The 72,089-nt window shown below is 39.2% G+C and overlaps 1 protein-coding gene and 1 non-coding gene across 2 annotated transcripts; both read left to right on the top strand.

Moving 5' to 3' along the window:
• Positions 1–19,682: 19,682 nt before the first annotated feature.
• LOC145764602 (CKLF-like MARVEL transmembrane domain-containing protein 4) lies at positions 19,683–47,367 on the top strand. Its single transcript, XM_082576232.1, has 2 exons — positions 19,683–19,875; positions 43,748–47,367. The coding sequence occupies exons 1-2, from the start codon at positions 19,710–19,712 to the stop codon at positions 44,191–44,193; spliced, it is 612 nt and encodes a 203-aa protein (XP_082432358.1). The 5' UTR covers positions 19,683–19,709; the 3' UTR covers positions 44,194–47,367.
• On the top strand, positions 41,783–41,889 carry LOC145765802 (U6 spliceosomal RNA). Its single transcript, XR_014288668.1, has one exon. It is a non-coding gene; the product is annotated as a U6 spliceosomal RNA (small nuclear RNA).
• Positions 47,368–72,089: the final 24,722 nt, after the last annotated feature.

Here is a 72,089-nt window from a genome sequence, read left to right as displayed (position 1 = left end):
AAATGTTCCCGCATAATACAACAGTGGTGATTATGACGCGCTGACCTAATTCTGCGTCACTCTTTGATACTATATATTTCGACAGTTAATCCACGATTATTCGAAAAAATTACATAAATAAAACGCAAAATTAAATAATTGGCGAGAAAAAACCGGCGGCCAAACTTGGCCGACTGAGGAGGTAGCATCGGCGGCCATTCAAGGACTACTTAGCAGCCATGGCCGCCGGCTGCTTTAAGGCTTGTTATCGGGGGTATGCCTTAAAATTTTGCCTGGAATGCCATCAGTACCACAACTTAACTTTGGTTTCAAAGATTTAATAAATCCTTAAATTTCTTCAAAACTTGCAGGTTTTAAAAATATTAGTTTGGGTGATGAATTTGGAAGATATAGTCAAACTGGCAAATGCGCGGTCGGACAGTTTTTACGTTAATGCGCGGTCCATCAATTTAGAGTATAAAAACAAATATCATCCGGCGATTCAATTCGATAATATCAAACCTCTACGGTATCTTAATACTCTGACTACTCTTAATATCATACTACAAAAAAATTATGTCTATATCACTTGAAAGTTAAGAGTAATCAAGCATTGATTTCAACCACCTAATTTTTGGGCAAAATCAACTTTCCGATCGGTTTTGCAAACTTTAATCTTGCACTTTGCTAGGCAACGTGATAGAGTTGCTTTGCTAGTCCAACCTAGAGTACCGGTAGTTTTACTTTAACCTGAATGAGAAAATTTCTGGCTTTCTTTCCCAATTAAAATCAGTATATAATCAGCGCATTCGAAAAGGTTTTCCAGAATTTCGTTATTGCGCAGTGACGCGGGTTTCTGTGGTAAACTACTTTACCTTGGTTCCTACTTTTTTTCTCCGCTATTCTCTTTTAAATACCAACGCGTGTATCTTGCTCCTCGGTCGAGGAGTTGGAATTACGTAATTGATTATAACACAACCGAAGGCTTTATCACATGGCTCAGTTGAATAGGCGAAAACACCACTAAAAAGAATGTAATTATTTTTTTAAAACCTCAGAATGAGTTTAAGAAAATATAGTTTAACAATAAATATTAATTACTCTATATATTCTTATATAAATGATGTATTTCTTGACTGTTTTTTTTCGCTGAGACTTTTCGGTGATTTGTCCAAAATGACTTGAAAAAATTCGGTCATTTTTTATATATTTTGGTCATTTTTTCTGATGAAAATATTTCCTTTCAAGTAGCTGATACAAACCAAAATTTCCACTTCCTGACTAGCCACAACATTAAGTTTCGCTGAGAAACGTTGTCGTGTTTTATCTGAGAAAAGTTAGAACAGACAAACGTTTCTTCAACGTTCATCAGCGAAATCTTGAAAGCACCAGTCATGTCATGTTACCGCGTCAGTCATGTTTGGGAAATGTTACTTCTGTATTTGCGTTATCACATATAATAAGACATTGGATCAACGTTCAAACACTAAGTTTACGTCGTGTATTTCTGAGTGACAAAAAATTGTACAGTGGAGCAGGAAGCTTCTTTGCAATCACTGAAATCAATTTGCGCGCGTAGGCTACATTTTTTCGGACATTTTTTAACGGAATTGACTACATTTTTGTTCGGACATTTTCACCGAGTTGACTATATTTTTTTTCGGACATTTTGCTAAAAAAATCGATCAATGACCGATAAACGACCAAAGAAAACCCAATTTTTTGAAAAATGCAGTTTTCCTAAAAACTACTAATTTTGATTTACTTTTGTGTTATTTTCCATTTCTGTTTATATTCTTGTAGAAGTTTAGCAACTAACACTCTGACTCCATTTCGTTTTTGAAATATTCATAGTGTTATTTCTTGATTTCAATGTATATAATTGTCCTTAGTGGCAGGTAAAGTTTATCGCTCAATTGTACCGTACTTTTTGGTTCATTAACTGTTATCGCAAATAAAGATTTTTATTAGAAATAGGGGCTTCTGCTTGACTCGAAGACTCATGGTCTCTTCGCAGATCCCTGTTGCTGGCAGGGTTGTCGGTATTTTACCCGACCCAAAAAAAACCACTTAAAAAAACCATAAAAAAACCCAGAGCATCATATTTGTCCAGTTTTTATTAGAAAATTAAAAAAAAATGAACAAAAACACTACAAGGCACTTAAAACAAACTTTAAATTAGGACTTAAGGACGTGATTGTGAAGTAAATTTCCAAGAATAAACTGAAAACGCAGTGGATATTGTACAGTACACAAAAATCAAGTAATGCCACTTTGTGTATGTATAGGCTACGGTACTACATTTTGTTTGTTTGTTTATCTTTATCCTGCATTGTGGGAAAGCGGACTTGAGCGCTATGCATCGGTGTACGCCTTCCGACATACACCTGACCCACGCTGCAGCCGACAGCAATATCTGTTTCCGGTTGTCTACTCTGCTTATGACTTAATTTTGGTACTACCCATTACTCGAAATCGATCACTAGGTAGAGGCAATTATCGTAAAGTTTCTTGCCCAAAGAAACAACAGCAAGTGCGGGTGGCTGGAGTCGAACATGCAGGCTCTCGACTGCGAGCCCAACGCGCTAACCACTCGGCCACGGCTGCCGACTCATTAATGCAAGAAGGCCTTATAGTTAAACTGGTGAAAGTACTACTCGTACTGTAGTCTGTATATATGATGTGAAATGCAATTTAAGAGGCTATTTACCAATTACAGATTCTAGATTCTAACGCATGGCTGTTTCAGAGCATTTGCCTAAATAGCCATCGCTCAATTGCTCAATCAATCGCTCAATTGCTCATTCATTACTATATTATATATATATAAATGATAAAAAATATTTAAACATGATGGCATAAATGCTCCTTGCCTTCAAATCTGAAGCAAATGATGCAATAATGTGATTTCTACCATGGTAGCATCAACTTGGTATAGAAATCAGTGGATGATGCAACATCCAACTTGATCTTGAAATTAATGGATGATGCAACATTCAAGCAACAACAGCCCTAGTGCATTATTTTATTGAGTTATGCAAGCATGTACGGTGAGTAAAAGGCACTTCATTCGTAAAAAGTAGTTTTGAGGTGAAATAAGCATGAATCTACCTTTTTTTTTGCATCTTTTTTAAAAAAAAACAATAAAACCCAAAAAAACCCGTTTTTTTTTTAAAAAACCCGGGCAGGTTGGGCTTTTTTAAAAAACCCGGGTTTTTCTCAACCCTGGTTGCTGGGAATTTTTACTATTATTGCTGTATTTTTGTTTATGGTTTGTTCCTACAACGAAATAATCCAATCACAATGAGGTAACGTTGATAAAACTTCTGTGTTGAAGAAACGTATTTTTTTGCAAAACTAGTAAGTGAATTGTCAGATATAGAGTTAAAACGCGTCTGGCAATAAGTAGCAGATTTATTCGCTGTTGTTAAAGACGTAATTCACTTTTTATCATGGCCCGCGCATTTGCAAACGTGCGATGCGCAATAATTAATAAAAAGTGCGGGAATGCGCGAGTAATTGCGATAATTACCGTGACGCCAAACCACAAGTCGCAGGTTTGTGATTTTTTGCACGATCATAGAGCAGTACTAGACGAACATAACTGAACAAAAACAAGACGAATTTTCCGCTTGTTAAATGATGTAGAATAAAGTTTTTAAAAAACCTCCGCGCATTTGCCTGTTTGACTATACTTGGAAAAATGATCAGCAGAATGGGAAATTTTTTCAAGTAATTTTTCTGCCACAGAAATAAAATATTCAAAAGTGATTGCATTTTTGTGAAGTATCATTTGCTACCTGACCATTAATGCTAATGGGGTAGTCACTTTTATGTTTTTTCCTTCCAAGCAAACTATGTATGACACTCCAGGTCTTTTTAAGATCATTTTTGTGCTTATGCAGAAGGGTTTTGAAATAATTTTGTTTCTTAAATTTCAAAAATATTTCATAAGTATTTCTTTGTTTATTATATACTGCTTTATTTGTGTGTTGGAGTTGGTTTTCTAAGAATTTTTGTATATGCCAATTGTTTAGTTCGATGCATTTCTTTCAATCCATTATCATACCATATGTTATGTTTCTTGTTTTTGTCATTACATACTGGAAAACATGTTTTGAAAAGAGTATTATACTTATCAATAAATATATCATATGCTTGGTTTGCATCAGTTTCATAATATATGTCAGAGATATCTAATTGTTGTAACTTTTCTATAAACATAGCAATGTTTTTATCACATAAATTTCTATGTTCTTTTTTAAAATTACACTGTTTGACTAATCCTAATTGTGAGCATTGTAATACTGGAAGATGGTCTGCAATACAGTCAGTGAGCACTGCTGTTTTTATTTGAGCATTGTAGACATTTGTCCAAATGTGGTCAATTATTGTGGCTGCTGAATTGCATATTCTGGTTGGTTTATTAATGATAGGATAGTAGCTGACATAATCAAACATGGTTTCAACAAATCCGTTGGTGTGTTTGTTGTTTAGATCAAGAAGGTTATAGTTAAGATCACCCAAAATATAACAATCATTTTTAGTTGATTGTAGAACTTTAGTTAAATGTTGAATAAAATAGTATTATACTGAGATTTGCAGTCATTTTTAGGTGATCGGCATATAGTCCCAACAGTATACTTTTTATTACCAACAGAAACTTCAATGAATAAAGATTCAAAAATTTTCTCTTCCATAATTGTAAGTTTATTGGGTGCTGGTTTAGCATCGGCCGCCTTGGTCAGTGACGTCATAAAAATGTGTGACGTCATGCAAAAAAACGCAACTACTTTTAGGAAGGGTGCAAAAACACGGAAAAGAAGTAAAAGCAGAATAGCTATTGATTTTTGCTTATACTGCCTCCAGCTTTGCTTCATCTACCCGAATGAATTAATTGCCGAGGCGATTCGATCATTGTTTATCATAAGCCGCCACCTGTTTGCTGTGATCGGTGAATAGTGCCTCCACCAAATATGCTGTAGCTTTCTCATTTCTGCTCGGATTCTAACAATTTTACTATCGTTGGATGGCATTATGCTTCATCTACCCGAATGGATTAATTGCCAATCTAAAGTAGGCATATAAACAAACAGTATCTCATTACATACACAGCAATAGTCCTGTGTTTAGTGTATTTCTAGATGCATCCAAAGCATTTGATAGAGTTAATCACAATATCTTATTTAACAAGTTAGTATCACGGAATGTTCCTATGTGTTTTGTACGATTATTGAAGCATTGGTATAAAGAACAAATAATGAGAATAAAGAGGGGGAATCAAATTTCTGATCCCTTCCATGTCACCAACGGAGTAAGGCAGGGAGGGGTTTTAAGTCCTTACTTGTTTTCTTTTTATATAGATGACTTATCGACTGAATTGAATTCCCTAGATGTCGGATGTAATACTGGTTCCTCTCACTTGAATCACCTAATGTTTGCAGATGACTTGTGTGTATTTAGTCCAAGTGCTAAAGGTACCCAAAAACTCATTGATGTCTGTGATTCCTATGCTTCTAGACATGACATTATTTTCAACTGTAACAAAACTGTTGGATTGGTCCATCAATGTCGCAAATTTAAAGTTTTGACTACTTCATGCATGCGGCTGTACAATACACCAATTAAATTTGTTAGACAAGTGAAATATTTAGGATACTGATTGATGATACCATGAGTGATGACGCGGATATTAAAAGGCAAGTGCGATCTCTTTACGTCGCTGCCAATCAGCTTAGGTCCAAGTTCGGAAATTGCTCTAACGAAGTTAAAAATGTTCTGTACCAATCATATTGTATGCCAATGTATGGTTCGCAGCTATGGTGTAACTATAAAACTTCTACTTTAAATCGCATACGAGATGCTTACAATGACTCGTACAGAATTAGCCACAAGTTGTTGAGATGCGACAGTGCTAGAGTGTATCAGGTACAGAACGACGTGTTAACATTTGATGCTCTATTAAGAAAAAATTGCTATGCATTTGTAGAACGTTGCAAAAGATCAATTAATCCACTTTTGCGCAATATTATGTCTTCTGATTACTATTTTAATTCTACATTTTATATTCACTACAACAGTATTTTGTACGTTGTTTGATGTAGCCTGCTTGATGTTGTGTTAGTCTGATATTTTGTGTGATGACTGTTAAAAATTTGAATTCCATGGACTTTGAGTCTGATTGCAAATAAATGTAGTGCTAACTTAAACTTTACTATTTTGTACCAATTCTCAGCAATTAATTTTTTACAATAAAAATACCAAACCAAGACAAATTAAAAGAGTATGTCTTGGTTTATTCACCTGTTAACTTTCACATTTATATCTAATCAACAAAACGAGCAATTGTTGTTCAAACGTAACCGCTCGACAAAGCTTTTTACCAAAACAATGCAAACACAAAGCGATCAATTTCGAGTGTTCATTATACGCCGCCCACAGTTTGATGTGATCGGTGAATACTACCTCCACTAAATGTGCTGTAGCTTTCTCATTTCTGCTCGGATTTGAGAAATTTTACCATCGTTGGAAAGCACGATACTGCATCTATCAGAATTAATTGGTTGCAAGTTTAAACTATGCATTATATTGATCTAGTGCTAACTTAAACTTTACTATTTTGTACCAATTCTCAGGAATTCAACTTTTACAATAAAAATACCAAACCAACACAAATTAAAAGAGTATATATATATGTCTTGCTTTATTAACTTAACAACTTTCACGTTTATATGTTATCTACAAAACGAGAAATTGTTGTTCAAACGTAACCGCTCGACGAAGCTTTTTTCCAATGCATTTTTCAAGGCAATTCGATCGTGGTTCAGTATAAGCCGCCCACAGTTTGCTGTGATCGGTGAATACTGCCTCCACCAAATGTGCTGTAGCTTTCTCATTTCTGCTCGGATTTGAGAAATTTTACCATCGTTGGAAAGCACGATACTGCAACTATCTGAATTAATTAGTTGCAAGTTTAAAGTATGCATTATATTGATCTAGCGCTAACTTAAACTTTACTATTTTGTACCAATTCTCAGCAATTCATTTTTTACAATAAAAATAGCAAACCAACACAAATTTAAAGAGTATGTCTTGATTTATTCATATGTTAACTTTCAGATTTACATCTAATCCACAAAACGAGCAATCGTTGTTTAAACGTAACCGCTCGACGAAGCTTTTTACCAAAACAATGCAAACACAAAGCGATCAATTTCGAGTGTTCACTGTTCATTATAAGCCGCCCACAGTTTGATGTGATCGGTGAATAGTGCCTCCACCAAATATGCTGTAGCTTTCTCACTTCTGCTCGGATTTTAACAATTTTACCATCGTTGGAAACCATGATGCCTCATCTACCCGAATGGTAAATCAAATCCGTGACTTGTTAAATCACATCATTTTTTTGTCGATTAGATGTTTTTATTGTAAAAGTTGAATTGCTGAGAATTGGTACAAAATAGTAAAGTTTAAACCATCAGTTCATGGCTCCATTGTTTATTTGTGAATTAGGGTTATATGATTCGTGTAGATGAAGTATCGTGCTTTCCAACTATAGTAAAATTGTTAAAATCCGAGCAGAAATGAGAAAGCTACAGCACATTTAGTGGAGGCAGTATTCACCGATCACAGCAAACGGGGGGCGAATCGAGTCGCCTGAATGCATTGGAAAAAACTTCGTCAAGCGGTTACGTTTGAGCAACGATTGCTCGTTTTGTGGATTAGATATAAACATGAAAGTTAACAGATGAATAAAACAAGACATATATATATACTCTTTTTATTTGTGTTGGTTTGTTATTTTTATTGTAAAAATTGAATTGCTGAGAATTGGTACAATATAGCAGGCCTCGAAATTCGTTTTTGTTGACGGCGGACAAACGTGTCCGGTCTGAGCAGCTATCTCGGCGGACAAATTAAGTCTCACGGCGGACACGTACGAGTTTTAGCGTCGATCGTCATGCTTAATCAGTTTATCTTGATAATTCTTCGCCATTGGAGAAGACCAACGACGTGCGCTTGAAGAGTCAAAGCGCCGTGTGGCTGCTTAATACGCTGCATAACTGATTAACTTCCACCGAACAAGGTCGTCTAGCTTTTTGCGTCACAATGCTCTGGGCACGAGTCGGAAAAATTCTACACTAACGCTACTAGTTTCTGCTGAGCAAAGTTTCACTAGGATTTTTTCTTTAGGTTTATTTTTGCGTGTTGTGTGAGCGAAAGTGAATTATTTTCCCTTAACGTTTTCTTTCTTACTGTAATACCAAAACTTAACAAATTTTGCTGCATCTTGCTGTAATAGCCTACTCGTAACTCGTATGATCTAATTTTGTAACCAACCTTGCCTTATCAATATTACTCGGAGATCAAAGCCAGACATTGTGACGTAAGACTTGAACTAAGTTGCGCGTGATTGCTGTTGAAAAACCGTACTCCCAATCTCCCACCGATTCTTAGCGAAGAATTCACCTTTGTTACGCTGATTCGATGTCATCAATCGTTCAAGCAACGTAAAAATCGAAAGTTTTCCTGCTTGAATGGAAGCTAAGGATATCATACAGTATTTTCATTTTGTAGATGCGCGCTAGAATGCGCTGGAAATTATATTCTCGCAACAATTGTTCGTGCTATGCAATAACGATTTGAATCGCTAGTCCCTGTGTTATTTCTCGGCGGACAAATATGACCGATCTAGATGGTACTTCCCGCGGACATCACGAGCTGTGACGGCGGACATGTCCGCCGTGAATTTCGAGGCCTGATATAGTATAGTTTAAGTTAGTGCTACATAAATACAATGCATATGTTGGACTGTGAATTAATTCATTCGGGTAGATGAGGCATCGTGCTTTCCAACCATAGTAGAATTGTTAAAATCCGAGCAGAAATGAGAAAGCTACAGCACATTTGGTGGAAGCACTATTCACCGATCACAGCAAACTGGGGGCGGCTTATACTGAACAATGATCGAATCACCTACTGTAGGCTATTTGGAAAAAAGCTTCGTCGAGCGGTTACGTTTGAACAACGATTGCTCGTTTTGTGGATTGGATGTAAATGTGAAAGTTAACATTTGAATAAACCAAGACATATAATTTTATACTCTTTTAATTTGTGTTGGTTTGCTATTTTTATTGTAAAAAATGAATTGCTGAGAATTGGTACAAAATAGTAAAGTTTAAGTTAGCGCTAGATCAATATAATGCATACTTTAAACTTGCAACTAATTAATTCAGATAGTTGCAGTATCGTGCTTTCCAACGATGGTAAAATTTCTCAAATCCTAGCAGAAATGAGAAAGCTACAGCACATTTGGTGGAGGCAGTATTCACCGATCACAGCAAACTGTGGGCGGCTTATACTGAACCACGATCGAATTGCCTTGAAAAATGCATTGGAAAAAAGCTTTGTCGAGCGGTTACGTTTGAACAACGATTTCTCGTTTTGTAGATGACATATAAACGTGAAAGTTGTTGGGTTAATAAAGCAAGACATACTTTTTTAATTTGTCTTGGTTTGGTATTTTTATTGTAAAAATTAAATTCCTGAGAATTGGTACAAAATAGTAAAGTTTAAGTTAGCGCTACATAAATGTAATGCCTACTTTTGATTGACAATTAATCCATTCGGGTAGATGAGGCATCATGCTTTCCAACAATAGGAAAGTTGTTACAATCCGAGCAGAAATGAGAAGGCTACAGCATACATATTTGGTGGAGGCATTATTCACTGATCACATCAAACTGTGGGCGGCTTATAATGAACACTCGAAATTGATCGCTTTGTGTTTGTATTGTTTTGGTAAAAAGCTTCGTCGAGCGGTTACGTTTGAACAACGATTGCTCGTTTTGTGGATTAGATATAAATGTGAAAGTTAACATATTGAATAAACCAAGACATATATACTCTTTTAATTTGTGTTACTTTGATATTTTTATTGTAAAAAATGATTTGCTGAGAATTGGTACAAAATAGTAAAGTTTAAGTTAGCGCTACATAAATATTATGCCTACTTTAGATTGGCAATTAATCCATTCGGGTAGATGAAACATAATGCCATCCAACGATAGTAAAATTGTTAGAATCCGAGCAGAAATGAGAAAGCTACAGCATATTTGGTGGAGGCAGTATTCACCGATCACAGCCAATTGTGGGCGGCTTATACTGAACCACGATCGAATCGCCTTGAAAAATGCATTGGAAAAATGCTTCGTCGAGCGGTTACGTTTGAACAACGATTTCTCGTTTTGTAGATAACATATAAACGTGAAAGTTGTTAGGTTAATAAAGCAAGACATACTATTTTAATTTGTGTTGGTTTGGTGTTTTTATTTTAAAAATTGAAATTGAATTTTCGAAGCCTTTGCTTTCATATGAGTAGGAATTTCTTTTTTTTTGGCGCTATTTTTTTTGCTCAAGTTGACTAAATGTTTCGACCATTATGCTCCGAAACAACAAATCAGTTAATGAAATTTCTTTTTCAAACAACACACAAAAGCCCATGCGAATCATACAGCTGAAGCTATCTAATGCATCATTGAAGCATAAAATATTAAAAAATAACATTGAAGCATTGAAGTTTTTTGCTTAATGGGATTTTTGGAAAGTTTTTTGCTTGACTAAGCGACAAGCGTTCAATATTAGGTCGAACAAACGATGTGGCAACTCTCAACTGCATACTAAGATTTTCATCTGTCAGCCACGACCTGTAACGACTTAAGAAAATAGCAAAGGAAAGGTGTAGGCCTACCAGTGAAGGCATAAAACAGCTTTGAGATGTCTTTTGTCTTTAATGCATGAGCGATTGTTAAATTGTTTTGCAGGCCGCATAAAATTCTTTGGACGGGCCGCATGCGGGCCGCAGGTTCGTCACCTCTGACCTAAATGAACAGGCGCCACAGTGCTCTGCACCAAATTTCTGTTTTGCATCATTCGACGAGTCGAACTCTCTGCTTAGTGAGGGACTCCGTCAACGCCATGGATGATCCAGCAAAGTTTTTCTTTCGCTGGAACACAAGATTTCTTACAGTTTGTCGGACAAATTTTATTATGATGGGTTGTTTACCATTTGAAGCTTTAGGGAGAACATGCATTATATTTATATCTATCGGAGTGAGTTGCATTGTTAGGTAGTAGTTTAAAATGTCCAAAACATATTTTTTGAAGGAGCGATCACTTGCTGAAGCATCTGCAATGTCCCTTGAATGGCAGCAATGGAGAATGAGACACTCTCTACGGCTGTACTGCTCTGCGTCATCAGCCAGCTTCCACTGTCATGATAATAGAGATTTTTAATGAGAGATCATTGATGTCACATCTAAGCCTCTCAATCTCAGCTCTATCACTGGGGTCTAGAGCACAAGACAGTGGCTTCAAAGAAGTTTCAGGCTGTGCGTTAGTGTCGGTGTAATCAGCTGTTTTAGAATACTTAGCTTTGATGTTGTCTTGTTTGGCTTCAATGTTTTTGATTGAAGCAGCTAGTCCACCAACCATCTCCTGTAGGGCATCCATGTCTTTGATTAAGTAGTTAATCAGTAAAAACAGTAGTAATTAAATATTTAGGCTAGATTATACACTCACTTAAACACTCCTTATTCACTCATACAACCTTATTCAAATAGAATGTTATCAGCTCAGTTTGTTTTTATTTTTGACCTTCACAATGAAAAACAATGTATGTCAAACATAGCAGGGGTAGAGTGCATCAGTTGCCCCTTTATTTTTGAAAAATTTAAAATTTAACTCGGCCCTTAGTAGTTTTGTTCCCATTCACCAAAAAAACGTCATAGCCAAAATTTTATTGAATTTAACTTCATTAATGGGGTCAACAGTGAACTCGAAATTTTGGAAAATTAACGCATCCGTTATCACAGTATGTACAGCAAGGTAAGGAAAGAAAAGTGAAATAAATACACAGTTACACTGTAACTTCCATATTATGGTTATGTGTCATAGCAGCTTCTCAGGCTGTTTAAATCGTAAATCCGTGTGTACATAAAACAAAATATAAGAGGTGAAAATGTTGAAGTGATGACATTAAAATTAGAGAATTGGACGTCAGTGAAGCACTTGACTACTGACTATGCTCCAGGCCTGTGAACACGTTACATAGACCAAATTAAGTTTTAGTAAAGTCGTTAACTAAGCTCAGACATGCACAATTGCACATATTTCAAAGCAAACTTAAAAGTTCACACCAACGTAGTTATATACCAAATTCATCATTTTTACAACGATTCAACATCAATTGTCGAACGTTGAATTTGTGCAACTATGGTCACTTCTCTCAACCCAATTGATGTAAAAGTTAAGACTGTCTTATAAAAGTTAATTTACGTTGCTGTTGGTCACAGCGGTAAACCATAATTTCTTCGTGGGAAAATTGTAACTTAAAGTTCCCGGATCCGTTCGTCTGCATATAATGACCGAAGAAACACACACTTGAACTTCTTTTCAAAAAGTGTATTTCTGTAAAAATTAGCCCACGGCTACCGAAAACGAGGGGGTGCAACGCGTACACCACTGAAAACTGTCACTACAGAACAGATTACTTGGATAAAAGACGGAACCTTTGTCCAGCTAGCAAGCACTAAGCCAACAGTTAAATGTGCGGCCAACTTTCAAACAATCATTTTACGAATGACCAGAATAGATAGCAATATCTCAAATTCACGTATGCAGTACTGTGACGCAATAATGAAAGACAATTATGAAGTCATTCCAACAGGTGTTTAAAGCTGATGTAATATTTCCTGTTTAAACAGGCCCAAACAGGTTTGACACAATTCTTATGAACGCTGGTGCAATTTTGGCACATGCTTTAGGAATTTCCATGACGTAATATTCAGTAGACTTGAACGGTTTTTATATGACGTTTGATTTGGTGAAAATTGTCGGGAACATAGCGGCCCCTAGTTATGACAGTCTGACATGGCATAACTAAAAAGAAATGACGACAATTGTGAGCCAATGAATAAAAACACATGATACACAAATTGTTTGAATCACTCACGTTTAAGTTAATACGCAAATACAAAGGGCATGCAAAGAATGAACAGCAATAAGAATAAACACGACGATACATGAAATTGGTACCATAGGTACACGCTAAAATGACGCTATATACAATTGTTGCGATAATAACCGACTGTTCTGGGCTCAGACAAGTATCGGCCACCGCAGACAAAACCAGGCTCAAACCCTAACACTTAGGTGTTCTTTACGGGGGCGAGGCACGAAATATCCCTCAACACGTAGTCTACTTTTACTTTCCCGGTACTCTCATCATAGTTGCAGACGGCAACTTTGGCTCTACGAACCACAGGCTTCCCTTTCCTAATTTGTGGAACTACCTCATGCACCCTCCCAAGTTGATACTTCCCACGTTTACCAATGTCTTGGAGAGAACCTACCACTACAAGTTGACCAGGCTCCAAATTCTCAGCCATTTTTAGCCATTTTTTCCGGCCCTGAAGACCTGGCAAGTAAAAATCGATCCATTTACTCCAAAACTGCTGAGAAAGTGACAAATTGAACCGATAATCCCTTCTTAATTGGTTACGATCATGTGGTTGCCCAACAGCACAGTATGGGTCTAAGTATGGGGTCAAAAGTGAGGCAGGGGTGATGACAGTAAAATCCCTAGGATCGTCACTCAAAGGTACCAAAGGGCGTTCGTTCACGATCCGAACGGCACTACTGGTGTACGTAAGCAGTTCAATGAAATTGGGCTTACGTAATGAAGAGTCCAAAATGTGAAAGAAGTATTTGGTCATATCGGCCACGAAACCAAATCTTTCAAGCCGAAATCTAGCCAAGACATCTGCCAGAGGGTTTAACAAATCAGGACGCGAAAACATTACCTCATTAACACAAGTTCCTCGAAATTCAGATTGTTTTAAAGCCTTCTTCCTTAAAGCAGCAGCTCTATCTGACGCCAAAACAAAATTGTTAGGTAGATCAATATCTTCCTTCAACGGAACAGGTATCTCAAATCGACCATCTTTCAACTCAATATTCGGTTCGACAAGTTCTCTAGCCAAAATATCATTGCGAGACAATTCACAGGTTTCATTTTGCAAAGTCAAATCCTGAATGACTTTATTCAGGTCTGCTATTTCCATATCACGAGACTCAATTTTACGCTGAAAGCCAGAGATGACATCCGACTCTGAAGACGTCTGCACTCTGCACACTTTAGCAACGCTTTCAACTAAGGGTGACTTACCACCACAAGCCAACCAACCGAGAGGAGTGAGCAAAGCATGCGGTTCACTACGATTGTCACCAACACGCTCTTCTTTTGTCCACATCAAATAAGCGTTGTCATTGCCAATCAGTACATCTACAGTACTTCATTCATTCAAATGAAACATATTCACGTCATGAAAATGACGGAAACCACTTAAATCTTGTTTATGGGGTAAAGTTTTAACATCGTCAGCCCAAGCTGGGTTAACCACCGAGGTTATATCACAAAACAGTTCATCAGTCTCTAACGACTGGATGTTGAGTTTAACAAGGTCAGCACAAGTAGGTTTCTGACCAGCCAGAGTATCCATTTTAAATGACGCTTTATCATACGGTTTAAGACCAAGTTCGCACACCAAGTCACTCGAAACAAAGGTCAACTGCGAACCAGGATCATGCTGACAATACACCAACTTCGATTTGCCAGTCATTGGATTCAAAACACGAGCAGCAGTAACGCGGTTAAAGGCTGCTTTAACATTTCCAATCTTAACATTACGCACAGGAACTCTGGCACCAGCATCATCTTTACCGACCGAATCCAGAGAATCACGTGACGTCACATAAAAATCATGCAGAAGAAAATAGTGTTTCCTATCGTTGTTAGGCCCACACTGACGACAGTTGTTTGCATGATTACAGTCCTTAACCATATGCTGGCGCAAACAGTTCAAGCATTTTCCAGCTTTCACAATGACATCTCTCCGACCTTTAGGTGTCAAGCGCAAAAATTCTTTACAATTAGACAAAAAATGATATTCAACTTCACCACGTGATGAACAACAAAAACATGCCGGTATGTCACTACGTCTGGCCACACCGCCGCGCGGTGCGCCAACAGCAGTCGAGTACTGCGAACTCCCTGAAATCACATTATCATGGGGTTTTACGGACGTCTGCCTAACCGGACATGAAGGCAATTTTCCCTTGCCAAACTTTTTAAAATGCTGCGACTCACCAGAATCGCCCATTAGCATAATGCTAAAATCAGTCGACTTGCGCGTTTCCTCCCGTACTACAAATTCAAACAAACTCTGAAAGGTAGGTTCCTCAGTGCTACCATACTGATCACCTAAAAAGTCAAGATAACGCTGCTTAGCGTCAAACGGGAGTCGCTTAGCCAAATCCAAAACAAAACGTCCTTCTAATTTATCACGCTGACCATAAGCTTTCGCGTAAAGCAAACACTGCGACAATTCATCTTTAAACTCTTTCAAATCACTGGAAGAGATAGAAGTCAATTTGCTACCATAGCGATACTTTCTAATTTCTGGTTCTGCGAAAAGACCTCCACGAACTCCAAAACGTTGGGACAAGCGAGCTAACGACATTTCTATCCTGTCTTCCTCTGACAAGCCAGGAGTGTCAGAAACCAAATTAGCAATCGTTTGTGCAGCTGTTCTAACACAAGCTGCTTGCAACAAAGTCAAACGAGTTCCCTTAAAGGGCGAAGCTGCCATCAAGGCCATAACACGATTTTTAAAGAAGACAAATGGCATATTATTACCATCGTAACCAATCAAGGCCGCCTTATCGAAGAACGTCCTACTATTTTGGTATTCAAAAAAGCAATCCTGCTGTTGAGAACTCGATTTAGCGGGAGAAGACAAGCTATATCCCTTAAGGGGCTGAGTGGGCTCAGTCACATGCACAGCCCGATCACGATCCTCACACACGTTAAAATCAGGAGACGCGATACGCCTCTCACAACCACCCAAATTACGTGTAGCTGGGCGATCAAAAACTAGCGGCGCTGAAAACTGTGAAGGGGGCAAAGCATTACTGCTAATGGCGGCCCCGTGACCTGTACACTCTGGGGGAGGAGTTCGGTTGTAATTTGCAGACCTTGGCTCTACAGCCTTCGGAAGACCCTTAGCCGTGGCCCCGAGACCTCCTGAAACAGCTGGAAAACATGTGGATTGTACAGGTCCACTTACGGATTGAACAGGCGTGTGGAAAAGGTTAGGTAAATTAAACTGTGATTGATGTTCACTTCTGGAATGCCTAGAAGAGCCCTTCCTAGAGCTACGCCGGGAGCCCAACTCAGAACGATATTCAGCTAAAACTACCTCTTTACGTTGTTCGGCCCTCAACTGAGCGTCTTTGAGTGCGAACTTAGCAGCTCTCGCTTCGGCCTCAGCTCTCGCGATGGCCTCAGCTCGTATGGCCTCAGCTCTCGCGGCGGCCTCAGCTCGTATGGCCTCAGCTCTCGCGATGGCCTCAGCAGCTCTTGCTTCGGCCTCAGCTCTCGCGGCGGCCTCAGCAGCTCTCGCTTCGGCCTCAGCTTGGATCTGGAGCTCCTCTCGTCTTAACTGTAGGTTAATTTGTGCAACTATCCGTGACGAGCTCTCAGACATCCTAGTGCTTACATTTGAGGCGCTATCTTCAGGATGTATGTCAGCATCCAACCTATCTGACAACTCACTTTCTTTTTGTTCGAAGTTATTTTTTAACGAGTTAAATTCGGGATCTACCCTATCACGAAGTTCTGCCAAGATTGCAGAGTTAACAATTTTACTCAAAAGAGCATGGAAATGCCGTAATTCCTCTTCTAAAGTAGATAAGTTAGATCGAAAAATTAACAGTTCCTGCTTATCACTCAAAGAACCTAGGGCCACAGAAAGTTTCCCAATTTGAGTCAAAATATCCCGTCTAAGATGCCGGGCCTCTCGAACTGACTTAGCCTCATCGTTAATGGGTCCCTCCCCAGAATGGCCTGCCCGACCGCAAAGAACATCATCAGGCTTAAACTCAGTCGAGTCGACGGCGGTCGAGTCCCTGTCACCACCGAGTGTAGACATATTAAATGTTAGGGCTAAATTTAACAATTAAAAAATTAAGTTACACAAACACACAAATTACAGTAGTTATAAAAAACTTAACTGCAAAGACCGTAAAAATACAAAAAAGAATTTAAATGCACGATACCGTAGCTGTACGAGTATGTGAAGTCCAAACGTCCACAAAACTTGCTTGGATTCTTCCACTTGAATCTTCAAGCACAGATGGATTGCCTTTAATCTTCTTTCTTGCCAATAAATGTCAAAGTTATTTTTCTTCTGTACCAAACTGAGAAGAAATGTCTTTACTTTTTAGCTTAAAGTTCTTCAGTTGCCTACCGAGAAGAAATGTCTTTAATTTTCTTTGCTTCTTTAGACTACCAACCAATAAGATCTTCTTTTATTTTTTCTTTGCTTCTAAGTGCTTCTTAGCCTACCAACTAACTAACTTCGTCTTTTATTTTTTATGGTCACAGCGGTAAACCATAATTTCTTCGTGGGAAAATTGTAACTTAAAGTTCCCGGATCCGTTCGTCTGCATATAATGACCGAAGAAACACACACTTGAACTTCTTTTCAAAAAGTGTATTTCTGTAAAAATTAGCCCACGGCTACCGAAAACGAGGGGGTGCAACGCGTACACCACTGAAAACTGTCACTACAGAACAGATTACTTGGATAAAAGACGGAACCTTTGTCCAGCTAGCAAGCACTAAGCCAACAGTTAAATGTGCGGCCAACTTTCAAACAATCATTTTACGAATGACCAGAATAGATAGCAATATCTCAAATTCACGTATGCAGTACTGTGACGCAATAATGAAAGACAATTATGAAGTCATTCCAACAGGTGTTTAAAGCTGATGTAATATTTCCTGTTTAAACAGGCCCAAACAGGTTTGACACAATTCTTATGAACGCTGGTGCAATTTTGGCACATGCTTTAGGAATTTCCATGACGTAATATTCAGTAGACTTGAACGGTTTTTATATGACGTTTGATTTGGTGAAAATTGTCGGGAACAGCTGTTATCTATCTTCAAGCTTCTATCTATCTTCTATCTAGTTAGCTTCGAGAAACCACTAAGCAAGCATCGTCGTCGTCGTCTGAGCTTCTGGGGCCGAGGGTCTATCCTTTTACCACCCCAGATTCACGATGTTCCCGGACTACACTGGAAGGCTGCTAGAGAGCAGCCAGTCTTTAGTTTCATCATCCATGACGCGCAGACCTTCCACTCCGTTAGGTGGCTTGAAGATGGTACAGTCATTGATGATGTGGTCTGCGGTCTGTTCCTCGGCACCACATTCACAGGAGGAGGAAGAAGCCATTCCCCATTGGTGCATGGTTGAGCGGAAAAGGCCGACGCCCGTACGGAGACGGTTGAGGCGCACCCATGCCTGTCCCTGTAGTGTCAGGCCGATGGGGCGTGTGTCGGCGTCGGGGATGAATGTCGGCTCTAACTAAACAGCAAACAAATCAAATTATCAAACAACGGTTATTTCAAAGAAAATAAAGGGGTGTACCAGCAAACATCTATAGGATTGGCCCATGATACAAGAGAAGGATCCCCAGAGGATGTTATTTCAACTGCATATTATACAACGACTAGTTTGTTGATTGTTTAAAGACAATAAAACGTTGTGACGTACAATGGGCTAGATTGCAGGGAAACTCCACAACAAGACCGACGGATATTCACAAAATAGCTTTAAACATCAAACTTTGACTTGGATGTTGACCCCCTTAACCAACTCCAATTGACAAAATATTTCACATCCTGTGTTTTTTCATTATTTGGAACAAAATTACCAAGGGCCGATCAAAAATTTCAACATCCTGGCAACTGATGCACTCTAAGCAGGGGTCTAGAAAAATGTAGAAGCGACAAAACACGGGCGCTATAACGTGCACGATGCCAAAACAGGACAATCAGTTTAATGTATGGCATGGTCGCAACTCCTAAAATTTTTACAAATTTAGAAAGATGAAAAAAAAAGCTAGTGAATTTTTTTTGAAGATTTTATATGAGTAAAAAAAAAAATAACAAGATAAAATGATAATTGCTATGTTGATCGACCTTGGTAGGTTGTCAAAGGTGTTGATGGTCTTGAAGGGAACACTCTTGATGCGTTAGCTCATCACGAAAAGCAAATAAATCTTTTTTTATATTTAGGTACTTGTTTGTAGTTATTTTAACAAACAGTTGAGTGAATGCATGGTTGCCAATCTGTCTGAAAGATGTGAAGAACTGGAAAAACACTTATAGCTTGGGACTGATATAAGCGTTCTGGAAGAATTTTGTATAATAGCCTATCTCTTTGCTTGGGCTTCATTTTAGAGCCCCCAAACAATTGGGCTACTTTTTGCATGAGCTTGGGCTCTTTTTTATATTAACTTCTGGCAACCCTAATACACAATCAATTTTTCAACAGTGTCAGTTCAGTCTTCTGGAAACAATAATATAAGTCAACAATTTTGTGTTAGATTGATTGGTTTAAGTCTTACTGGCAAGCCCCAACAAAATTGCATGCCTGATAGATAGGCTTATTGATTTAATGGATATTTTTAGAGATGTTAATTGCGTAGGCCTATTGCCACATAGGCTAGCTTAGATACATTGTTTTCACTAATACATTGCTTTGTATAAGCTGATCTGTGATTCAAAACAATTGACACCGGGTGAACATAGTAGCTCTAAAATGGACCAGGAAAAGCTCGACCACCCTGATGATGAATTTACAACTGTTGATGCTTCTATGATATCAAGCACAAGTCCATATCAACCGACAACTGAACCTGTTCCTCATAGAAGATCTGTGGGAGGTGGTTTAGTGATGGAAATGCGTTTTGTGAAGTCTGTACCAGGTATGATTTCTTTAAATATTTAAAGCAATTTAGAACTATTGAATTGCAGTTCATAATCTACCATAATACTCAAATTATTATTGATCAGCTAAAAATTTGTTGAATAATTAAACAACTAGACAACAAAACACACAAACTAAAGCAATCTCAAAAATTGCAGTATAATTACACGCCTATGTTATGTAGAGTTATTGTTGCTCATTAATAATTTAATACAATGTGGGCATGTGGCTATACACTGGCGCCGTCTTACGGGGTGGCCATGCCACCCCGTAACCGCTGCGGTGGGGTGGCAGCCACCCCGTTGAGGTTACATTACTTAGGCTGCAAATAAATGTAATTTGAACCGATGTTTAAATCTTTTTTTGATCATTGGTTTTCGCTTCAAGTCAACGTAAAGCAAGAGGTGAACCAATACAGTATTGCGAAGAAAATGATTGTTTTTGTCACAAGCATGATATTCGCGTAACATCAAGCAAGCTACGTCAAGGTTACGCAACACGTGGCTACGAGTTTTTTCCTTGTTGTTGCGATCGTTTTGTTTGTTACTTGTCATAAGTCATTGTTACATTTGTTAGGTTTACAATGGGATTTATTAATCAATAAAATACGATCTTTCCATTGCCTCCCTCAAAATTTATTTTGGAAAATTTTTTAAACTGCTCATAATATCGCTATAAATTATGACAGCTATAAAATACTTGGAAATAAAATTATCTCGATGATTGATAGCTCCATCCCCTATATGAATATATATTTATTTTTAAATTTCATTAAAAAAATGCAATTTTCGAAAATTTTTGAGTTTTATTTAAAAAGCGCACTTAGTAAAGTAGCAGTTTTAACGTTCTGTAAATTTACACGTTTACATGATTCTATTCGAGGAAAGCTACACCCCATGCCAGTTCCCAATAATAAAAGCAACCTTTTTTAAATTACTCAAGATTTTGCATTTTAATTATTTTCCATTTTCAATTGGAGTGTACTGTCATCTACTTCATGCTTTAATTTCTACTTTAATTTCTACTAATATTGCGTGTCAATGCGTGACAAACTGTGAGGTGGGAATTTATTGGTCTGACATAGGAGTTGCTTGTTACATCATAGAAAAAATTACGAAAAGTCGTCCAGTAAAAGTTTTCGCCGACATTCCAGTTTTATTCAGCTTAAAGATGCCACCGAAAAAGCGTTCAAAATTGCAGCCCTCCATTGAGTCATTTTTTGTTGCGTCTAGTCAAGATTTCAGCCAGCGTGAAAGTGACCAAACGCCTGAACGAAACGAAAATGTGCCACTGCCAAATGGTGTTAGCACGATCAGGGAGATGGAAGAACCGAGCACGAGCAGGATAATCGTTGTTGAAGGGAGAAGCTATCAAAAATCGTGGGAGAGCGAATTCCCGTTGCTAGAATACGATAGATGCAAAGATAGAACATTCTATCCGATTTGCAAATGGGCAATTTCGCACAACAAAATAAATGTGGCGTCGTTAACTCCATTAATTCAGAACTCTGTAAAAGTTTGTACAGAAACCGAGTATTTGTTTCAACTGTGTCGTAACTGCTTGATCTATTGCAAACAATGAAACAATTTCATTAATGCTTCCAAACGTGATCTGCATTGTGAAAATATACTTATCGTTGCCTTCCACCACCTGCGAGGCGGAGCGATTGTTTAGTGCACTCAGGCGCATAAAAACCTACTTGCGATCTACCATGACGCAACAGCGATTGAACCACGTTCTAATTTTAAATGTTTATCAAGCTGAAGCTTCACGGTTACAACTTGACCAGTTGATTAACAGTTGGATTGACAGAGCTGCTGTTCGTACAAATACTTTTGCCAAATGTTAAGTGTCAGAGCAGCAACGTAACAATAAAATTCACGACATACCTCCTGTGCTTTGTTTTAAAGTTGCTTTGTAAATTATCGAGCTACAAATCAGGTGTGAAAAGACAATTGCATCTACGAAACACACTTAGTAAAAATCAAACAAAAACATGCAGTTTGAAAGTTTTTAGGTTGTCATATTGTGCTATCCGCCACCCCGTGCATAAATAAAAGTCGGCGCCTACGGTATGTGGCTATATCTACCGCATCATACATATAGCCGTTCCATGCAATGTTGTTTAAATCTGCGGTGCTCTTGTTTTGCATGTGCATAATCATGCATGCAATCCAGGCTTCTAAACTCCTTTATTTTTATGGCAACCAAGCATGGCCTACCAGAGCTTAAGTATATTATTTTACACTTCTATTAGGGACTCTGCCCAAAGTAGAATTTCGAATCCTTAAGATTTGAATCCATCCAGAATCAAATCTAAAAACCGCTTTTTTATCGGGTAATTGGATTCGGAAATAATACAGAGTAAGGAAAAAAACTATAAAAAAAATCGAAATCCGCCGATTTGCAAAACGCCTGCAAGTCACGTGCGTCGTACATGCCAATCCGTATCTGCATGTGATTAACAGAGGTCCCATGTGTGTGTGCGCGGCTGCGCGCGTGTGTTGTTTTGAGAGAACAAAGGCAAGAAGAAGAAAACGATTGAACTTGAGAATGAGAACTTGTTAAAATGATGGCTTTGTAAAGCTTCTTTTTCATGCCGTTATGTTTATTTTCTCAATAAAAAGAAAAGGTTAAAAATTTACACCGAGGATTCTAGAATAGGATTCGAAATTCTAGATCTGAAAATAAATTCTAGAATAGGCAATTATTCTACTTTGGGCATCCCTAGCTTCTATGTCACTAACCTCTGAGGTATAGAAATCAAGACGTCAGTTTCATCCTTCACATTAACACAGGCAGTGGCGTTTGCAGGATTTTCTCTAAGGGGGCATTCAATTTTTTTTCGAATTGAAATAACGCCCATTTGCAAATAATAACCATTACAGTACCGTTACAAGTCATGTTGTGTAAGATTAGCCTACCTTACTCAGCTTGCATTGACAATATTTTTTTTTAGTTTGCAGCAACTAGATTACTCATTTGGATAGATTTTGTATTGAAAACAAAAAAATGTGATATAACACTCTTGACGTTGCATATAATGTTTTACATGGATTACGTAGCCTACTCAACCCATTGAACCACACTTATTGATGGTGTGTTCTGTGGCGTACATAGGATTTTCTTAATGGTGGAGGAGAGCATTCGATATAATTTGACATTTTTTTATGAAGAGTAGCTTAATGCTACTTTATGGTCTGACCAAGGTTTAAGGTAGGCGAGGCTATTTTTTGATGAAATATAAACTCTGACTGTCTTTGCGTATGTCACTGTACTTTTGGATTGAATCATTAAATAGGCTATGTGAATATGAAAAGCATGATCCTAGACCTGGTAGGCCTAAACCAGGGATGTTCAACCCGCGGGCCGCACTGCAACCCACCTGAGATTTTTGTGCGGCCCGCTAGTCATTTTCACTCCAAGTAGTATTTTGAACCTCATGGAGAAAAAGAAATAAAATGGGAACTTTATAGAAAATGAAGAATGGTTTTCTTTCTTGGTTGGCATCACAGAAGTGCTAGCCGAGCTCAATTTGCATTTACAAGAGAAAGGTCAGTTGTGTAGTTCAATGTTCGAGTGAATAATAAGTAGCTTTACCAGGAAATTAAAACTTTTCATAGCACAAGTGAAAGCTGGCGAAATTGTACATTTTCGTAGTCTATCTGAAAAAGCTCAAGACCGGTCTGTAAACTATGAAAAGTATGCTAAGTTGTGTGATGATTTGATTTGTCCAGAAAATTATTGTTTATGTTGGGCAGCACATATTGTTGCAAGCAGTTATTTTTATCCATGAAAAACATCGAAACTGCAGAAAGAAACAGACTGACCGACAAACACTTAGCAAACATCTTAACTCTTTCATATCTGGGCTTTTTGAGACGATGTTTTTCTGGGCAGGGGCACAAAGTGCCTTAAAGTTTAACCGCTTATAACTTCTTTCAGTTATGAACTAGAATCTTTTACCGCTGGAAAAACAATCGCAAGGCCTTTGAGCGTTGAATGATATTAACATGTTTGTAATACATATTATTAAAGTTTGTTAATAAACGTGTTTATGAACGCGGGTCAAATTTGAAAGCTGCCTGATTTTTATAATAAAGAAACAAACTTTCGTTTTTCCCACTCTCGTGTCATTTGCCTTTTTCTAGACCTCTTTTTCGCTGTGATGGTCAGAAATAAAAACTAAACTCAACTGAAGTGTGAAGACGTATTGTCGCCTGATTAGTTACGCTTGGCCGGCCAACAAACAAACTATGACAATTCGATGATTACGACGATCTTGTGTGTGTTCGAACAATGCCCTTAGAATTGCGACTGCATTCCACATTTCGCTGCTTTCCAGATAGAATAAACAAGTTTTATTCCGTTACAGAAAGTCTGTCCCTGATGTTTCGTCGATGCATTTCTACGTTGAATCAACGTAAAATGCTTGATCATTATTGTAACAATATGTTGCTTACTTTGATTGTAGCCTATCGCACAAACTACAAATCAAACATTACGATTTTTTCTTTTTATGTGCTCTACCCTTGTTCGACGACATTGCTGAAGTCGTAAATACGCTTGTTTCTTAGAAGATGCTGAAGCCCAAATTTAATTATTTTTGATTTGATTCTTTTTGATGCATGTTGTATTCCCATAATCATAACAAAATTGCTCGATTATTGATTTCACAACGCCTTATCGTACCCTAGATTCTTGCAAGTATATTCACTTGTATTTATCTCGTAGAGCGTCGATACAATATAATATAACACCTGTCATGCTACATACATAACGTGTTTTGTCAGCACCACGGTGTAATGAATTCTAGGTCATTGATTTTCGTGATGAGTTCATAGCGTACCTACAATGAAGAATGAGAGGTACTTCAAGCGGTCCCATCATTGCTAAAATCATTATACGTTTCACATATTTGTGTAATCGGTTGTAACAGTCAAATTATGCCAATTTACTGTCATTCAACCTATTTAGACAAATATAGATGAGTTTATATCGGACAGAAAACAAAGTATCCTGGCTCATTTTAATTTCTTTGCGCAAAACTTATAAACTTTACAGCTATTCTACGTCATTTTGATGTCTCATGGCACTTTGTTATTTATGAGATGAAGAATACTTTGAATAAGACACAAAGCATTCCTGATTATTGCGGCAAACTCTTGAATTATGTAAAATCGTACTGATGAATTCCTCTAAAGGTGCGATATAGATTATCTGCAACAGGTTTGCAGTATATTTAGCTCTGGGAGTAGGCTACTATGAGCAACTGTCCAAATAAAACGACATCTACGATATGTTAGTATGCTAAAGACCAACGTTGCGTACAGGAGTAATGTAGAAATGCACATAATACCATGGCGATATTACAAGTCAGGTTACATCATTAGGCTATATGAAAAAAATATGTTTTATGGCTCAATTAATTTGATACTGAAAAGGCCAGAAGTAAAGTAATAAACTTCGGAGCATAACCGTAGGATTTAGAGGAAATTCGGACTATGAATATCAAAGCTAACACATTAGCGAACATATTATTCAAACGTTTCGATAACTGCTGTTTTCATCGTCAGTCAAAAGTAAGAATGAAGCTATGTTTTTACAATGGCAAAATCAAGCGAAAAATGCAATACAGTAGTTGAGTCACCTCGGCTATCAAAATCAGTCACTCAACAACGATTCAACATCTGCCAACGTTGAATCAATGCAAATGGCTGACTCTGCCAGCAAGGGATAGTATAGCGTCTGAATAATAATTGTAACGAATGTCTGCTCTTTCCTCCAATTATTGTATTATTAAATTTAACTTCTTAATTGCTCAAAACACGAACAGTTGAAGAAAAAAATCTTCTCACACCCTATATTGGATTTATTTTTCTTGCAAAATGAAGTCCTTTTGTTTCAGCAAGTGGCCCATGTGTACCTTATACCACAGTTCAAAATTATGGTTTCGAATGTGTATTATGATGCAAGGCAAACGGCAAATTTATTAGCAACCGAAGATGAAAGAGATGCAAATTTTTCGGATAGCGATGTTGATTTGCCTTTATCTGATGGTGAAGGTGGTCCACTAACATCTGACAAGAGTAACGAAGATGAGGTCGTGACCGTCAGACATAGGCAGTCCCAACGTCGTAGGAGCCATGACATCAAATCATTAGATAGCGCCTTGGATGAGGAAAATTACCATACATTGCCTGACCAGGAAGAGGAGCGAATGTCGGTGGTTGTTGACTAAAGAAGTAGAGTGAAAGTTGTTTGGAGTACCAAGCAACCATCAATAAGAGGAAGACAAAACTCTGCTAATGTGGTGCACAGTTTACCAGGAGTAAAGCGCGATTATCAATATGCAACGACGTCGTATGATGCATGGCGTTTCTTATTTACAGCAGAGATGATCTACATCATTGTTTCAAGCACCAGCGCATGTATACGAGAGAGGCTATCGCGAATATCGGAGGCTCAACGAACATCTTGGCATGCTTCACATTTTCAGCAAACTGATGCCATGGAACTAGAAGCATTCATTGGATTGTGGTGTATTAGAGGACTACTCAAGCGAACATTTCACCGAATTAAGGTTGCTTTTCCCATTTATATGGACATCCTATATTTAGTGCGACAATGTCGTTGAACCGATTCAAATTTCTGTCTGCAAATATTCGTTTTGATGATAAAAGTACTAGGGCCAATCGCTGGCAAAGTGACCGATTTACAGCAATCAGAGAACTTTTCCAATATTTTACTGGAAATTGTGAAAAGATTTTAATACCAGAAGACTTCCTTTCACTGGATGAGACTTTGTTTCCATCCCGCGTTGGTGTGTCCATCAGGCAATAAGCTTCAGGCAAAAAATAAGCCTGCTAAATATGATTTGTTGCTAAGAAGCATAAATAGTGCGCGTATGTCATTCACCTATACCGCCATAGCTTATGCGGGTAAGCCAGTAGGTGTACCAGGACCACACTATCTGACTTCCACTATGGAATATGTGGAAACGTTGGTACACAATTTGGACAGAGTTTCTTCGCTTCAAGGACGAAACATATCCCTTGATCGCTTTTACACTTCACTTGATTAGGCAGAATGGCTTTGGAACAAAAACATAACTTTAGTTGGAAAATGGCAAAGCAATAGAAAAGGGGTTAGCGAGTTAAAATCTCTCACTGATTGGGAAGCCTTCAGTACCAAAATTTACTGGGAGGAGTCGAGAAACCACATTACCGTTACGTCGTACGCAGTCAAACCAAAATCTACCGGTAAACGCAATGTTCTGGTCTTATCAACTATGCAGCCAATCCTTGGAGTAACCAAAGATGACGGAAAGGAAAAACCTGCAATAATCAAGCTCTACGATTTTACCAAGGGTGGGACTGATGTCGTCGACCAGAAGATGGCATATTATAGCGTCAAGCCGAAATCAGCAAAATGGGCTCTGTCTGCATTTTCTTACATTTTAGACTTTGCGCGGGTCAATGCGATGACCATTAGTTACTTGAACCGCGAGTTGTCCTTTTCACAAGCCAAGGGAGACGAAAGTTTTGTGGAGGGGTGGCAGCTAGCCATGTCATTAGTCAAACCACACATGTCTAGACGATTGGATGATGTACCTATTCTACGTGGGTCACTCCGCCATACAATGTCAACATTTTTGGGACGAAACCATAGATTAACAGCAAACTCAAATTTGCTATTACCAGTGGTTTTCATAATGAAATAACGGGCTATCATAAGATTTGTTCTTATCATGTTATCGTTGATTATGAGATTAGATATTTTAATCACAGTATTTGGTCATTTCTGCTATATGGCTGTGAATCGTGGACTGTATGCCCGAAGATAGTGAAGAAGATCAACAGTGCTGAAATTTGGTTCATTCGTAGAATGATGGGAATTAACTGGATGGATAAAATCACTAACGAAGAAGTGTGGAGACGCTCTGGGTGCACCCCTGGCGTCCTCATCACAACTATCAAAAAAAGGCAAATGACATTTATCGGGCATGTCTACCGCAAACGCGGAATTGAACACTCGGCAATGATGGGGCGATTTCCTGGTCAGAGATACCAGGGGCGTCCAGCCGTCCACGTTTGGAAATCTTCAAAAATCTTTCAACGTGGACAAACCAAAATTTTGAAAATCTAATTAGAAGTATGGACAATCGATCGTTGTGGAGACTCACGGTAGCCGACGCATTATTCAGGCATGGCCGATGATGATGATGATTTGGTCATCACCGTTTTATTCAAAATCAGTGTATTTTTCTATCTATTAATTGATCGAAATATTACTTATAAAGCTGTGCGGTTCAATTTCATTACCATTATACTTGACGATGCTAATTTACTACACTTGCAATACGGTCTGTTTTGTACAATATTTCGCACAAGTCATATTTTTTGTGACTGGAATTTCTTGTCTTCGAAAAAGTTTGATAAGTCAGTTTTTCTCAATGCAATGACTAGCTGCATGTCTTCATTTTCAATAAACAGTGCCTGGATGACTTTTTCCATTTTCGCTGATAGGCATTACTTTCACAGATCAAATGTTTGTACTGTTTCATCGTCTGACGATGGTGAACCGCTGTAAAGCGGCCGATATTTCCTGCGAAAGTTTTGCGTAACAAAAAAGCATTCATTCCAGAGGAATGCAATTTGAAACAAACTCATGATTTTCTTAGGTTGTATCGCAACACCGCTGAACGTTGTATCGACATAAGCAAAGTATCTATAAGCTGCTAGCACTCGCAATGACACGATAGGACATATCAAGCTGTGCTTATTTCTCTACGATGAGAATTAGGTCAGGGCAAGAGTGGCAAACCAGAGTTGACCTTTCGCTGCTTGATATTTGAGCAAACAAATTATATGGTAGATTATAAATATTAGTGCAATTTCTTTGTAATGTAAAAACGCCCAAAAATGCCTTATATTTATAAGGAAAAGTAAATTTTTGTTTAGTTTAGCATTACTCCATGTTATAATTCAAAAATATGCGTTCGAACGGTCAATTTTGAAGCTGTTTTCGGGAAATTAGAATAAAAACCTACTTTCTATCGTTTTTTCATCTCAAACACTTTATTTCAATAACTTTGTGGGGTAAAATTTTAATTTCTACACGCACAGTACACATGGCTATTATCTTGCAAAATATTTTGGCTCTGTGATTTTCATAGTTCCCGTTATTAGCGATTAATTAGCACGGGGCTAAAATAGCCCGTGTCGAATATCGAATATTGTGACGTCACACGCGTGCCAAAGGATGGGTTGTAACCCCTAACCCCCCCCTCCTTGGCTACGCCACTGAGATGCTGTATCGGAGGATGGGGTAAGACACATCAAAAGACGCATCGCTTGGCTGAAAATCTACACTGTCTTCGCCGTTCGCAATGAAGCGTCCACGTTATAAGTTGCAAACTCTTTCACAGTTCAGAAGAGCTTTGCCAGCGCAGAATTGCATCGTTTGTTGTTACCCAACCAGAGATCTCTACCCAACCACAATTTACAAAACTCACTCTAAACTATTACTTACATACGTTCGACGTCTGTTGATGTTGTGTATGTCTTGTAAAAGCGGCGCGATCATTTCGGTTACAGCTGCACAAGCTAACGCAAGGCGAGGCACAAAAGGAGATGCTCATAATAATTTGACGTCTACTGGCGTTGAATCAATGCAAATAGGGTGATGTTTCTATAAAAGATTCAATTCTGCCGGCGCGTAACACCAGTGAATAAAGAAACAACAGGAGAAAATTTCTGCTCCTAAAAAGAGCAAAATGCAAAATGTTTCTGACAAGGTGTCATAAACCACGTTGTATTTCAAAAAGTATCTGAGATACAAATTTTTGAGTAGCATCTCCAATATGCGTATGGTTTTCAGCGTTTAAAATTTCGTAAGGCATGAGATGCCCTAGCCCAGGCATGAAAGTGTTAAGAATCAAGACAATGTCCTTTAATGCAAATGTTGATAACCTCTTACTTTAGACGGAAAAGAATGTCAAAAATCTCATAGACTTTGTATTGTAGAAATAAATTTTTGTTTCTTTCTATGTCTATGCTATTTGTTCCTATTTTCAAAGATGAAATTAACGGTTTTTAATTGTTTCTTTATGTACCTATTTTTCGTGAAATTTAATAGGTCCTGCGGCCCATTGATTTATTTCAAGTGACAATGCAGCCCACTATAATAGAAGGTTGGGCATTAGGCTGTACCAAATTTTGGTAACTTTATCGGATTACTTAGCAAGTTTCCCAAAAGTTGTGGCTTAGGTACCTAATCAATACGCCATATTTATTTTTTGAAAAAAAATTGGTCTTACGCCTCCACAATGCTTGTTTCCATGACGACGGGCCCAAAATTGACGAAACCGCTATAACTCCGGAACCACTAGAGGTAGAACCAAAATTTATTTTCAAAAGATGCAGAACATCCAAGTTCCTATCTGTTGTCAATACATTTTGTAGGCCTATGTGCAGCACTTTTCCCAAAATTTACAAAAAAACGTGTTTTAGCCTATTTATCAGCAACAACTGCAAACACAAAGCAATGAAAATGAATTAGTATAATAGCTAACATCCTATTTAAGCAAATAAACAAAGGTTAAACAGTTTCACACATCAGTTAGCAAATAACACTTCTCTAAACTTGCACATTTCAGCATGTCTACCTTGAAAGAAACATAAAATACTATACAAACAGTCAGCAACAACTAAACAACAATCGATTGGCAATATTAAGCTGAAATCTCACATTGCAACCAAAAAAGTTTAGCTTTGTAAAATTGATATTGATATTTCCAGGCAAAGAACATTACACAGTGCAATAATACCATTATAGAATAGAATTGCAGAATAGGTTTCAACAACAAACTTAAAAAATTCATAGCAATAACTAGTTTATGCCAGAAAGTACAATGCAACACAACAGGCTGTGGTCCACAGTCAATTGATTGTTTAATTCATCACAAAACTCATCCTTGCAGCTTCAACAATAGTTTAGGTGCTGGAGTGCTGGTGTTCATGGTCTTGAAAATACTTTTTTAGTCACTCTTTCACTAGATGTTGCTGCTCCAAGTTGAACCTGTCGTAACTGAGAGACCATTTTTAACAATATTTGCTGTTGTTACAATGAGGTGCTGCTGTTCGGACAGGATTTTCCTAAAAGAGGTCAAATTTCTGACCCAGTCAGAAAAGACCACAAAGAGTTCCTGTGCTTAAGCTTGATCTATTTAGGAGGAGTCTTACCTGAAGACACAATTTTTTCAATAAATGCTCCTGGTGCCATTTCCCATGCCCGTTGGATGGCCAAAGTAATTTATACATTGAAAATTGATTTGTTTTCGTCTTCCCTGCAGCACAATGACTTACTGGATAAACAGTTACTGGAACAGTTCAGATATTCGGCTTTGTTTCTTGTGACTTATCACTTGAAGCCTTTGGTGAACTTTTACCAACCCAACTTTAGCACCAGTTGCAGATTTGAAACTGCATCAAACCCTGAGAACCGACTTAACATCCATGGAAAGAACCTCTTCAACCCATCAAACTGCAAGGATGATGCCAATGCTTTCAGCATACCTCAAAAAACTGGACTACCATTTCTGGTATATATTTGTCAGAAAGTCTAGTCGTTTTTAGTAATGTCGTACCCATTGGTGACAAGAAAGCTATGGTGAAATCTTGTTTGAAATGCAAGAATAGCAAAACCAAACTTTCAATCCAACAAATGCCGGTTCTTTATGACACTACAACATTGGCAGACTTGATTGGTCCTGATTCTTGGACACTGATTGATATTTTGAATGTTGACTGGTCTTTTCTAAAGACTGATCCAGGGTGTTGGATTGTTAATACATCATACAAACATGCTCAAGCCTTAGTGCAGTCACTCAATGTTGTGAATGATGCAGCAGAACGGGCATTGGGTCTGTTGACTGCCTTCCACACCAGTAAAGTAACTAAAAATCCAAAACAACAGCAAATATCTCTAAAAATGGTGTCTCAGTACATGTTCAACTTGGAGCAGCAACATCTAGTGAAAGAGTGACTAAAAAGAGTCTTCAAGACCATGAACACCAGCACCTAAACTATTGTTGAAGTTGCAAGAATGAGTTTTGTGGTGGATTAAACAATCAATTGACTGTGGACCACAGCCTGTTGTGTTGCATTGTGCTTTCTGGCATAAACTAGTTATTGCTATGAATTTTTTTAGTTTGATGTTGAAACGTATTCTGCAATTCTATTCTATAATGGTATTATTGCACTGTGTAATGTTCTTTGCCTGGAAATATCAATATCAATTTTACAAAGCTAAACTTTTTTGGCTGCAATGTGAGATTTCAGCTTAATATTGCCAATCGATTGTTGTTTAGTTGTTGCTGACTGTTTGTACAGCATTTCATGTTTCTTTCAAGGTAGACATGCTGAAATGTGCAAGTTTAGAGAAGTGTTATTTGCTAACTGATGTGTGAAACTATTTAACCTTTGTTGATTTGCTTAAATAGGATTTTAGCTATAGTATTACACTAATTCATTTTCATTGCTTTGTGATAGGCTAAAACACGTTTTTTGTAAATTTTGGGAAAAGTGCTGCACATAGGCCTACAAAATGTATTGACAACAGATAGGAACTTGGGTGTTCTGCATCTTTTGAAAAAAAATTTTTGGTTCTACCTCCAGTGGTTCCGGAGTTATAGCTGTTTCGTCAATTTTGGGCCTGTTGTCATGGAAACAAGCATTGTGGAGGCGTAAGACCAATTTTTTTTCAAAAAATAGATATGGCATTTTGATTAGGTACCTAAGCCACAACTTTTGGGAAACTTGCTAAGTAATCTGATAAAGTTACCAAAATTTGATACAGCCTATTGGGCATCCCTGGCCTAAACGAATAAGTAAAAACTGTAGACGAAATCGGTTAATAGTATACCGCTTAAACCAGAATGGCCCGTTTCGGTGAGTCCAATTCGGTGAGTCTGATTCGGTGAGTCCGATTCGGTGAGTCCGATCCCTTAACGGGGGATTTTTTCAATTTTGTTTTTAAATTATCGGGTACCGTAGCCTAATTATATTGCCGTTTTAGGGTTAGGGGTTAGAGGTTAGGAACTCACCGAATCGGACTCACCAAATCGGTCTCACCGAATAGTAGCAGACCCGCTTAAACGTATCAATCGTTTATTTGAATCAAAACCTGAAATCCCAAACCAAATCCAATCGGTTAAGCGTATACCGCTTAAAAGAATGAGTCGGATACTAGTATCAGGATTTGCTTCTCTTTTGCATGTTCCTCATTTATTTAATCGAATACTTGTACCCATAAGCGAAAAGAGAATGTCTCTTTTGCTTTGCATAATTGTCTGCAATGTTCAAAGGAGAAGTGAAGCAAAGGTGAGACAGACGCATGCGATCAAAACAAAGACAAGTGTCTGTAATCCCACATAATAGCCCGTTTCAGAGAGTCCGATTCGATAAAATCCCGATTCGGAGACAGCCCTTTTCGGAGATTTTTTGAAAATCCAATGACGCCTTCTGTTTCTGAACAATTAGCATTCTAAACTGCCACTTAGGTTTCAACTTAGTTGATTATGTCCAACGCTATTTGGAAACTGTTATTTTTCGTTGAGACTTTATTTCATTAACCTCTATTGTTAATCATGAAACGCTGTTGGAGCAAATCGGTGTTGCAATTGATCGGCGAAATGACCATTGCATTTGACCATTCTCTTTTTCGTTGAGACTTTATTTCATTAACCTCTATTGTTAATCATGAAACGCTGTTGGAGCAAATCGGTGTTGCAATTGATCGGCGAAATGACCATTGCAATGACCATTGAAATGATCTGGTGACGTTGAAATGATGTAAAAATGACACTTTTTGCTGGCAGGGAGCTAGGCTACCATACCGAAGTTGAACTTGACCAATTAAGCGGTTGCAAACATATTTCCTTTTGATGCAACCTATAGGTTACCACGTTTTGTTTGCCTTTACATTACATTCAAAATTTTGTTGACATCAAAAATTCTTTGACTGTTTTGAGTTGCAGCATCTTTTTGTGAAAAAGGTTGTTGTGATGTAAAACAAATATTTTGAACAGTCTGTTCAAAATACTAACTTACAGGCTGAAGGCACTCAAAAGTAAATACTGGATGAGATATATTTGAAATATCATATAAAATCAACAAATAGCTTATTTAAAAAATGAATGACATAAGGAATGACAAAAACATGACGCAAAGAAGGTGGATGAAACAATATCAATTCTATAGCCCAGAATGTGAATGCTGTGAAACGGCTGCACGGCTAAAATTGTTTGGAAACTACTGCCATAGCTTATGCATACAGAATACAAATGGTCTTTACAACAATCCAATTCATCAAAGATGCATTGCAAACACCAACAATCCAATCCTTCATTATCATTCATTTCTCTAATGTAAGCTAATTCCTTTCAATATACATAGTATACCGCCATATGCCTCTGTGATTTTACACTTCTCTAAAAAAGGCTGTCTGCCTGGGTTTTTTTTTCGCTGAGACTTTTCGGTCATTCGTCCGAAATGACTTGACAAATTCGGTCATTTTCTATTTATTCTGGTCATTTTTGGTCATATGTAGTCAATTGGCTATATATTTTTTTGTACATTTTGAGCGAATTGACTATATTTTTTTCAGACATTTTGCTGAAAAATTGGTCAATGACCGAAAAAAAAAACCAGGCTGTCTCCGAATAGGGAATTCTCCGCATAGTAGCAGACCCGTAATCCCAGGCCATAATAATCTTATGTGCTAGACATCGCACTGCAAACAACCAATTTTCGCACAGCTGGGCTTCATGAAAACAGAAGAGCAGACAAAAGGAATAATCGCGCTTCCCAATAAAGAATATTAAATGCTTTTGATGTCATCCATCGGCGACTGGCCTTCCAAGGAATGGACGCAGAGAAATTATTTCGGCTTGAGAGGGAAGTGTTGGAAAGCATGTCTAAAAGTTTAAACCAGAATGCTTTGGAGAATTTTTTTAAAATTGCTGAATAAATGTAGCCTACTGTTGTGAATTGTAGTGCGTAATTTCATTTGTGCAGTTTTGTTCAGTTGAAGAACACTGCAGATTAATTATTTCACAAGACAGCACAAAAGACTTGAAAAAAAAACAACTTTGCAACTTCAAAACAAACAGTGAGTGTGAGCCGTGCTCTTCTACCATACCTCTATTTTCGTAGGCCACGTTCCTTCCTCAAAACTACACAGCAGGTACGGAGCTAAAAATAGCACGCTTGAATCAAAAACTTCAAGGGTCAAAGTTTGCGTTGTGACGTCACAGAGATTGGTGAGATAAAAAGAAGTCCGATTGTCACAGTTTGCAGAAAAAATGCTTTGATCGTACATGCTCTCCCAGTCTGCAAAGCTGGCCTTTTTACATTGATTCAACGTCTGCAGACGAAGTTCTTTCAGGCATCGCTCCTGCTGAGCTTTGCCGCAAAGCTGCCACACTCTCCCTGGCTCGCCAGTCACTGTAGCCACACCATGCGCTCCACAGCTACATCACCAGATCGGTAATAAAGAAACGCCTCAAATCAAGAAGCCCCTTTGTCGCTCAAGCACAATCCTTGCTGGAGCACAACACCAGTGCCTCACCTTGGATCGCCAATACCTGGCAAGAGGAGTGGACAGACAACACCTCTAGACTCCACACCTTTCAGGGTTCGATCTTAGCGCTGGTCCTATGGCCAATGTCTAGTGCGAGTTCCCCGCGGACCAGTACGAATCGTTTCGCACTAGTCCGACTGTCTAGTGCGAAAATATCATTGTATTATGACTGTCGTTTGATCGTTTTCTCGTTTGCACTTCTATTCAAACAAGAAAACACGTGATCCGTGCGTGTTAAACCGTAAGAAAAAGGCAGCAACATTACGTGTTAAATCATAAGAAAAAAGCAATTGCAACATCACGTGACGATGTTAAATCGAAAGAAAAAGGGGAATCGCAACAACGCGTGAGCTCTGGTAGCCTAGTACAGTACTCTCAAGAGATCTGATGCATAAAAATGTTAAGATTGTGCTAGAGTTTAGAGAGCATGTAGAGGCATCAAATTAACTTAATAAATAGATTAAATTAATATTGATTGTTGACTGTTATTATTGAATTAGGTACTATTGAATAAGAATACCGTACTTAAAGAGATCCTAAAGGAAAAACCTGACTTGGCAATTTTCCACGTTCTTTGTGTTTAACTTGCTACCATAAAACAATTTTCAATAAAATTTTGCCCCACTGCGGTCTGACCACCATTGAGCGCGTGCTTTTGTCAGAGCTTTCAAAACCAGAATGGGCCTGAGCAGCGAAGCGTGCGACTGTACAGTCTACGTAACAAAAGACAAGCAATCAGCTGATCACGCAACAGTTGTTACTGCCGGCAATTTAACTGTAGGCTATGTATGTACGATTGTACGTACATCAAAACATCAGATTTCAACGCCAAAACATCAGACAGTTTGAATGTTCAGTTCACGCATTTTAATGCTTAATTTCCGTTTGAAAATTTCATTTAGTATGCCTTTAAGGTTTATGCAAGATTGCTTAAAAAATTCGCGTTCTGTTCAATAAAGTTCTCTTTATTACAAAATTTATCAGTAAACGGGACGGACCAGTGCGATCTCGTGCGGACCAGTGCAAATGGTGAGCCACTGGTCCGGTTGGCCAGTGCGAAAAAAAGTTAAGGCGACCCCTGCCTTTGTTCATGACGCTGGACCCATGCCGCCAGGAAAGGAGCTCAGACGACCTGCCTGGGTACGGTTGAATCGCCTCCGCACAGGTGTAGGGCGCTTTGCTTCCTTGATGCACAAATGGGGCCTATCAACATATGCGGCATGCAACTGTGGTGCAGAGGAACAGACAGCAGATCACATCCTCTACCACTGCCCGACGTTTACTCCTCCAAGGGCAGTTGGCCTGTCAATGCTGGAGGACTCTACAATCAAGTGCTGCTCAAAGAATGCCCGGACATTTGACCCCAATAAAATGTCCAAAAAACAACCTCTCATACGAAAGAAGAAGAAGACGATGAATCAATGTAAAAAGTAAAAAAGAATGTAAAAATTGTCCGCCCCGATAGCTCAATTGGTTAGCGTGTCACTTCTGGAACGAAGAAGCTTCAAGATCAAGCGGCGCTGGTTCGACTCTCGGGGTGTGCGCTTGAGCAACGCACGTTAAGGACTGCTCTCCATTCAGCGGCATCTAATGGATGGAATAGTTCCCCGGCAACAAGACTTCAACAATCGGAAACTTCACTCTGTCAATCTCGGTTACCGGGCCTGCGTCAGTGATTCAAAGCCTCTACAAGTATGCGAAACTGCCAGGATTAAGCTCTGCAAGAAGCTTTCCCAGTCCGAGGATAAAGATTCAATCAATCAATCAACCAGTTTTGCTGGCTGAAACATACAGCATAGTGTTATGTAACACAGAACTAGTAAATTCTTTGAAGTTTAACCAGAATTGCAAACAGTTGTAGGAAGTATCAGTTGTTATGTGCGTTGCAGCCTTGTCAGCACAGACATCTTAATAATTACGCCCATTCACCATAAACCGCTTCTTTTAGCAAATTGGTTAAACAAATCAATTGTATAATCGTATCAAAACGTCTGGCAAATAGGTGATATGATTAACCGATTTTGTCCTGTAGTTCGATTAATAGACAATGTCTTCAGATTAAAACCTGAATCTAACCGCTCTGTGAAAGTTTAATCGAATGCAATTTATTACAGTACTGAACAAAAATTTTCGTTCCCTGAACATATATAATGAAGAAGAAGGCTTACCAACAGTACAGGGTCGTGTGACAATCATATCTCCCCACTCCGAAATTCACTAACTTGTGAATTTCAAGAAAATGAATTGTCTTCTTATAGGTGTCAAATCCACAACAATGCTTGATATGAACGACTCGGTCACATGTCTTGTAGGCTACTACAAACGAATTTATTTTCACACAAGCCAGTTCAGTTTTAATCAGCTAAAAATCCATTTCGATCTGCTAGCAGCTAGATCATCTTCAGTTAAGCTGGAAGCAAACAGCACAAATGATGATTGATGAAGGTGCAAAAGAAGGAAAAACATTTTACTCTTACTACGTTAAAGAATTGATAGAAATGACAAACAACCAAAAGCAAAATCAAGTGAATATTTTGCTTTTGGTTGTTAGTCATTTTAGTCAGGTTCATTATGTATTTTCGTTCAAATTTTTGGGAGATTAGCAAACCTATACATTTTCGGAAAGCTTAGACTATGAGGACTTCAAAAAACGTTGATTACATTTGCAGAGATGTCTGCATGGCCGCCATTTTAAATTTTCAAAATGGCCGCCCCAAAATATATATTTTGCTCCATCTCGGCTCCTAATAAACTTAGAAACTTCATCAAACATGCTAATCCCATATTTAAAGGGTCAAGGAATCCATTACAAGCATACCTAGGTGCCTAGCGTTAACCAATTTCCAATTATCCGCCATATTGGCTTTCAAAATGGCCGCCAAAATTATATTTCTTTACATTACTACTTATATGTCGGCTGCATTGGCGAATGGTGAGAGCGCTGGGACGGCAATCGAAAGGGCGCCGGTTCGACACCGCTCATGAGCATGCAGCTGTGTCTTTGGCAGGACACTTAAAGGCATGCTTGAAGGTGGACATGAAGATTGGCTTCCTTGCCTTCCCGTCCACTTAATCTAAATCTTCAACCACCAGGTGTAAGCCTGGATACGACAAACAAACTACTTATATACAGGAAGCTCAAGTAAACGGCTAACCAGTCCTCCAACATTTTTTTTCAGGGATTACTGTACTGGTATAGTTTCTGAAGTATATGCATATCCGTTTGACTGAGAATTCATTTGATGTTATCTTGCTGGAGGTGGTATATTGATGAGGTATTTGTTCTGTCTTTTCAGGGCAAACACAACATGAGTGAAGACTCCACAGGTTTCAAGTTGTCCATCACCAATACGAATAAAACTATAGACTGGAATCAGTATATTCTGTGTAAAGCGTGAGACAGTTGTTCAAAATCCGAAGATTGATTCCTATGAGAAGTTGCTTGAAAGTCTTTTGGAAAGATCAAGCCTACAAGATGGAGAATATGTTGCTCTCCAGGGATTCTCTTAATTCTCTAAAGAAACCATGCTCCAACCAAAAGCAACATGGCATTGAAATAGTTACCTCAGTGCAACCCATCAGGTTTCCATACAATGAGCCAGGGATAGATTTCAACATGTCATGCCAACAGGAAAATATGCCTCCAAAAACGAGGACACAAACGAACAAGCTCGGAAATGGATACGAGCACATTAGCTACAGCAGTGCCATGCACTAGATCTGCAACAGAGCCTCTGTCAAAAGACTGGTGCTTCTTTCAGGTAGATGATGGACAATCTATCTACAAAGTGCGAACAGAGAATTCCGGAAGAACACTCAGGCAAACTGTGGAAACTACTCAGGATCCGGTCCTAATGACAAAGTTGAGTAATGCAATATCTCCAAAAGATGCCCATGCGATAGATGTGAGATACCACAAGCTCTGCTGGATTCGGCATGTGTTTTATGTCCTCAGAGATAAAGCCAGTGACAGAGAAATCTATCAACAATGAGTTACCAATGCAGATGCCGTGCTTGATCGAATTGATCAATCTTGTTGGGATCCAGACAGAAAAGCAAGCTTACCTTCCAATGGATGACATTGAGAAAACTTACCTTTTCATGCCTGGAGGCAAAGAAGAGGCAGAAAAACCAGAGAAACACATACCGAAATTGACACGACAGTGGCTGAAGGATAAGATTTGTTCAGAGTTGCCAAATATCAAATCAGTGAGACAGAAAGACAGAAGAAAGCCATCTATTCTACACAACCTTGAAGCTTGTGAAGAGATGGTTCGCACGACTATGATGCAAAGATATGGCAGTGAAATGGACAAAACCAAGATGTTGTACAAGACAGTCAAAGTAATACGAAGCGCCATTGCTAACTTGAGGTGAGAGGTGAGAGGTCGAACAGTAGACATGTCAGCACTAATGAAAATCCAGAACATAATGTAATATATTTCAAGACCAGACGCCAAGTACCGCATTAACCCAAGCAGTCAACGTGTGTCTTCCGGACACTTGAGGTTCGTGAAAATCCACAAGTAGGTTACTGAGGTTGTCATTAAGTGTTCATCATGACACCCGAAACAAGAACCTGGTAAATCTCCTTCATGCACAAAACTATTGTGTATTGTACAACCGAATCCTGCTTTTGGAAACCTTACTTGCCAATCCTGTTGCGGAGAACACCAGAAAGTTCAATGGGCTGTATGTACCACATTTCCTCAAGAAAGGACAGTTTCTCTTCTTTGCCGTTAACACATACTTTGCGAAGGACACAATCAAAGGGAAAGGCACCACACATGGAACAATCGCTGCAGTATATCAGAAAGCAAATGTTCCAGGAGAACTGGTCGCACCAGAGCTCGAACTTACTGCAGCTAAGTTATCAATCCTTCCATATCATGTGCCCATTAAGCCATGTGCCAAGCTAAAACCAGAACCTGACAACAGAGCTCGGAGGTTTGAGGCCAACACAACAGGTGTTACTCAGTCATATGAACTGAGCCAGTTAGGGTGCGGAATGGCCCGTTTCGGTGAGTCCGATTCGGTGAGTCCGATTCGGTGAGTCCGATTCGGTGAGTCCGATTCGGTGAGTCCGATTTGGTGAGTCCGATCCCTTAACGGGGGATTCTTTCAATTTTTTTTTTAATTATCGGGTACCGTAGCCTAATTATCATTGCCGTTTCAGGGTTAGGGGTTAGGGTTAGAGGTTAGAAACTCACCGAATCAGACTCACCGAATCGGACTCACCGAATAGTAGCAGACCCGTTAGGGTGGGTCATAACATCTACTTTGTCCAGAGCAAGATTTCCGGATCGGCAAGATACAAGTCACTCAAAACAAAATATGGCGGATAATTGGAAATTGGTTAACGCTAGGCATCAAGGCATGCTTATAATGGATTCCTTGACCCTTAAAACATAGGGCTAGCATGTTTGATGAAGTTTCTAAGTTCATTAAGAGCCGAGATAGAGCAAAATATATACTTTGGGGCGGCTATTTTGAAAATTCAAAATGGCGGCCATGCGGACATCTCTGCAAATGTAATCAACGTTTTTCGGATTCCTCATGGTCTAAGCCAGGGGTCACCAACCTTTTTTGCATGCGGGCCACTTTGGCACTAAGGAGAGCTGTGGCGGGCCGCACTAATAAAATGTTAGGTAGGTTGACTTTTATGCTAGAAAAGAACGCATTTCGTACCCAGTAGGCTATCCAGCGTTACATGTTGTTCATATTTATGTTAGAATACCGCAGCAACAAAATTAATCGAACAACGCTACTGCCAGGCCAAGCTCCTTTTACAACACTTTTGACTTTTTTAACAATGCCTAATAAATAGAGGCCACTTGTTTTGTGCACTTATAGCGAGGCGAGCGGTTTCATCAGAATATTCATCGCCAAGCAAGAGTGGTGTTGTTACTTCGCTTCGCAAAAGATACATCGCAATTAACAGTTTCAGTAAACAAGGAAATGTTTGACACATTGCAATACAGGCAACAATAGTGACCTGCAAACATATCAGCGAAAAATAGGCTCTAATAACAGGGAAAAAGAAACCAGGTAGCCTACCATGAAACAAACGCTTGTGGAAATCAGCGAAAAATCGTAATTCTATTGTAATTTATGAACAGTCTTCCCTCTAAAAAAGCAATGAGTTGGTTTTTCATCCTTTTCATGAGAGTCTATAAAACCGTCTTTCTTTTATTATAGACAACTGTCACTTGCGGTGCTCATCAGCGTGGCAAGAATTTGTTGATTAACAACATTTTGCAGTACTTGCTTCGGCAGTACATATACTATAATTGGAACGATACAGAGAATATTAACATGGCTCCTTCGCAAGGATGACACGCAAAATCGTGAAGCGTTCCATGTTTCTTAAAAAAAAGACATTTTGCAGGTACTAAGCTAAATATTTTCATAATACAATCAGAAAAAGTCTCTAAATTTTTATGTAGTATTTTGCCAATTTATTATAAATTGAGTTGGCACACCGACCCATTTTGCCAACAAAAACTTGCACAAAGAGAACACTGCTTGTGAAACACAATAACGGTGAAACTCGCACTAGTGTTTACATGACATTTGCAAACTTAAAATAAGCAACCTTATGCTCACAGACAATTTCGAAATTCGAAAACAGACGTTTTAATCAACCACTGGGACAGTGTGGCTGGACATCGCATTGGAATAACTTTAAGCAACCCCACCTAGAACTATAATCTGATTGGTCGGTCGGTGGAATAATATGCAATGCGAAAATATGCTTCACGGAAAGTATTTTTTGCCTTCGTGCTCTTTAACTCCTCAAGAAAAGTATTTTTGGTTATACTTGTACACTGATACCTTCCGCGAGCCGCAGCGATACAGCGTGGCGGGCCGCATGCGGCCCGCGGGCCGCCATTTGGTGACCCCTGGTCTAAGCTTTCCGAAAATGTATAGGTTTGCTAATCTCCCAAAAATTTGAACGAAACTCTTTATATTGACACAGTGAACCTGACTATTTCCATCAATTCTTTAACATATCAAGAGTAAAATGTTTTTCATTCTTTGACCAAAAGACAGATGACGTTTATACACGCAAAACTCTTAGCCTCTTTTTTATATTGGCAAAATTATTATGTTGTGCACTGAGGGATACCACTGAACAGAACGCCAATTCAGAAACAAAATTACAGTAAAAATGATAAATTTTTCTGAAATTAATTTTGTCCTGTAGGCTAAGCGAAATAAAAATAGCTGCCGTCCACAAGTGATTAAGACTTTTCCCCCCCCCCCACCCCAGGAGAACTTGTCCCCAGGTTTAAGAACCACTGTTACTGTTGTAGAAGGCAACAATCTTATTTTTTTAGGAAATGTTTTGGAAGTGATGACAACTGTGTTTTTGCTTTTTCATGTTTACATTTATGCATGTGTTAAAAATCAAGTGGCGTAAAAAATACTACTGATCTATGAAAATTTTGTGGTAAAAATCAACATCATTTGACAAAAACGGTTCATCTTAGCAACTATGATTTTAATGGACTACTGTTCGTTGTTAAATGCAACATTACCTGACTGTAAACAGGAACTAAATATTTGATACCAACTGTATCACACGAAAGTTTTGAAAACCATACAAAATTTTTAGTTTGGTTTTTGAGCCTCTCATGTAATACAGATTTGTCAGAAAAACAAGTGCAGTACAAAGCAATCCAACTGTAAGAAAAGATTTATAGATTGTAACAATATTGAAGCATCTTTTTGTGGTGCAACATTTAAACATTCTAGGGGCTGGCTTTTTGCACTATCTTACTATATTTAATAAACATAGTCTTTATGTATATTTTGAGCTATTATGTGTTGTTGTTGCCAATGGCAACATATTTCTATTCAAATAATGGACTAGATTTGGGTGCTTGTGCTGGAAACCTAACACGCATCTGGCAACAATGGTAATAGGAAAAGATGTTTCGTTTTTTTAATGTACCGGTACTGCTAATGTTAGAAGTTTTGCAGTGATTTGAGATTTAGTGATCACAGATCACACTGTGGCATTTTAGGTTCTCAAAACTTTTATTTCAAAGTGTTGTGAAGTAAATTAGCTGCTCAATCGAAATTACATTGGCCTTCCCTTCGGTTCGGCTTCCAGTTTGCACGTTGCAAGGCATGTGTAATTGTGTATATAGATCGCTATAGTATTTTCATATTTGTCCAAGTGCTCTAATGTCTATTAACGATTTATTTTGTATTTTTAGGTATTCTCAAAGTGATTGAAATTATTCTTAGCATCATAGTTGCTATATGTGTCGGATGCATTGGTATATGCGGCTCATCTTGTGGCCCAATCAATTTTATGCAGTTTGTTTGTATCTCAGCTATCCTAACTACATGTATCCTTTACATTGTGAATGCATTTGGCCTCCTGAACAAGATTCCATTCATTGACTGGCCCCTAACAGATCTGGTAGATGCTGTTATCTTGTTTTTGCTATATTTGATAGCCAGTTCAATTCTTGCTGCCAATATCTCATCTGACGCAAGCAAAGCTGCCACAGCTTTTGGCTACTTTTCTACAGTGGCTTTCATTGCCAGCGTATGGTTTTCATACCAAGCATATATACTTGAACGACAGAAGCGCCACTCCTCTGTTTCTCACATCAAAGGCGTCACTGAAAATCCAGAAACACAAGACTTTGCATAAAAAGAATATAGACACCATAATTATGTTGAATTGTTTGTGATACTTGCATCTATTGTCTGGCCGTCGTACGATGTTTATATTGTGATTTAACTGTTGTGTTTTGTTAATTTACAACTTTATTTGAAATTAGTATCAAATCAAACAAAAACTATCATGAAAGGTTGATTGTAATCCATATCACCAGATAGTTAGTAGCCTATATGTCCAGTGTCCACATACTTCCAGTCTGTATAAGATCAATTTATTTTTTGTTGGTTGATGCGTGGCTACCTAGCGATACGGCTTGATTTGTCACATTCTGCAGGATCTTTTGGTGACTGTCTGAACGAAATTTTCTAAAAATTGTATTTTAACGTCATTACTAGACACAATGCAGGCCTCGAAATTCGTTTTTGGTGACGGCGGACAAACGTGTCCGGTCTGAGCAGCTAACTCGGAGGACAAATTAAGTCTCACGGCGGACACACCAGTTTTAGCGTCGATCGTCATGCTTAATCACTTTATCTTGTTAATTCTTTACCATTTGAGAACGATAGCTACGGTTTAGAAGGCTTTTTAAAATTTCAGCGACATCACTTTGAAAGGCTTTCATCAGCAACTACGTGCGCTTGAAGAGTCAAAGCGCCGTGAGCTGCTTAATAGTAATACGCCGCATAGCGGATAACTTCCACCGAACGAGGTCGTGTGGCTTTTTGTGTCGCAATGCTCTGGGCACAAGTAGGAAAACTTCTACACTAACGCTAAAATTTTCTGATGTGCAAAGTTTCACTAGGCTTTTTTCATAAGGTTTATTTTTGCGTGTCATGTGAGCGAAAGTGAATGTTCCCTGGGCCTTTTCTTTCTTACTGTAATACCAAAACTTAACTAATTTTGTACGGTAACTAACCTTACCTTATCAATATTACTAGGAGATCAAAGCCAGACATTGTGACGCAAGACTTGAACTACGTTGCGCGTGATTAGAGTAGAAGTACCGGTATTCCCATCGATTCTTAGCGAATAATTTACCTTTGTTGCGCTGATTCAATGTCATCAATCGTTGAAGCAACATAAACATCGACAGTTTTCCTTCTTGAATGGAAGCTAAGGGATACAGTATTCACATTTTCTAGATGCACGGTAAATTACATTCTCGCAACAATTGTTCGTGCTATGCAATGATGATTTGTATCGCTCGTTCCTGTGTTATTTCTCGGCGGACAAATATGACCAATCTGGATGGTACTTCCCGCGGACATCACATGCTATGACGGCGGACATGTCCGCCGTGAATTTCGGGGCCTGCAATGGGTTTTAGCTAGTGATGCACCGAAGGCAGGATGTTTCGGCTAGATAATGGCAACTCCGGTCGGAGCTTCCGGCCTTTGGTCTGCTTCATATGATCGATGTTCCTATCGAGCGGTTGCATATTACTTTCACCAAGCAGCATGAAGGGTGCTTCATGGCAATGCTTATTGCTTAAGGTTCTTTAAGAGGTCTATTTAGGAGTAAACTTTTGAGTGGATTTAAAATTTAACAATGTTTCCCATCCACCCGATGTAGTATTGTTTTTAAAATATATATTATATATGTACAATGTACATTGAAGATTTTGGATTAATTTCTTTGATCCTATTTTCAACCTTACATTCTCTGTAGCAACCCCATGTTGCGTATATGCAACAAAGTTTTTGAAAAGTACAGGTAGGTTATGTGACTTTGGAGAAAGTAGAATGAATATGTGAAAAATGAAACAAAAAGAACTTTCAATTGACCTTTTATAGCTCAATGCTGCATATTTGCAAAAACTTGTACTGCTAAGTATTTTGTGTTGGTGGTACTACAACTACACCTTTTAAAAAAAGTTAAAAATTAATTGTTTTTTTTTTGAGGGGGGAGGCGCTACAGAGTTAAGAGTAAGACCAATGTTACAGACAACGTGTGTTTTTGCATTACTACAATACCACAATGGTTTAAAAATTTTGATTTATCCAAGGTTATGAACTTGACCACAGCCACGCACACTCAGCTTGCACACACACCTCCGGCCCGAGGCCGGAGTTGAAAGAAATGGCCGGACCCGGAGGTTATTTTATCACTAGTTTTGACATTATCAGACGTTGAAAAACAAAGATAATTTGTATCCTAAAATTTCAATCAGACTGTTAGTCGCCTTTCAACAGTCTGATGTGCGTTTTTTAACTTTTTTTTTGTTCTTAACTGCTTCTCCAAAGCAACAAAATGTTTTGTTTTTATATCATTAGGAGTCAGCAAAAACTAAAAAAATCTTATAATTTTTCAGTCAAACACTAGCACTAGCCTATCGGTAATCAAAATGTGCAAATTAGGCCTCACCTCCATGTAGCCATGAAGAAACTATCACTACATGGTTCATGTAAACTTCAATAATGAATATCCAGGGATATCTAAAGAAGGGGATACGAAGGCTTTTATTACGTCTGACAATAGAAGGGCTTTCGTTTGTCGTAAATAATCTGTGTTTATCGTAAAATGACAATTGGCACCGATAGTAGTTTAATAAATCTTGTTATGATAACTTGCATTGCGCTATTAGCATCAGGCCTGGATATTCACAGCATGCTCATGGTTGTTAATTCAACTACCCATATGCTTTCTTTACATCTAGCCTACTGCAAAGGCTTTGTTAAAAGAAAACAGCTTACTGGTAACTTTTCAACTGTCTTTGTAAACAAGAATTCTTTAAATATGCTCTACGTAACATTTGCTAACTGTCTTCTGTAGCTCATTGTACCAGGTGCCAGTGGCGTAGCTAGGGGGGGGGGGGGCGGTCCGCCCCGGGCGGCACGTCTGGGGGGCGGCACTTTCAGACAGGAGGTTTTTTTTTTTTTTTGATAATGCAAAAGTACACGAAAAATAAAAGCAAACAGAATGGCAACGTTCAAAACATCTTAAACATCTAAAAACGTTTCAAATTTTCATGAATTTTTCTGCCGTTATGTTTTTAATACGTTACAAAATTCCTACTAGCATTTTGTTAAGCAGAGGCGGAAACATGCTCTTCAAACTTGGGTAGCCTTGTAAAAGGTTACAAATTGATTATTTTAATTCTGCAGCGGTTTTTGTGCTTTTGCATTCAGTATATTACTAAATTATAGTGGTCAGTGGCGTAGCCAAGGGGGGGGGGGGAGGGTTGGGGGTTCACCCCCCCCCCCCCCCCCCCCCCCCTTTTGAGAAAAACTAAATGGAGAAAACTGAATCACTCTTTGAATTTTACGAAGCAGATCTGCCGTGTATAAATTATATCTGAACTGCGTATATGTGGTATCGATGTCTTATCAATTCTTCCCAAACCAGCTTGCCAAAAAGTGCTGTAGCCTAAGTGCATTGCCATTTTTCCCGCAGTCAACGTTTCCAAACATTAATATTTTACTCCGCATTCTGGCTACTCTTCCAGTTAGCCTACCACTTGCACCAATGAAAGATCTTTTTCTGCTCTTCGAAGACTTAAACTTATTTAAGAAATTCAACCTCTGAAAACCGATTAAATGGTTTGGCTTTGCTTAATCTGTATAGAAAATTGGTCCCAACTGTTGAGGATGTCATTAACAAGATGTGAGAAAAGGTTCGTCGACTTCCTTTTTCCCTTTAGTTTCATCAGTATCAATGATTTTTTGCATTCTTATTGCTTGTGTTGATGAATTCTTCATAGCTGTTACTGTTAGCTGTAAGCATGATTCTACTAATTCGACATGTAGCAATTCTGGTGCTTTATCTTTTAAAATGAGTAAGAACTTGTGTGTCATATGCTTTATAATTCGAATGACCTTTCATATAGCAGGGTGTGACCGCTCTACAACTGTTCAGTATCCATGGTATGCAGCTAACTCGTGCAGTCGATGGAAACACCGCAATATCTACAGCTGTGAAAAATTGCACTAACCTTTTATAGCCTATACCCGATTCCAGTGATTCGTTATACAAAACTTGAATATATCAGAAATAAAGTAACTTCTTTGTCTCAAAGCTTTTTGTCTGACACTCATTAAGATGTATGACGTTACATTTTTTAAACTTTGGGTTAACTTTAAAACATAAAAGTTAGTGACTTACCGGAAGAAAATCGTTTTTTGGATCAACTAAGGAGAAAATTGATAAATAATAAAAGAGTAATAATCTCGCAAAAAAAAGCAATCAACCTATGTCTCTAAAAAAAAGTTTGCCTAATGTTAAACGAAACTGCATTAAAAGAGCTAGTTTTTCCAATACCAAACATTGAAATATCTCAGTCAGGAATTAGCAACAAGAAAACATAAAGACTTCAGCTTTATTTTTGAAAAATGCCGAAGAAAACATGATCTTATTCTTTTGCTATGCCACCGGACAGCACCATTTTACAGGAATATTCATATCCACATTTTTGTTGAAAATGCTCTCAAAATGCACCAAATTCAAAGTAATTTTTCAAAATTTTCTGGGGGAGGCCCCCCAGACCCCCCGCCGATGAGTGTCGTCTTCGGCGAGTACGTCGTCGGGCTTCGCCCGCCGGCCGTCAAAACCTCTCCCTCTCACAATTCCTGGCTACGCTACTGATAATGGTACGTTCGTCTGACTTTACACCGCAAATTGAAAATAGCACGTTGCGTATTGCAGTGCTGATAAAAAAACGCATTTCATTTTCACATGCTTTTTCTTGAAGGGGCGGCAAAATCTGAATCCGCCCCGGGCGGCACATTCCCTAGCTACGCCACTGCCAGGTGCACTACAAAACTTTCTGCGATTTTAATAAGAACCACATGTTTAAAGCACTACAAACTACCGCCCTGGTAGTGTCATGAGAATAAGGCAATCGCTGCTAGCCTTCATATCCCCTTCTCTAGATATCCTTGTGAATATCACTAAACATTTAGTAGGCTACAAGCTATAATCTCGTGTATTTAGCTCAAGTGTCTTATATTTTGGGCCAGATGTGATGAGAATCACTTTCAGGTGCAACTCTTAACATTTTTTTTTAAATATGTGTGCATTCTGGCTGCTTTTTTATAACCCACAATGCGAAAGTTTGCAATAAAAAATATGTTGTGCTTGTTCGGTTCAACTTACAGTATTTGTGTGAGCTGATGCACTCGTTTATGAACCAGAACCGCTTGAGATAAAGCTTATCTACCATTAATGTTGAACCAGACTTGACCTGGGTATAGAAATCAAGACGTCAGTCTCATCCTTGAAGGTAACATTGTCCTAACCTTGTTCGCCCCGTTAGCTCAATGGTTACGCGCCCGAGCTCAAGATCACGCGGCGCTAGTTTGCCTCTCGGGGTGTGCGCTTGAGTAACACATTTCAGGACTGCTCTTTATTCAGCGGCACCTAGTGAATGGAATAATTCCCCGGCAACAACACTTCAACAATCGGAAAACGCTTTGTCAGTCCGAGGATAAAGATTCAAAACCAACCTAACATAGCTGTGTTTTACAAAGTTTTTGGTTATTTCAATTTCTGATTAAAAAGCGGATAACTTGTACAGCCTAACTTATGATACCTCGTGATATGGAAAGACATTAGTGAAATACGTAAACCTGCATATTGCTTTGTTGTATGAAAATGACATTAAATATTACAATTTTGTTATAGGCTATGTACCCATTTAAGCAAAACAACATTGTCGGAAACTGTTGGCCCGTGGGCACTTCGCATTATCGAATTTGGCCGCCAGGGGAAAAAGAACCGCTGACGCAGAGACTGTTTTTATTTCTGGAAGGTTGTCAAAGTTACCGTGCTTTATAGAATTAATCTGAATGCAGCCGGCAATAGCAAAAAGGTTGTGTACCCCTGTACTAGACCATCAAACCTGCTATAAATAGTATTGTAGATTGTAAGTTGTAGATGATGTAGAGATTATTGTTGATTGAGAGTTGAAGTTATTGAATACGAGTAGATGAGAGTTGGTGCTATCATAATTTGTGACGAGTGCAGGCCCTTAGGGGAATCTTTAGGCTAAACGTGTTACACGTTGTTTTTTTTGCAGTTGATCAACCCAACTTTGATTTTAGTGGGTGCCGCAACTTTTTGGGTCACGTGATCACCCCCAAATCGGGGATTTCCCCAGAAATCACGTTTCAGCTCTTTTTACGTCATTTTTGTGCAATTACATATTTGATTTTTGTATATTTTAACTTAAAAAGCACATACAAATAAGTGAGACAAAATAAACACAAAATAATTTGATTGATGACGTCATTGTGACGCCATCACATACATTGTTTTGCTTTTTTAACCTATTTTGGTCGTTTGCTGTTGGTTTTAGTTGGAGTACCGGTTACTAAAACCATTTCACAATTCCTAAAAGTAGTTTCGTCATGATTGCATCTTTTATGACGTCATCATTACATTATTAAAACTAGACTTCAAATTCAGGAACCAAAGGTAAGTTTATTCCGAAAAAAGCGATGAAATACTCTCATTATAAGTTTTGTAAATGCTTAAAATTTTACAATTGCAAGACAATAATTCCAGTACAGTATGACGCAATAACGACGTCATCAAGGGAATAACCAAAAGAGCAGCTACCAGGGGTGAATTTCCCTTTTGGTCATGCCACTTTAAAATTTAAAATAATATGTAGGCCTAATTATGATCTACAAATCAAATTAACTTAATACACGACCCCAAATGATGCAATGTCAGAGTCTTAACACTGTTAATTATGAAAAAACTAGCGGTTTTCGATGTTAAATTTCTACCATACGTAATTTGATGTTAAAAAAATTCGTGTACGACAAGTTTTTTCAAGTTACAAGATAGAGTTTAGAAAGTCAAAAGCGTTTCTTGAATGATCAGTGTGGATTGGAGATAAAACGTCAATGTGGATTGAAGATGAAACATCAGAGAGGATTGGATATTTTGTGGTCGAAATTCATGTTTCGTACTCGCATGAACAAAGACTTGTGCATTTTATGGATTTTTTCTTACAGGAACATCGAGAGCCACAAGTAGACTGACAAAACGGAACAAGCTGATTTGCATCATTATGTTTCCAACCCCAAGCTAAAGGTAGTTGCTGAACATTTACGAGGCTTGATTTCCGTATTTCAGCTTGATGTATCGCTCTGCGTGTATGTTGCATCAGAGCAGCTGACGTTGGTGGCAGCTTTTCAATAGTGCAACCATTGGTAAACATCATATAACGGCATTCGTCTACATCCGTGATAGTAGGACCGTTGCCATAAAGAGCTATGACATACTTTTGTATGTCATTTATAGAACTAGGTGAGCTTGAGAAATTCAGAAAGTTAACTAAGCCACACATTGCGGTAAGATTAAGCATTCAACAATCCCAAGCCTTTATTTCCAAAGACGAAACAGTATCACAAATAAAATTAATTTGCGTTCTTCTGGTGACTATTTACTAGGTTACCTCGTGATGTTAAAGGTGATAACTAGCTTTTTTTCCGACGTTTCGTCAGTCAGCACGACTGACTTTATCAAGGTGGCTAAAACAGGTTAATACAACCTGTTCAGCAACGATGGCACAACACAAAAACATACTGATAAAATGAGTAAAGTAAAGCAGCAAGAATCAGAATTAAAACACGCAACAAGATACCTAGAGGTTAAACTAAATGCAGTGAATGCCTAAAACCAGTAGGCTACTTCCCGCAGCGTAAATTTATCTATCTATTGGGCCACTGTCAAGAAACGTTGAAAAGACATCAGACAAGACAGAAAGCAATGGGATTAGCAATAACAATGGTAGAGAAGACGCACTGAGAATGGAAAAGGTGAAGCTAAAGTTAAAGTAATTTGTTGTACACAGAGGGGAAATTCTGACCATCTTTTTGGTTAAGAGCATGTTGTGCCTTCTGGTTTATGTACCATTTTTCTGTGAACAATCTTTTTGTATAATCCTTTTCAGTTTTAAGAATGGTGGCGTTGGTCCAAGTAATTTTATGGTCTGAATTTATAGAGTGTTTGCAAAGAGCGGAATGCTCTGGACGTTGAAATTTAATAGCTCTTTGGTGCTCGTTGATTCTAGATTTAAGATCACGTTTTGTCTGTCCAATGTAGATTAAATCACAGTCATGACACGGAACTTGGTAGATCAATCCAGAAACTTCACCTTCTTTCATGGGGTCTTTAGCCGAGGGAAGGTATTTACCTATTGTCAGATAGGGTTTCATCGCAACCTTGATTCCTATGCCATAGAGGATACGCTGAACTTTGTCGGTTACCCCCCTTATGTAAGGAAGACAAGTAAAAGATTTATAAGGAGGAAGCGAAGGTTTCGGTTTGGGTCGCTGTATCCAAGCAAGTTTTCGTGGAAATCCGTTGAGCATTAAAGTGTTGTGAATGTTTTTCTTGTGGTGTGAACGTTCAGAATCATCCGTTGTGTGTGTGTCCAGTCTGTTGTACAATGTTTTGGCCACTGTGAGTTTTTGATGCTTGGGGTGATGTGAGTTGAACTGCAGGTATCTGTCGGTATGTGTTGGTTTTTTGTGTATGGTAGTGGTTAGTTTCTTGTTGTTGCTATGGCGAACCACTTTAACATCCAAAAATGAAATTGTGCCAGTGACTTCATGTTCTATGGTAAATTGAATGGATGATGATGATGATGGCGTATGAGCGATCTTTCCAGGCTAGATTGGAGGGCAGGAAATCTTCAGCCACTCGGCAGTCTCGTCGTCCAGGATTCTCAGACCATGCGCACCGTGTGGAGGCCGGTGGGTTAGGCAGTGGTGGATGACATGGTCTGCGGTCTGTTCCGTGGCACCACACTCGCATTCTGATGAAGGAGCCAGGCCCCATTTGTGCATGTCCGAACGAAAGCGGCCGACGCCAGTTCGCAGGCGGTTAAGCCTGACCCACGCAAGCCTTGCGAGGGACATCCCTGGTGGACGGGGATCGGCGTTGGGTATGAAGTCACGGAGCGTGGAGGTGTGATTTTGCCACTCCGTGTTCCACATGTGGTTTGTCCAGTGTGCCGCACTTAAACTAAGTTCTTCTGCGTTCTTAAGGAGTTGTTGTGCGGCAGGCACAAAGGGGCGTCTTGATTTCAAGCGCTGCTTTATAGGTGGTGGTCTCTTGAGTGTTGCATGGAGGAGATGGTCGGGGTCCAAAGCGCGGCGAGCGAGAGAAATCGTGGCTCCTTTACGGCGTAGCTCAGCGGGTTGGATGCCTGCTAGGATGGGTAGGCAGTCCGTTGGAGTGGGACGCAGGCATCCAGTCACAGTACGCAGTGCGTCGTTAATGGCGGTATCAATCTGGTGGGTGTGAGAACTACGACACCAGACCGGCGCGCAGTACTCAGCGGTGGAATGAACAAGGGCTAGGGTAGCTGTACGAAGAGTTTTAGCACCAGCTCCCCAGCCGGAACCCGCCAATCGCCTCAAAAGTGCGACGCGTGTAGATAGTTTTTTGCGCAGTGACTTCAAGTGCCGGCGGTACGTGAGTGACCTGTCCAGGGTTATGCCGAGGTATGTAGGTTCGGCACAGTAGGTCAGGCGTTCCCCATCAATCTTGATGTTTATCTCACGCTGTGCCTCCCGGTTGTTAAGGTGGAAGGCCGCCGACACTGTCTTTGGCTTGCTGAGCTGTAGCTTCCATTTCTGGAGGTATGCTGATAGTGTTTGCATGTCTTGGCTGAGGTTCCTCTCCACTGACTGCCAGTTTCCTGCTGAGTGCAGGAGTGCCAGGTCGTCTGCGTAAGCATACTTCCTGGAGGTGGTGGGGGGCAAGTCGTAGGTGTATATGTTGAACAGGAGAGGAGCCAAGACTGAGCCCTGTGGGACGCCGTTTTTAAGTCGGCGTAGTCTGCTTCGACGACCGCTACCGGTTGTGAGGGTAAAACTGCGGTTTTGCACAAGTTCCATCATCATATGGACCATGTGTCTGTCAGGGAGCAGACGGAGTAACTTGCATGTAAGGCCGCTATGCCATACGGTGTCATAGGCAGCCGTGAGATCAACAAACACGGCGCCAGCCTTCTTCTTAGCCGAGAAGCTGTCCTCAATGTCTTGGGTCATAAGTGTGACCTGATCTACGGTTGATCGTCCGTGTCGGAAACCAGCTTGTTCACGGGGGAGCTGCGGGTCTATTATTGGTTCGACACGGGCGTAGATGAGTCTCTCGAGGATCTTGAAGGGGATGCAGAGCAGTGAGATTGGACGGTAACTCTTCGGGTCCCCTGGGGGCTTCTTCGGCTTAGGGACTGCAACCACAAGGGCTCTTCTCCAGATTCTGGGAATTCTCAGGTGGCGCAAACAGCAGGAAAGGAAGTCTTTTAACCAGGACTTTAAGGAGGCAGCAGCATGGAGTATCAACTCCGGGCATAGGTGGTCAGGGCCCGGGGCTTTACCTGGCTTTATGTGCTGGAGGGCGGCGGAAAATTCTTCCGAGGTGAACTCACCCGAGATGTTGTCCCCGTCTGGGGTTGTTACCCTCCAGAGGTCCGTCATTTCTTGCAAGACGGATCTATCAGATTCACGGTCTCTCGATTTGTATTTCCCGTTCTCCACAAGTTGTGAGGCGATGGAGTTTTCTGAAACGGGACACATGGTGATTTTTCGTTCAGTGGCTAATCGCCAAACTAATTTCGTAACTGACTTGGCTATGTTCCTAATCCTGTTGTGAACATAGCCAAGTCAGTTACGAAATTAGTTTGGCGATTAGCCACTGAACGAAAAATCACCATGCTTACCTATCGCAGTCTTAAATGTGATAAAGGCGTGACTCCCAGAATTTATGGTTTACCTAAGATTCACAAACCTAACATTCCTCTTCGCCCTATTGTCTCCTTTATTGGATCACTTGAATTATCAAAATTTTTAATTGATATTTTATCTCCACTCTTCGATCATCAATATTGCATAAAAAATTCCACGGAGTTTGTCAAAATAATTAAAGATATTGACGTTAGCCAGGAAGACTGTCTCGTTTCGTTTGATGTTGTAAGCCTCTTTACTTCTGTCCCTCTGACAGAAGCCTTGGACCTAATATCCAACCTGTTATTGGCAGACGATTCGCTTGTAAATCGTACAAAATTATGTGCAGATGATGTGATTCAAGCTTTAAAAGTGTGTTTTCAATCTACTGTTTTTTGTTATAAAGATGTGTTGTATCGCCAAATTTATGGTACGCCGATGGGCTCCTGCATCTCTCCAGTTGTTGCTAACATCTTCATGGAATTCGTTGAACGCAAAGCCATCAGCACTTTTCACACTCCTCCACAATTATGGGTTAGATATGTTGACGACACGTTTTGCATCATCAAAAAAACTGCAGTTAATGATTTTCACAAGCACCTTAACAGCATTTCATCATCCATTCAATTTACCATAGAACATGAAGTCACTGGCACAATTTCATTTTTGGATGTTAAAGTGGTTCGCCATAGCAACAACAAGAAACTAACCACTACCATACACAAAAAACCAACACATACCGACAGATACCTGCAGTTCAACTCACATCACCCCAAGCATCAAAAACTCACAGTGGCCAAAACATTGTACAACAGACTGGACACACACACAACGGATGATTCTGAACGTTCACACCACAAGAAAAACATTCACAACACTTTAATGCTCAACGGATTTCCACGAAAACTTGCTTGGATACAGCGACCCAAACCGAAACCTTCGCTTCCTCCTTATAAATCTTTTACTTGTCTTCCTTACATAAGGGGGGTAACCGACAAAGTTCAGCGTATCCTCTATGGCATAGGAATCAAGGTTGCGATGAAACCCTATCTGACAATAGGTAAATACCTTCCCTCGGCTAAAGACCCCATGAAAGAAGGTGAAGTTTCTGGATTGATCTACCAAGTTCCGTGTCATGACTGTGATTTAATCTACATTGGACAGACAAAACGTGATCTTAAATCTAGAATCAACGAGCACCAAAGAGCTATTAAATTTCAACGTCCAGAGCATTCCGCTCTTTGCAAACACTCTATAAATTCAGACCATAAAATTACTTGGACCAACGCCACCATTCTTAAAACTGAAAAGGATTATACAAAAAGATTGTTCACAGAAAAATGGTACATAAACCAGAAGGCACAACATGCTCTTAACCAAAAAGATGGTCAGAATTTCCCCTCTGTGTACAACAAATTACTTTAACTTTAGCTTCACCTTTTCCATTCTCAGTGCGTCTTCTCTACCATTGTTATTGCTAATCCCATTGCTTTCTGTCTTGTCTGATGTCTTTTCAACGTTTCTTGACAGTGGCCCAATAGATAGATAAATTTACGCTGCGGGAAGTAGCCTACTGGTTTTAGGCATTCACTGCATTTAGTTTAACCTCTAGGTATCTTGTTGCGTGTTTTAATTCTGATTCTTGCTGCTTTACTTTACTCATTTTATCAGTATGTTTTTGTGTTGTGCCATCGTTGCTGAACAGGTTGTATTAACCTGTTTTAGCCACCTTGATAAAGTCAGTCGTGCTGACTGACGAAACGTCGGAAAAAAAGCTAGTTATCACCTTTAACATCACGAGGTAACCTAGTAAATAGTCACCAGAAGAACGCAAATTAATTTTATTACCAAATGCCTGGTGAACAGTCTCTCTCTGTTTTTAGTATCACAAATTGTGATAGCATAAAACAAAGGTAAAGAAGCGCAAATCATCGGAGATTGAGGTAAAGATGAAACAATATCATGGATTGGAATGAAACGAGTTTTTTCTCCAACTCCAAATTCAACCCATAGTTTACAGATTTCTAACTTGTTAAAACACGAAATTGCAATAATTACCACATTAGTATCTACTGTTTTGACTATGGCATCGGATTTTCCATGTTTCACATGGAGAAACATACGGGTGTCTGCCTCTTCGTGATCACCAGGGGCGCCGGAAGCGGGGGGGCGGCCGTCCCCCTGCTCTCAATTTTTCTGCAGATGGAGGGGCAGGGGGGGCAATGGTGCCCTTTTTAAATTCATGTAAGCTACTGCACATTTTGCATTATAACAATTTCTGCTATTCGCTTCAGTACAGGCCTTAAAACTCGTTTTTTTTTCAGCAGCCAGCCATCGTGGCCTACCGGGAGCTCCTTCTCGGCGGCCAAATCTGCGTGCTTGGAGGCCAAAATAAAAATAACGATAGCACAACTTGCACAAGTAAATATAATTAAACTTGAAACAATGCAAAAATGATCACTTAGCGTTGTTGAAGTCTGGGCCTGGGCGACGTCCTACAATAGAGTCGTTGCACCACGCAATAACTGCTTTATCGGGATTATAATCCAGTAGGCCTACTGCGGGACCATCTAACGACACTCGCACGAGTGTCTCCAATGTGGCTGATTTTAAAGAAGTTCGCCACTCCCCTAGAATTCTGTTTAGCAACGAAAAATAACGTTCGACATGTGCTGGCGATGACGGCAAGGTACTAAAATAAGTATTTCAATGATGTGAAGGAAATTACTAAAAGAAGCATAATTTTGCAAAATATGATCAAAAAATGTTTTCCCCTCGGATGTCAACTAACCTAGTTCTCCTTCCTAACTAACCTAGTTCTCCTTTTTAATGTCCGACAACATCGAATCGACATAAAAACGACAATATTGCCAGCCGATGTAAATTAGCACTTCGGATTAAGACTTTGTTAAAATTAACGTCGGGAATTACAAACAAGACTTACAGCGCTGGTGATCGCAGATGGATACATTTACATTCTATCAATAACAAATACTATATTCCTGCACAATGCAACAGTGGCGATTATGACGCGCTGACCTAATTTTGCGTCACTCTTTGATTCTACATATTTTCGACAGTTAATCCACGATCATTCTATTGCGAAATTAAATAATTGGCTAGAAGAGACGGCCGATTGCGGAGGTAGCGCCGGCGGTCATTTAAGCACTACTTAGCGGCCATGGCCGCCGGCTGCTTTAAGGCTTGACAATATAGGTTACATCATTATAACATAGCAATAGCATGATGCCGTTCTCTGTAGTGAATGGAATAATTTCTCGGCAACAAGACTTCAACAATCGGAAAACTTCACTCTGCCAATCTCGGTAACCGGCCCTGCGTCAAGTGCCTCTACAAGTATGCGAACAAGTACCAGGAATAACCTATCAAGGCTTTGTCAGTCCGAGGATAAAGATTCAAAACCAACCAACCAACCATACCGGAAACTTGTAGGCTATCATTAGCCTACTCAATACATAGTGAGCTGATAGATTAGCATTGTCGCTATATCTTATCTTAAAACTTAAAAAAAAATTGGCCTTTCAGCAACAAAAGTGCCCTTTTTTCGTAATCTTGCCCCCCCAGTCAAAAATTGTTCCGGCGCCCCTGGTGATCACATGGGGAAACCTCAGACATGTCCAATGTTTGATTGTTAAGAGCTGTATCTAACGATGTTACAACAATCGTAAACAAGTTTGGATCGACTGAAGTTATCACAGCTTGTTGAACCAGTTGATATAACGCAGTTTTGTTGCTGTCATTTCCCAAAAACTCAGACCAGTTGAGAGGAAGACGAGTATTACTTGTGACAGCCACGTAACATCCAGACCCTGTTTCTTGCAGAAGATAAGCCTCAAATAGCTACTGTGCCATCACAAAACATGCCAGCAGTGTGATGTCAGCCGATTATGTAGTAGTGTAAGAATCTGCCTCGAAAACCGATCACTACGTCCTTGATGGAGGGTTCTTGTTGCATCGAGTGCCATTGAAACTGGAGACAGTTATGGCTCTATTGCACGGTCGTATGCAGATTTTACCATTCGTCATTATCGCTTAGCAACGGTGGTCTTTGATGGATATGGTGGTCCGTCTATCAAAGACAATACCCATCCAAGACGCGGCATGAACGTCCACCCGGTTGTTCATTTTACTGTAGACACCAAGTTCACTGGAAAGAAGGAGCAGTTCTTGCCTCGAGCTTCCAACAAGGAAGGATTAATTTCTGCTCAACTGAGGAATAGAAGCTGCAATGTGATGAACGCTCCAGGTGATGCAGATGTTGATATCGTCAAGACGGCAGATGGACAACCCTCATCGACATAGTACGACTTTAATTGGTGAAGACACGGACCTTTTAATATTGATACTACGCTATGCTGACACTGACCCAGACATTAAAGACCTCTACTTCCGCTCCGAAAAGGCTTACGCAACCAAGATACACGACATCAACAAACTTAAAGCAATCATCGGACCAGACATAATTATGCTTACAGCTCCTCTTCATTCATGCATTCACCGGTTGTGATTCAACGTCAAGGATATTTGGTATCGGGAAGAAGACGCTTTCAAGAAACTAGTGAAAAGTCAACCAATAATCAAAGAATGTGCAAATTGCTTTATTCTCCCAAATCAGACAGACCACATCATTAAGGATCTTGGAAACAAAGCTATGACCGTTATGTTTGGCAACGATGGCAGTAGTAACCTAGAAACACAGCGATACAACACATTGGTCAAGAAAATTAAAACAGCCAAATCCTTTGTTCACCCTGAACGTTTGCCACCTACATCTACATCATCCTTTACCAAATTCCACTGCCTCAGAGTTTACTACCAGATTATGGTCAGGATGGGTAGGCTACTGACTATGGTATGGATGCTTTAGACTGGGGATGGAAAGTAGACAATAATCAGATGGTTCCAATCATGACGGACATGAAAGCTGCCCCGGGCAACCTACTGAAAATGATCACTGCAATTGCGAATCGTGTTCACCTCACTGTTATACTGTAGTTGCCGGAGAAATGTGCTACCATACCATGCAGGATGTGGATCATGCCAAACTGGTTCATGTGTCCATACAGCAATCACATAATTACAGACGATAACATCGAGAGTGACAGCGATGAGCATTAGTAATACTTGATCCATTTGCTTTCTTTACGCTGATTATATCAAGAGTCTACATGACCACATCGTATGAGCTCTTTATGCCTGCTCAGTTAACCCAAATAAATATAGAAATACCTGTGATAGAAATTTACCGGGTTTTTTAATAAACAATCCATTGTTATTGTACATTTTTAATTGTTTTGGCAGCCATCTTGGATTGCCATATTGAATTCATAGGCTATCAGATAATTTAACAATTCTGAGAATGGTCTCATTGACTTCACAAGGTATAAAAACCTAGATATAGACACCAAAACTACACGTTTTGGTCATATGATGACCTAGTTATGGTCAATTTACTGTTATTTTAATGGTTTGGCGGCCATCTTGGTTTGCCATATTGAATTTATAGGCTATCAGATAATTCAACAATTCTGAGAATAGTCTCATTGACTTCACAGGGTATAAAAACCTAGATATAGACACCAAAACTACATGTTTTGGTCATATGATGACCTAGTTATGGTCTATGTTATTTTAATGGTTTGGCGGCCATCTTGGATTGCCATATTGAATTTATAGGCTATCAGACGATTTAACAATTCTGAGAATGGTTTCATTGACTTTACAGGGTATAAATACTTAGATGTAGACACCAAAACTACATGCTTTGGTCATAGGATGACCTAGTTATGGTCAATTTACTGTTATTTTAATGGTTTGGCGGCCATCTTGGATAGCCATATTGAATTTATAGGCTATCAGATAATTCAACAATTCTGAGAATAGTCTCATTGACTTCACAGGGTATAAAAACCTAGATATAGACACCAAAACTACATGTTTTGGTTATATGATAACCTAGTTATGTTATTTACCTAGTTATGTTATTTACTATGTTATTTTAATGGTATAGCGGCCATCTTGGATTGCCATATTGAATTTATAGGCTATCAGATAATTTAACAATTCTGAAAATGGTTTCATTGACTTTACAGGGTATAAAAACCTAGATATAGACACCAAAACTACATGTTTTGGTCATATGATGACCGAGTTATGGTCAATTTACTGTTTTGTTCAATGGTTTGGTGGCCATCTTGGAAGCTATCTTGAAAATAACCACTTTCCGGAAGTTGGATTCCTTCAGATTTTAAATATATTAGTACTGACACTCAATACTAATCAAATCAGTTAAAAAACCATTGGTAACTTATTGTAACCAAAAAAGTAACACCAACAACAAACAAGCGACTACAATAAGAAAAAAACAAGCAAAAAGTTAATACATGACGTCACCATAACGTCATTAATAACATCATTTTGTGTCATTTTTATCTCGTGTATTTTGTAGTGGCAGTCAGTCCAAATGTAAAAAAATGACGTATCTAATTGCATAAAAATGCCGTGAAAAGAACTCAAAATTGACTTGGGGGGAATCTCCGAATTGGGGGTGATCACGTAACCCAAAAAGTTGCGGCACCCACTAAAATTGAAGTTAGATTCATCAACTACAAAAAAATGCAAAAAAACAACGTGTAACACGTTTAGCCTAAAGATGCTCATTTTTGCCCCTAAGGGCCTGCACTATCGAGATTAGTGTTAGTTAACGTGATTAGCTGCGAGTGAATCACGTTAAAGTCGATCAAGAGTTACAAGCGTTGGAATCTATTGCTGTTATTACTTTGATTATTTGCTGGAAGTGTTGAGCCGTTCGTTAAAGTCCTTCAAGAATTTTCATTTATCATCTCACTAGTAGAACTATTCGACCATTTAATTGACTGCTTTTCGGTTATATCCCATTAAACTACGTCATTAATTCTTTCTAAGTCTCTTTCCTGGTAAGAGATAGAAAGAATCGTGACAGGCCAATGCTTGACAGGGTCATTTGAGGTCTTGCTGTGTTTGACCTTTTTTGAGTAAGAATAGCACTGTCTGGAAATGGTCGTTTTCTGTTGGAATAGTACCCAATCACAGTTCCAGCAACAAGCCAACAACCCTTGTTGTCCGCCACGATAGCTCAATTGGTTAGGGCGTGACTTCGTGAACGAAGAATATGAAGAATCTTCATGATCAAGCGGCGCTGTTTCGACTCTCGGCGTGTGCGCTTGAGCAACGCACTCTAAGGACTGCTCTCCATTCAGCGGAACCTTATGAATGGAATAATTCCCCGGCAACAAGACTTCAACAATAGGAAACATCACTCTGTCAATCTCGGTAACCGGCCTTGCGTCAAAAGCAGAGGTGGACAGTAGCGCGTTACTTTTGTAGCGGCGCTACTTTTTTGGTAAAAGTAGCGGTAGCGGCGCTACTTTTTAGTTGGAGTAGCGGCTGCAGTAGCTACGCTATTTTTATTCCAAAGTAGCGGGAGAGGCGCTACTTTTTTTCAGTCGCACTCCCGCTACTTTTTAATTTAAATTGAAAAAAGTCCTTGTTTTTTTGCAATACTGGCGGCTTGGTTGCAAAGTTTCGGTCTTTTCTAGCTGACGTCAACTTCTTCGGCGAATATGTCTAATATCTCCGTTTGATAAAGCCTATCTGCCAGGCTTTAGACATTCTCCAGGGTGAGTCCAAGGCATATTACGGAGTCTTGCCTCCAACCATCACAATTTGCGGGAAGAAGTTGACCGAGATCAGTGATTTTGTGACCTGTGAGGAGTTGAAAGTGAAAGTCCTTGAAGGGGTGAAGAAACGATTCAACAAGTGCTTCAACAACATGAAATGCGTTATGGCATCATGTCTTCATCCTTCCTTCAAGACGTCGTGGCTACAATTTCTGCACTACGTTTCCACGGATGATGCTGACGCACTGCGAGAAAAAGTCAAGACAGATGTAATTCGACTGTTGCGGGAGACATCAAGCCAGGTTGATACCGAGAAGAGTGACACTAACTTCAGTCATGACTCCGAGGATGTATTTTTTGGAGTGTTTGCGCCATCCCGTGAAGCGTCGGTGCAAAAGGAAGCAACAATTGTGGACGCTTTTTTTCGGACAAGAGCAAGTCCTTGAGCTTTTCGAATAGCCTACCTAGGGACGGTACATTACGGGACGCGCAACTCCGTTGTTCCTTCAACATTAGAAGGGTCAATTGCCAATTTGACATTTTTTTTACGCTTTAGTGCTGGCTTGCTTTCAACTAAAAACCTTAAATTACTTTAAAACCAACTTCACTCTTCTTATGTAACCCATAAAAAGTAAAATATTTTGTAAATTACAAAAAAACGTAACCCTTCTACTGTTGCGGATAAGCCAAAAGCGGATGAAGTTTCGCATCCCTATGATCTACAATCCCTATAGCCTACCGAGTTAAAACATCTGTTTATTAAATACAACACCCCCATTCCTTCCAGTGCTGCGATGGAGAGACTTTTCTCTGTTGGAAAAGATGTGCTTAAGCGGGCAGGACTTAGTGACTCTCATTTTGAAATGCTCGTGTTTTTGAAAGATGCGTAACAATAAATTTCCCTTAGAATGTGTTTTCTATAATGACGTTAAAATGACAGCGTAAACGAATGATAACATTCGTTTTCAAGGTCATTTTTGCGTCACTAGGGACTTGAGTGTTTCTTAGTGTCATTTTAGACAAAAGTAGCGGAAGAAGTAGCGGTAGCGCGCTACTTTTGTAAATTGGTAGCGGTAACGCGCGCTACTTAGGCCCAAGTAGCGGGTAGCGCGCTACTTTAAAAGTAGTGGGTAGCGCGCTACTTTAAAAGTAGCGGGTGCCCACCTCTGGTTAAAAGCTTCTACAAGTATGCGAAACTACAGTAGAATTCGCCTATAACGGCACCTCTAGGGGATTGCAAAAACTGACGTTACAGCCGAATTGACGTTATAGACGAACTACCGCAAACTATTCCAAAACTGTCTTTTGATTAAAGAAAGAGGTGTATAATCCAGTCAGGTTTACTGTGTACCACCAAGCTGACAAAAGTCACGCAGAAAATACGATAAACAAAGAAATTGCTTAAAAAAAAACCTACAGCGAAAAGTACAGGAAATTTGCGCAATAGGCTACAGCTCGTTACATACAGTAGAGAAGTTCATTGTTTATTAGCAAAAAAGGCATTGATCTTTAGCTGTTTCCGTTTTGACACGGATTTCTCTACCAGATAGCGTTCAGCTTTTGCTAAATAATGTAGGATTTGCTCGCTATCGTCGTGACTTCAGAAGTATCGGTCTAGTTGTTTGATTGACTTCAGGGCTTCTACTGGGGTTGAAACGGCTTTTACAGGATCGTTTAAAGGTCAGCTGTAGAGCTGCTTTTTACACGTGATAGTTTTTCACGCGGGAAAAAAGTTAATTCAGTTAATTAAAGTCCCTGCTGCGAACGACGTAGCAAAATAAAGGGAAGACATTTTGCAAGCAGCAGCGCTAACTGGATTAAAAGACTGACCGTCTGTGGTGAAGGTGATTGCTTAAAGTGACGTTATAAACGAACAAAAAACGTTGGGGACCATTAAAGGGTGCTGTTACATGCGAATTGACGTTATTGGCGATGCTGTTGTAGCCGAACTACAATGTACGTAAAAGATAGGAATTCTGCCGGGACCGACCGAAATGTGACGTAATAGGCGAATTGATGTTATAAACGAAGCCGTTATAGGCGAATTCTACTGTACCAGGAATAACCACTCGTAGGCTTTGTCAGTTCGAGGATAAAGATTCAAACTAAAAAACCTTCTAAATGTCTTCAAATTAAGTTGACCACTGCTGTCCTTTTGCAACTTAGTGTGAACAATGAAAGTATTGTTTATAATAATGTCCAACAGATCAAATACCACGCGAAGGTAGTAGGCTATTTGATTTTCGAGAGGTGGTCAAATTGGTAGGTCACTTTTTTTCTGATTCATAATGTCTACATTTCCTGTCTATAGGCCTACTCAGTACTCATTGTATCTTTTCCAAACAAGAGATAGCAAATCTGTCACAAGAGCCTTTCTTCTTGTGGTTGGCTACATGGAAAGGCTGGGCAAGCAAAAAGTTAGACAAAAAAAAACACCTTTGTTATCCATGCATCTTACAAAATTGACACTTCCACTTAAAAAACAAGCATTATATCCCTTTGTCATTTCTTTGTCGGTAGGAACCAAGGTTTTGGGCAGGTTTTTACGATTTATTCGTAGTGTGCCTGCACTGCATATTTTTCGTTTCAACAACTCCTGTTGATGAGGTGGTGTTGAAGATCCCGGATTTTTTCAGTGAGCTGCAAAACAACTCCTTCCCCAAGACCATGCTCAACTTGGCCTTTCTTCTTTCCAGTGTACAAGTCAAATTCATACAGATAGGCCCTGGATAGGCTATCCTGATTTTGAATCGCACCGACACCACATTTGATGCCCCATTTTATAGGCTTTCCTTTCACATATTGGTGTAAATTGTTGTGCTCTTTTAATTTATTCGATTGCTTGATGCTCACTTGGTGATAGGGCTGCTAAAAAGGAACGATTAAAGTGATCTAAAACAGACCTTAACTTATAACCTCTGTCATGTTTGAGGTCATCACGACTTGTGATAAATTGATTGTCATTAAAGGGAAGATACGCACGGAGCTCTTCAAATCTTCTCAGTGGCATTATGTTTGCAATATAAGGTACGGCAAGGTCAAAGTCACTACACCAATATTCCTGCAAACAGGGGCGCCGGAAGCAGGGGGGCGGATGCCCCCCTGCCCTCAATTTTGCTGTGGATGGGGGGACAGGGGGGCAATGATGCCCTTTTAGGTCATGTAAGCCAGTGGTTCTTAACCTCCGGTCCTCGGACCGGTGCCGATCCGCAAAAGATCTTACTTTCTGCAAAGCTTATTTTAACACTTTCATGCCTGGGCTAGGGCATCTCATGCCTTACGAAATTTTAAACGCTGAAAACCATACGATAAAACTATTCTAAAAAGCTGAAATTTCATGACTTTGTCACAAAGTTCATACGCATATTGGAGATGCTACTCAAAAATTTGTATCTCAGATACTTTTTGAAATACAACGTGGTTTATGACACCTTGTCAGAAACATTTTGCAGTTTGCTCTTTTTAGGAGCAGAAATTTTCTCCTGTTGTTTCTTTATTCACTGGTGTTACGCGCCGGCAGAATTGAATCTTTTATAGAAACATTACCCTATTTGCATTGATTCAACGCCAGTAGACGTCAAATTATTATGAGCATCTCCTTTTGTGCCTCGCCTTGCGTTAGCTTGTGCAGCTGTAACCGAAATGATCGCGCCGCTTTTACAAGACATACACAACATCAACAGACGTCGAACGTATGTAAGTAATAGTTTAGAGTGAGTTTTGTAAATTGTGGTTGGGTAGAGATCTCTGGTTGGGTAACAACAAAAGATGCAATTCTGCGCTGGCAAAGCTCTTCTGAACTGTGAAAGAGTTTGCAACTTATAACGTGGACGCTTCATTGCGAACGGCGAAGACAGTGTAGATTTTCAGCCAAGCGATGCGTCTTTTGATGTGTCTTACCCCATCTTCCGATACAGCATCTCAGTGGCGTAGCCAAGGGGGGGGGGGGTTAGGGGTTACAATCCCCCCTTTGGCACGCGTGTGACGTCACGATATTCGATATTCGACACGGGTTATTTTAGCCCCGTGCTAATTAATCGCTAATAACGGGAACCATGAAAATCACAGAGCCAAAATATTTTGCAAGATAATAGCCATGTGTATTGTGCGTGTAGAAATTAAAATTTTACCCCACAAAGTTATTGAAATAAAGTGTTTGAGATGAAAAAACGATAGAAAGTAGGTTTTTATTCTAATTTCCCGAAAACAGCTTCAAAATTGACCGTTCGAACGCATATTTTTGAATTATAACATGGAGTAATGCTAAACTAAACAAAAATTTACTTTTCCTTATAAATATAAGGCATTTTTGGGCGTTTTTACATTACAAAGAAATTGCACTAATATTTATAATCTACCATATAATTTGTTTGCTCAAATATCAAGCAGCGAAAGGTCAACTCTGGTTTGCCACTCTTGCCCTGACCTAATTCTCATCGTAGAGAAATAAGCACAGCTTGATATGTCCTATTGTGTCATTGCGAGTGCTAGCAGCTTATAGATACTTTGCTTATGTCGATACAACGTTCAGCGGTGTTGCGATACAACCTAAGAAAATCATGAGTTTGTTTCAAATTGCATTCCTCTGGAATGAATGCTTTTTTGTTACGCAAAACTTTCGCAGGAAATATCGGCCGCTTTACAGCGGTTCACCATCGTCAGACGATGAAACAGTACAAACATTTGATCTGTGAAAGTAATGCCTATCAGCGAAAATGGAAAAAGTCATCCAGGCACTGTTTATTGAAAATGAAGACATGCAGCTCGTCATTGCATTGAGAAAAACTGACTTATCAAAATTTTTCGAAGACAAGAAATTCCAGTCACAAAAAAAATATGACTTGTGCGAAATATTGTACAAAACAGACCGTATTGCAAGTGTAGTAAATTAGCATCGTCAAGTATAATGGTAATGAAATTGAACCGCACAGCTTTAAGTAATATTTCGATCAATTAATAGATAGAAAAATACCCCGCTTTTCAATAAAACGGTGATGACCAAATCATCATCATCATCGGCCATGCCTGAATAAGGCGTCGGCTACCTTGAGTCTCCACAACGATCGATTGTCCATACTTCTAATTAGATTTTCAAAATTTTGGTTTGTCCACGTTGAAAGTTTTTTGAAGATTTCCAAACGTGGACGCCCCTGGTGTCTCTGACCAGGAAATCGCCCCATCAATGCCGAGTGTTCAATTCCGCGTTTGCGGTAGACATGGCCGATAAATGTCATTTGCCTTTTTTTGATAGTTGTGGTGAGGACGCCAGGGGTGCACCCAGAGCGTCTCCACACTTCTTCGTTAGTGATTTTATCCATCCAGTTAATTCCCATCATTCTACGAATGAACCAAATTTCAGCACTGTTGATCTTCTTCACTAACTTCGGGCATACAGTCCAGGATTCACAGCCATATAGCAGAAATGACCAAATACTGTGATTAAAATATCTAATCTCATAATCAACGATAACATGATAAGAACAAATCTTATGATAGCCCGCTATTTCATTATGAAAACCACTGGTAATAGCAAATTTGAGTTTGCTGTTAATCTATGGTTTCGTCCCAAAAATGTTGACATTGTATGGCGGAGTAACCCACGTAGAATAGGTACATCATCCAATCGTCTAGACATGTGTGGTTTGACTAATGACATGGCTAGCTGCCACCCCTCCACAAAACTTTTGTCTCCCTTGGCTTGTGAAAAGGACAACTCGCGGTTCAAGTAACTAATGGTCATCGCATTGACCCGCGCAACATCTAAAATGTAAGAAAATGCAGACACAGTCCATTTTGCTGATTTCGGCTTGACGCTATAATATGCCATCTTCTGGTCGACGACATCAGTCCCACCCTTGGTAAAATCGTAGAGCTTGATTATAGCAGGTTTCTCCTTTCCGTCACCTTTGGTTACTTCAAGGATTGGCTGCATAGTTGATAAGACCAGAACATTGCGTTTACCGGTAGATTTTGGTTTGACTGCGTACGACGTAACGGTAATGTAGTTTCTCGACTCCTCCCAGTAAATTTTGATACTGAAGGCTTCCCAATCAGTGAGAGATTTTAACTCGCTAACCCCTTTTCTATTGCTTTGCCATTTTCCAATTAAAGTTATGTTTTTGTTCCAAAGCCATTCTGCCTAATCAAGTGAAGTGTAAAAGCGATCAAGGGATATGTTTCGTCCTTAAAGCGAAGAAACTCTGTCCAAATTGTGCACCAACGTTTCCACATATTCCATAGTGGAAGTCAGATAGTGTGGTCCTGGTACACCTACTGGCTTACCCGCATAAGCTATGGCGGTATAGGTGAATGACATACGCGCACTATTTATGCTTCTTAGCAACAAATCATATTTAGCAGGCTTATTTTTTGCCTGAAGCTTATTGCCTGATGGACACACCAACGCGGGATGGAAACAAAGTCTCATCCAGTGAAAGGAAGTCTTCTGGTATTAAAATCTTTTCACAATTTCCAGTAAAATATTGGAAAAGTTCTCTGATTGCTGTAAATCGGTCACTTTGCCAGCGATTGGCCCTAGTACTTTTATCATCAAAACGAATATTTGCAGACAGAAATTTGAATCGGTTCAACGACATTGTCGCACTAAATATAGGATGTCCATGTAAATGGGAAAAGCAATCTTAATTCGGTGAAATGTTCGCTTGAGCAGTCCTCTAATGCACCACAATCCAATGAATGCTTCTAGTTCCATGGCATCAGTTTGCTGAAAATGTGAAGCATGCCAAGATGTTCGTTGAGCCTCCGATATTCGCGATAGCCTCTCTCATATACATGTGCTGGTGCTTGAAACAATGATGTAGATCATCTCTGCTGTAAATAAGAAACGCCATGCATCATACGACGTCGTTGCATATTGATAATCGCGCTTTACTCCTGGTAAACTGTGCACCACATTAGCAGAGTTTTGTCTTCCTCTTATTGATGGTTGCTTGGTACTCCAAACAACTTTCACTCTACTTCTTTAGTCAACAACCACCGACATTCGCTCCTCTTCCTGGTCAGGCAATGTATGGTAATTTTCCTCATCCAAGGCGCTATCTAATGATTTGACGTCATGGCTCCTACGACGTTGGGACTGCCTATGTCTGACGGTCACGACCTCATCTTCGTTACTCTTGTCAGATGTTAGCGGACCACCTTTACCATCAGATAAAGGCAAATCAACATCACTATTCGAAAAATTTGCATCTCTTTCATCTTCGGTTGCTAATAAATTTGCCGTTTGCCTTGCATCATAATACACATTCGAAACCATAATTTTGAACTGTGGTATAAGGTACACACGGGCCACTTGCTGAAACAAAATGACTTCATTTTGCAAGAAAAATAAATCCAACATAGAGTGTGAGAAGATTTTTTTCTTCAACTGTTCGTGTTTTGAGCAATTAACCCTTTGAGGACCATTAGTTTTCCTCAAAAAAATATTTATGTAGAATTTGTTTGTTTACACTTCATATGTCATATAAACAACACCTACGCAAAAAAAAAATAAAAAAAGATGTCTATCCTAAAATTAAGCATAGATATCGAATACTACGTTAGGGGATCAGCAGTGGAAAATTTTTTATAGTTAACTGGGGGGTGGTCGGCTAATTTTTATGGGACACATATGTCCCATCGGTCCTCAAAGCGTTGAAGTTAAATTTAATAATACAATAATTGGAGGAAAGAGCAGACATTCGTTACAATTGTTATTCAGACGCTATACTATCCCTTGCTGGCAGAGTCAGACATTTGCATTGATTCAACGTTGGCAGATGTTGAATCGTTGTTGAGTGACTGATTTTGATAGCCGAGGTGACTCAACTACTGTATCGCATTTTTCGCTCGATTTTGCCATTGTAAAAACATAGCTTCATTCTTACTTTTGACTGACGATGAAAACAGCAGTTTTCGAAACGTTTGAATAATATGTTCGCTAATGTGTTAGCTTTGATATTCATAGTCCGAATTTCCTCTAAATCCTACGGTTATGTTCCGAAGTTTATTACTTTACTTCTGGCCTTTTCAATATCAAATTAATTGGGCCATAAAACATATTTTTTTCATATAGCCTAATGATGTAACCTGACTTGTAATATCGCCATGGTATTATGTGCATTTCTACATTACTCCTGTACGCAACGTTGGTCTTTAGCATACTAACATATCGTAGATGTCGTTTTATTTGGACAGTTGCTCATAGTAGCCTACTCCCAGAGCTAAATATACTGCAAACCTGTTGCAGATAATCTATATCGCACCTTTAGAGGAATTCATCAGTACGATTTTACATAATTCAAGAGTTTGCCGCAATAATCAGGAATGCTTTGTGTCTTATTCAAAGTATTCTTCATCTCATAAATAACAAAGTGCCATGAGACATCAAAATGACGTAGAATAGCTGTAAAGTTTATAAGTTTTGCGCAAAGAAATTAAAATGAGCCAGGATACTTTGTTTTCTGTCCGATATAAACTCATCTATATTTGTCTAAATAGGTTGAATGACAGTAAATTGGCATAATTTGACTGTTACAACCGATTACACAAATATGTGAAACGTATAATGATTTTTAGCAATGATGGGACCGCTTGAAGTACCTCTCATTCTTCATTGTAGGTACGCTATGAACTCATCACGAAAATCAATGACCTAGAATTCATTACACCGTGGTGCTGACAAAACACGTTATGTATGTAGCATGACAGGTGTTATATTATATCAGGATTGTATCGACGCTCTACGAGATAAATACAAGTGAATATACTTGCAAGAATCTAGGGTACGATAAGGCGTTGTGAAATCAATAATCGAGCAATTTTGTTATGATTATGGAAATACAACATGCATCAAAAAGAATCAAATCAAAAATAATTAAATTTGGGCTTCAGCATCTTCTAAGAAACAAGCGTATTTACGACTTCGGCAATGTCGTCGAACAAGGGTAGAGCACATAAAAAGAAAAAATCGTAATGTTTGATTTGTAGTTTGTGCGATAGGCTACAATCAAAGTAAGCAACATATTGTTACAATAATGATCAAGCATTTTACGTTGATTCAACGTAGAAATGCATCGACGAAACATCAGGGACAGACTTTCTGTAACGGAATAAAACTTGTTTATTCTATCTGGAAAGCAGCGAAATGTGGAATGCAGTCGCAATTCTAAGGGCATTGTTCGAACACACACAAGATCGTCGTAATCATCGAATTGTCATAGTTTGTTTGTTGGCCGGCCAAGCGTAACTAATCAGGCGACAATGCGTCTTCACACTTCAGTTGAGTTTAGTTTTTATTTCTGACCATCACAGCGAAAAAGAGGTCTAGAAAAAGGCAAATGACACGAGAGTGGGAAAAACGAAAGTTTGTTTCTTTATTATAAAAATCAGGCAGCTTTCAAATTTGACCCGCGTTCATAAACACGTTTATTAACAAACTTTAATAATATGTATTACAAACATGTTAATATCATTTAACGCTCAAAGGCCTTGCGATTGTTTTTCCAGCGGTAAAAGATTCTAGTTCATAACTGAAAGAAGTTATAAGCGGTTAAACTTTAAG

This window comes from Aplidium turbinatum, chromosome 2 (genome assembly GCF_918807975.1).
Source record: "Aplidium turbinatum chromosome 2, kaAplTurb1.1, whole genome shotgun sequence".
In the NCBI taxonomy this organism is placed as follows: domain Eukaryota; kingdom Metazoa; phylum Chordata; class Ascidiacea; order Aplousobranchia; family Polyclinidae; genus Aplidium; species Aplidium turbinatum.
This window is presented reverse-complemented; position numbering and strand designations above follow the sequence as displayed.

Excerpts from the sequence above, each read along its gene's own strand:
- LOC145764602 (XM_082576232.1), top strand. The coding sequence starts at position 19,710 with ATGGACCAGGAAAAGCTCGACCACCCTGATGATGAATTTACAACTGTT. Across the intron at positions 19,876-43,747 it reads TTTTGTGAAGTCTGTACCAG|GTATTCTCAAAGTGATTGAA; the intron begins GTATGATTTCTT and ends TTGTATTTTTAG.